At 62.1% G+C, this 63,127-nt stretch overlaps 3 protein-coding genes and 1 long non-coding RNA gene across 4 annotated transcripts; 2 read left to right on the forward strand and 2 right to left on the reverse strand.

Annotated features, from left to right (window-relative positions):
* Positions 1-32,850: 32,850 nt before the first annotated feature.
* LOC123392804 lies at positions 32,851-37,952 on the reverse strand. Its single transcript, XR_006607500.1, has 2 exons — positions 34,458-37,952; positions 32,851-33,987 (listed from the first exon to the last, which is right to left on the reverse strand). It is a non-coding gene; the product is annotated as an uncharacterized LOC123392804 (long non-coding RNA).
* Positions 37,953-38,018: 66 nt separating this feature from the next.
* PPP1R26 (protein phosphatase 1 regulatory subunit 26) lies at positions 38,019-46,482 on the forward strand. The gene is made up of 2 exons (XM_045082861.1): positions 38,019-38,114; positions 40,926-46,482. Exon 2 carries the CDS (start codon positions 41,444-41,446, stop codon positions 44,948-44,950), a length of 3,507 nt encoding a protein of 1,168 aa, XP_044938796.1. The 5' UTR covers positions 38,019-38,114; positions 40,926-41,443; the 3' UTR covers positions 44,951-46,482.
* A 2,696-nt stretch (positions 46,483-49,178) lies between these two features.
* On the reverse strand, positions 49,179-51,760 carry CUNH9orf116 (chromosome unknown C9orf116 homolog). Its single transcript, XM_045082918.1, has 4 exons — positions 51,748-51,760; positions 51,522-51,642; positions 50,635-50,713; positions 49,179-49,592 (listed from the first exon to the last, which is right to left on the reverse strand). Exons 1-4 carry the CDS (start codon positions 51,758-51,760, stop codon positions 49,392-49,394), a joined length of 414 nt encoding a protein of 137 aa, XP_044938853.1. The 3' UTR covers positions 49,179-49,391.
* Positions 51,759-54,882, forward strand: MRPS2 (mitochondrial ribosomal protein S2). The gene is made up of 5 exons (XM_045082919.1): positions 51,759-51,820; positions 51,863-52,269; positions 52,393-52,518; positions 53,060-53,189; positions 53,815-54,882. Exons 1-5 carry the CDS (start codon positions 51,759-51,761, stop codon positions 54,398-54,400), a joined length of 1,311 nt encoding a protein of 436 aa, XP_044938854.1. The 3' UTR covers positions 54,401-54,882.
* The last annotated feature ends 8,245 nt before the right edge of the window (positions 54,883-63,127 follow it).

Below are 63,127 nucleotides of genomic sequence, written 5' to 3' on the forward strand. Positions count from 1 at the left end.
GCCCCTGCCCCGGCTGGTCCTTCCCCACCCTGCCCCACCGGTCCCTGCCCTGGCCAGGTCTGCAGGCTGGAGACTCTGGCGGCCGTCTCTGGACACATGCCCGGGTACATGCCCGGCCCTGTGTCCCTGGCCATGCCTCTCCCCATGTCCTCGGAGAGACACACCGAGCCACTGACCTCTAGCCAATGGGTCTCTCTAGTAAAATGTTACCACCAGCCCATGAAAGGTGTAGAATGCCGTATTTCACTACTAAAACTTGAGAGGAGCCCACCCCTTCTAGAGGATTTTCCTGGATACACAGAGGCATTTTATAGACCAAAGCCATAGAATAAAATAAATACGATCGTCGCGCTGTAAGGAGCGGGAGGTCCTGTCCAGGCTAGAGCTCCCGTGGGTCTGGGGCCATGAGGGGAGCACACACAGGCCTGAGGGAGAGGCAGCCTAGACCTCGGCCCCTCCCAGTGCAGACTTGGCTCTGGGGACAGGCAGTGGGAACCCTGCCCGGGCTCCGAGTGCTGTCCTCAGCCCTCCCGACACAAGGACCGTCAAGCCTCCGATTCCCTGATGAAGAGCCTGGGTTCCGAAGGGCTCCCACGTCCTGCTCACGGCCCCACGGCTCTCTGTGGCCGAGACGGTCTTGAGCCCGTGTGAACCCAAACCCCGCTCCTGCCTCCCATGCCTCAGCCCCCGGGTCGACACCGCAGAGACCCCCGACGTTGTGAGGGAGGCTGAGGAAACGCCGGCCCCACACTTCTTCCCGTCTGTGTGTCACCGAGCATCACCCTCGCGGCCGTGGGTCCGAATCCCTTGTGCTTGGTTTCAAGAGCAGCAGGGCCCACGCCGACCGCGGACAGGTCTGCTGCTGCCCTCCTGCCCCGGAAGAGGCCCTGGAGGTGAGTTAAGGACGTGGGCCCAGGACAGGGCGGCCTCTGGGGGCTGGCGGCCACGTGTCCCCGCATCGCGTCCACGTTCCGCTCTTGTGCGCCAGACTCCTGAACAACGTCGGACCAAAGACCTTGTTTTCCCCTACACCGGAGCCCCGTCCCGGCACGCGGCAAGGAAGGGTCTCTAGAAGGGTTCCAGCCCCTCCCCGGCTGCAAGGGCAGGTGGGGGGCTGGGGGTGACCCATGCAGGGACACAGAGGGTTCAGGGGGCACCGGGAGCAGTGGCTGCTCCGGGGGAGTCTGAGCTCTAGCAGAGGCAGACAGTGGGGCTCCCAGCGGCTGTCAGGGTGGGAATGGGGGGCGGCCCACAGCTCTGTCAGGGCCGCGGGTGGAGGTCAAGGGACGCGTGGCAGCACGGGGTTCCAATCAGACTCACCTGCGGCAGACGGGGCAGGTGCATCTGAGTGCAGAGGGCGGTCTTAGCAGGAGACCTCCCCTCTGGCCTGGGGCTCAGGGGGCACAGCGCCCCCCTTACGGGTCAAGTCCGTACAGTGCTGGGCCCAGCTCGATGGACCCCAATTCTGAGCTCCTTCCACATGTAGGGGCCTCCCAGAGACCGCAGACACCGCCCCAGCCAGGAGACACCCACTCCCACCAAATGAAGCCGGCCCTTGCCTGGCAGAGGGCCCCGGGAGACGCGGGACTGGCTGGCCCCTCCCTCGGGGGCTTTGTCCCCACTCGGCACTCCTTGTGAGACCCAGGCGGCAGGTATCGGCCAGAGCCATGTTCAAAGACTCACAGTACAAAAGCCAAAATTAATTAATAAAAGAAACTCGGGCCTTTATGCGTTGTATAAAAGACTGAACTGTCCCGAATCAGTCTCCTCCCACAACCCCCCCCCCCAGCTAGGGCTCCAGAGAGCGGTGCCCCAACACGTCCCCTCCCAGAGTCCGCGGGCCCCTCGCCCTCCTGGCGCCTGGACCACATCACCTCGCTGTCTTGTTCCTCTGCCACCTGCCCGCCTGTCCTTGCCCTTCAGGGACCCGACCCAGTGCTCCGCCCTCGCCTCCCCACACGAGGGCCCAGGCCGTCACGCCCGGAGCAGCCCTCCCGGGCAAACCCCTGTCCTGCACTCCTGGCAGGGAAGACAGGAGGCCAGTTGAGGAGATTGCTCCCCACCGCGGCGGACAACACGGATTCTTGGTGGTCCCCCAGAGTCCCAGCTCCCCTGGGCTGCCCTGAGGGACGGGACAGCTCAGAAGGGGACGTCAGCTCCACCAGGGACCAGAAGAGCCCAGAGGCCTGCAATGTCTCCAGCTCAGCCGGGCACGCCCTGCACTTCTCTGCACTGGGAGGTGGGGCGCCGTCTCCCTGCAGCCCTCCATGCTCCCCAGCAGAGACACCCGAGGCGCCAAGGTACCACTGAGGCCTGACGGGCCCCAGCCCAGCACACTAGCCTGCCCACTGCCTCCCGCCATGGCAGTTCCCCTCCCCCAGGGCCGGGCAGGGAAGCAGCTGCTAATTCCAAGGCCTTTCTGCTCTGTGTCCTTTCTAATGACGCTCTGGGTCTGAGCCTTTGTCGCCACCTTCAGTGACCGGGGGACAGTCGTCTGCCTCCTCCATGGCCTCTGCCTGCGGCAGACGGGGCAGGTGCGTCTGAGCGCAGAGGCAAAGCCGGCAAGAGATGGAAAGGCAAGCCGCCGCCCTCCAGACCGAGGGTGCTTCCATGGGCAGGACACTGTGCCTGACTCCCCGGGCCCTTCTCCCGGCCTCCCTGGCTCAGCGGGGGCTCCATCCTCCCCCAGATGCCCCGGACCCCGTCTCCAGATCTCCCTTCCCCCACCGCTAGCCCGGGGGCCCGATCACCAACGGGCCTCCTCTTGCCCTTCCTGCCGCCTCTCTGTGACTCAAGCAGACTGTCCCCTTCGTGGACTGTGAGCTCAGGAAGGCAGGGGGGGCCAGTCCACGGCCATAAACCAGCCGTCCTCAGTGGGCTTTGTGCCCCTCTCGGGGACACTCAGCAACGTCTGCAGACAGCTTGATGTTGGGGGGGGGGGGGGGACGCGTCCCTGCCGTCTAGGGCTGCTGCCACACACCCTACAACACACAGGACCCACGACCAAGAACGCAGCCCCACAGGGGCTAGAAATCCGCTGGAGACGGGCCACTGGGACAGGTCAAGCCCCGAGCAGGAGCTCAACCCCTGAACGGCTGAACGGTCCCGCAGATGGCGAGCGAGCGCGAGTGAGCCCGTCCCTGCCACAGGCAGGGCCCCTGTGCGTCTCACGCGCGCGTGCACATGCACACACAGGCGCGCGTGTAAGAAGCTCGCCAGGGTGCAGGGCTCATTGCTCCTACGCCGGGGCCCTCTCCCACCTGTGTCCCTGCACCCCTCGTCCTCCCCAAGCCCCACCCACGGCCAGGCCTTGGGCCCCCCACCCCCGCAACCCCGGCTGCGCAGATCACAGGTGCCGCAGGGCGGAAGCCTGAGGCCTATCCCTGCGCCCTCTGTGCCAGGGACAAGCCGCCCGCTGCCTAGATCTGGTTCCCACTCCTGTGAGGCAGCCTTGGTCGCCTCCTAGTGGCCTCCCAGGACGGCCACAGAAACAAACCTCCTAAACGGTCAAGTGCGGTGTCCCCAGGGGGAGCCTCCCTCCCGGGCCTTTGGGCTCTCCAGGCCCAGCCCCGTCTCCATCAGGATGAGAGACCCTTCCCCGCCCCCAACTCCCAGACCCCGCGGGCAGAAGTCCGGCCCACGTGTGCCGCTGACAACTGTGCTGGGAGCCGGGCAGCCCACGGGCTCGGGCGCACTCGCTCAGGGAACGAAAAGAGGCAGATGGCTCGTGGGCAGGCTGGTCGCGCCACCCGTGCGGGCGGGCGACGCAGACTTCGCGTTGCCTCCTCCGCACGTATCGGGAGACGCCACGGGAAGAACCGGCTTGGCCCAGGAGAGGGGCCTCCAGGATCTCAGCGAAGCCATCGTCCTCCAGGAAGCCCTCCGCCATCAGGCTGCCCTCCCCCTCGCCGGGACCCCTGCCATGGGGACAGCACTCTGGCTCCACCACCAGCCTCTGGCTCTGTGAGCACAGGTACCCAGTTGTCTCCCTCCGGGTCTGTCCCTCCCCACTCGCGGCCCGGGAGTGGCATCGTGACTCGCCCGAGGAGAGCGTTTATAGCACGAGGGGCTGGAGGGACAGCTGCGCGGAGGAGTGGCCGACGGAGGCCGGCGGGGGAGTGGGCGGGCGCGCGGCTGCACCAGCATGTGGCTGGACGGGCCGTGGGCGGGCGGACCGACAGACAGAACCATGGACAGAAGGATAGATGGTTGGGCGGGGAACTGGGTGGAGAGCTAAACGGCAGACCGGCGCGCGGACAGACGGATGCATGAGCCCGCAAGCTGGGCCCACGGCGGAGGGCTGATGCCGCAAAGTGGGAGGTAGTCGGGGGCAGGGCCCAGACCTGGAGCCAAGGCCTGAGGCTGGAGGACAGCAGGCCCAGGGAGGCAGGGCGGGCAGCCAGGAGTAATTAAGCCTGTGTGCTCAGCCCCGAAGCCCCAGCAGCCCTGCCTTCATTAACGTGTGATGAGGAAGATCTCCTGAGAACAGGGAGCGAGGTGTGAGCCGCTCCGGGCCCTGGCACCGTGGCCTGATGCACCGTCTCCCCCACAGCCCTGGGGCCACACCACGCCCCGGGACCCGGGGCCAAGCCTAAGCTCTGCACCCCGACCTCAGCTCCCTTGAAGGGAGAGGCTGGAGGCCAAACCCTGTCTGAGGCCTCTTACAGCTCTGGGGGTGGAGAGCTCCGTCCTCGAGTTGCTGTGCAGCTCCCCAGAGCCTGCCCGTTTCTGGAACTCTTGGAGTGCAGGACCAGGCGTGCAGAGGGTCAGCTCCGCGGGAGCCTCCAGTGCGATCAAAGGCACAAGAGCCACTTCATGGGAAAAAATTGTGAGTTTGAGCCAGCTAAGGACTTCTTTGCTTGGTGACCCAATTTCTCAAGGTGGGGGATGGGGATGGGAGTTGTGTCAAGTTAGAACAAATTAAAACGCATTTGTCTTCCATTCGGAAGGAATCCAGCCCAGCGGGGAAGCGAGGCGCTGTCTTATTCCAGTATGCCCGGTGCCAAGTCAATTTACAGGGAGCGACACACTTCTGGCTGGAGGACAGAGCCGCGGACGCTCAGGGCGGGGCTGTGGCCGATCCCAGGCGGGAGGCCGCAGCCCGGACCAAGCCCTGGCCACTGTGCCTCTCGGGAGCCTTGTCCACGCTCCGCCCGTGGCCATGGTGACCCAAGCTTGGGGATGGCACTCCCCGCTTCCTAGAGGGGCCTACTGCCGACCGGGGGACAGCCCAGTGAGTTGCAGGCACAGGGCCAGCACGACGAGTTCTGGCCATGGTCTGAGCTTGTGCCCGTGGTGGATGAGCTGACCTTGGCAGAGGCCATGCAGAGGGCACATTTGACCCTCACAACAAACACTGTTCCTGCCAGCTTCGCAGGTGGGACACTGAGGCTCAGAGGCCCAGCCACTCCGGGAGGTTCTCTGTTCATTCATTCATCAGACATTTTTGTGTGCCTGGAAGCCGTGTCCGGGCCGGGGGCCGGGGGCCGGGGGCTGGGTAGAGCAGACGGCCCCCACCCCCGTGGGCTGCATCGGGGCAGGCAGCATGGGACGTGCACACACAGCTCTGTTATTACCTCGAGGCCACAGGGAGTAAGGTTGGGTGCGGGCAAAGCAGATGGGCCTGGATCTAAGCCCATCCTGGGGCCGAGAAACTGCCCTAGGGAAGCGATGGAGAGATCTCAGGAGCCCTGAAGGCCAGAGAGGCCAGCAGCTAAGGGGAGGGCAGACGGACATGAGATGGGGCAGGGGGACGCCGGGCGGTGACAGCCAGGATGGACCTCAGAGCTCCCCACAGCCAGGAAGGAAGTCCCGGCGGCTGCTGCACCAGGAAGGGACCAGGAGTGCGGGACGGGGACACCCTGGACCTGGGCTGGAGTGGCAGGCGGCTAGAGACAAGGGGCAGATGTGCTGGGTGCACCCTGGGGATGGGTTGGGGGAGGAGAATGAGGACCCACCCCTGCACCACCATCCCCCCAGGGGAAGACGGGGCCCCCTGAGCTGCTCAGGCTCACATGCACCGAGTGCTCCCCACACGGTCCTCCATTGGACTCCTTCTGCACAGGACGGCCCGGGGCTGCCCCAGGGTCTGTGACCCCAGGCCGTCTCCCGGCGTGCCCCCCACCTGCTTCCCAGGAGGACCCCTGTCCGCCCCACCCACGGACCCGCTCTGACTCACGTCTTGGACCCCCTCTCAGGTGGGAGGAGCGGCCTCCTCTGACCCCTGGGGCTTCTTTTTCTCCCGGAGGACTTAGGACCGCGCTGGGGGCACCTCGCCTCCTCCCTCCCATCCCCACCCCAATCCCAGCCGCAGCTGCCTGGCCGGGACCACCTCCAGGCCCTGCTGTCTGCGCCCCACCTCACGCCCCATCTCAGCCACCGCCCCCCACCCCCTGAATCTCGGCCCTGTTCCCACCCGTCTCCCCTGCCTGACCCCTGCAAAGAAAACAGATGGCCGAGGGGCCGGGCAGGACCTCTGGGAGTGGCCCCAAGGCTTCCCGGGTGAGCCACAAACACAGACGCAGGCTCCCGAGGGCGCCTGGGTCACGCCCACGAGAGCTGGGGCTGAGGGACACAGGGCCAAGGGCAGACCCGGGAGACCCGGGCGCGTGGAGGCCGTTGGGGTCCCAGACTAAAAGGCATGGGGAGGGCAAGGCAGAGCTGGCCACCTGCCCTGGGCCCGCCCCACTCCTGACCTGCGCCATCCGGGGCCGCTTCGGCCGTCCTGGCCCACTGCCCCCGGGCCCCCATTTCCGTGTGGACAAGTGTGCACCCGCACACTCCCACTGGGGCCTCCTGCACGCCCGCACCCCCCTCCCCGCCTCCTCCCCAGGCCACGCGGCCTCCGTGGGTGGGCTCTCAGCGCCCCCTCGTGGGCAAACACGGGCTGACCGGCCGCCAGCCATCCTGGGCCGAGGCCGGCTGTGCCCCCCCCCCCCCCGCCCGCTGCCCCACACAGGGAGGGGCCCCAGAAGACTGAGGGAAGGTGGGGACGGTCTCGGCGGGGCTGGGATGGAGCTCACAGCGGGTGGAGGTTGGGAGTCCTGAGTGGGGGGTGACCCCTGAGGCTCCCACCCACGGCAGCCGTGATTCTGGCATTTTAGGGCCCCGGGGGCCCCAGGGTCATTGTTCACATGTTCATTTAAGCCGCATTTTACAGAGAACCCACGGTGCCAAGACCTCCACCGGGGACCAGGCTCAGTGGCCTCGCTCATGGAACACCAGTATGAGGGAGACAGAGGTGTGAGCTGAGCTGTGTGGTCGCCCTGGTCGAGAGGCTCACGGGGCCCCACGGGAGCCCCCATGGGGGGCGTCCATCCCGTCCAAGCCAGGTCATTGGGAGGGGGGGACACACCAGGCTAGGGGGGCTGCAGGGATCGGGGGCAGGACCAGTGGTCAGCATCATGGGACTGAGCAGGGAGGGACATTCACTCCGGGAGGCTTGGGGGTGGGGAGCTGCAGGGTTCTGAGCAGAGACGGACGGGGCCAGACTGAGTTCAGGAGAGGACTCTGGTGGCCTGGGGAGGCTCACCGCGGGGGAGGGGACGGTCATGGCGCCCAGGGCTGGTGGGGCACAACCCGGGGCAACAGGGTGGGCATAGCATGCTGTGACGGGCAGGGGCGGGGGTTGGGGACAGCAGTGGGGACCCCGGGCCAGGGCAGGAGCCGCAGGCGAGCTCTCAGGGAGGAAGAGTTGGGGTCATTCGGGTGGCCTGGGGGAGAGGCCCAGAACCCTAGCGCCCCGGCTTGGGCCCGGTGTGGCCTCACAGCCCCACCTCCTGCTGCGTCACTCTCTCTGACTCGAAGCAGAGACCCCGAGGGCAAGGGCTCAGCTCTGCAGTCCACACGCTGCGGCCCCAGCACCTGCCTCCGCACCCCGGCAGGAAAGCGGAGGAGGCGTCGTGTACCGAAAGCATGAGAGCAGCTGTGGTTGGTGTGAGCCCGCCCCCGGGAGCGCGCCCGGTGGAATGTGGGGGCCGGGTTCTGCCGGGACACCGTCAGGGAGGGGCCCTGCTGCCTGGACCGGTCGGATCTGTTCCTGTGGGCGTCCAGCCGCTGTGGCAGGATAGGGCCCCCCCGGAGGTGTGGCTCCCCTAAACTCTGTTGCCCAATCTCCGTGTGTCCACAGGGACAGCAGCGGCCGGGCTCCCTCACCCAGGAGGAGGGACAGAAGGGACCTCCTCAGTCCCTGAGCAGGAGCAGGAGTCCCTCTGGGAAGCTGTGGGGGAAGCCGGGACCATGAGCAAGGAAAGCCTGTGCGTCTGGGCAGCCATGGGGAAGGGGACACCACTGGCAAGGGGCAGTCACAGGGAAGGGAAAAGCCATGGGGAAGGGAGCAGCCACAGGGCAGGGGCAGCTGGGAATCAGGCCAAGCCTCCCCGCCTGCACGGAGGCCCCCGTCCTCAGCCTCCACCAGAGCCGCACCCAGAGGACCCAGGACCGAGGATGGGGCACATCCCTGCTTTTATCACCAGCACCTCCTCCGGGGTCTGTCCTGGCTCTTCTCCAGGGCAGTCCTAGGTGCTCTGGCCTCCTGTGCCCGCCTCCCCCTTCAGGCATTAGATGGGACACTGCCATCAGGCCTGCCCAGCTCAGGCCCGGAGGACTTGGTCCTGATGCTGGGACTGCCCCAGCCTATCAGTCATTCTCCGGAGGCCAGCTGCGGGCAAGCAGGCCAGGCTGCTCTGGGCTGGACACGGGCGCAGAGGCTGGAAGGGAGGCAGCCTCACCACAAGCCGGGGGGCCGGGGGTCCATAGCAGGCACCTGGGCAGAGAGCCTCCCACAGGACAACCAGGGTGCAGGGCCCCTCACCCAACCCCTCGGCAAGACACAAGCCGGTCTCCAAACTCACGGCCCACCCTGACCCTGTCCAGGAGGAGTGACCCCAGCAACATTCCAGGGCCCTCCAAAGCCACCTTTGCTAGGACTTATGCAGGTGACAGCCAGCCCTGCCTGAGCCCAAGACAGGTCACTGCCCAGGCTCCCGCTCCCTATCCCCCGAGGAGCTGGATCCAGCCACTGGCACTCCACACAGCCCAGCACCGGACACACAAGCTTGCTGACTAGTAACGGGGAATGGTGGGTCCTGTTCCCGGCTTGGCCGAGGGCCGGGCATGGCGCTCCACAGGCCCTAGGGCCCAGACCCCCGAACCCTGCACACTGCAGCCTCGTCCCCAGCCTTCGGTCCTGTGACTCCCCACGCCCACAGCCAGGTCCCTCCACGTTGGGACGCTCGTGACCCAAACAGGCTCCACTCTGGGGGTCGGACTTGCATCACGTCGAGCTACCCTGGACCGAAGGGAAGAGTGTGCTGTTTGGAGGCGGATAGAACCGACCCCCTTCCTAGGCCACTCCCGGTGTGACTGGGACAGACTCCGTTGGCCCAGGCCTGCCCCAGCCGGGGCCTGCGTGCCCCCTCCGGAGACCGAGGCGGTGAGGTCCCCCACAATGTGTGCTCAAACCCTGACCAAGAGGTGACCGAGGGGACAGCCCAGAGCCAGGACTCTCTGAGAACACTGGCCATGACCTAGGGTAACCCACCCCACCCCCCTAGGCCAAGCCCCTCCCCTTCATCTGGGGGGCGAGGTCCCACCTAGAGACGGAGGGTGGGCATGTCCAGAGTGGGATCCTTCTGGCGTCTTCCCAGGAAACCTCCCTTGGGGTAGAGACACCTGAAAGTCCATGCTGGGCCCCCACAGCAAGTCCCGAAGTGGCTGGGAAGCAGGGGGACACCAATCCCCAGAGCCGACTTAAACCCTTTCCTCCACGGCTTGCCTACGCACATCCCAGAACAGGCACTCTGAGCAGGGCGCTCGGAAGGGTCTGCCAGATGGGGTCTTAGAGCTAGTCTGCACCCCGAGCTATCCTCTGCCGTCCTGGTGTCCCCACTGGGGCCCCCGCCGGCCCACGCTCAGCACAAGAAAGAGATGAGTGGGGCCATGTCCGTCCGCGGGACCTCCATTCTGGGCAGCCCACGCGGGGACAGGGAACCTTCAGCCCAGTGGAGCTGCTCACACCCGTGTCCAAGTGGGTCAGAACCAGACGCGCCACCAAATGGACTTTCCAGAAACAGAGACCGGCAGGCCACCTTCCCACAAGCCGGGAGGGGGACACAGAGCACAACTGACAGACAGACAGGAGGCCCCCGAGCCCCTGACTTTCCCTCCGCATGGAGGGACGTCTGTGGAGGTGTGTCTGCGTGTAAACAGGTGTCTGAAGGGACCAGCTACAGGGTCACCCTGTGGCCTCGGGCCAGCCTCCCCACCGTGCCCTGGTTCTCACCCGCGGACATTGAGCTAGACTCCAGGGAAACCTGGAGAAGACACACAGAACACGTGGACGCCCAATGGGGCAGCCCGTGTTAGGCCGGTTCCACGTCTTAACCCCAAGCAGGCATCAGGTTCCGGGCGGATGGTACGCACGTCCGTGTGCCGTCCGGACTCACACTCGGATGCGAGGAACATACTCTCCACGGAGCACTTGACAGGTGCGCGGAGCCAGAGGGGACAGCGGATGGGCTGCACCCTGGCAGCGGGCCGGCGGGGGGACAGCTGAGGACTGACCTCGCCCACTACCAAGACCCGGGTGCCACCGGGCCCCCAGAACGTGTGAGCCCCAGGAGAAGCACAAGGGTGATGTGGAAGGCGTCAATGGCTCCTGAAAAGGGCCGGGAGAAGCCCTAAAAGGGACGCGGTCACCATGCACCATGCGCGGGGATGGGACCCTCGGAGCCCAGGCCGCTCACGGGGAAGAGGTTCGCCCTCTCCCTGTTGACACGCGCCCCTGCTCCAGCTTCGGGCTGTGCACCTGGAAGGACATGCGGTCCTCCCCACTGTTGTCACCGCTGTCGATGCTGCCGCAGAGGGAGGGGCTTCCAGGAGTCCCTGTCGGGTGTCAGAGGCCAGGCGTGCTGGGACGCCTCGGGTGGGACACCTTCCCTCGGGGCCTGCTGCCCCCTCTGTGGCAGGAAGGAACCACCTCGGGGAGGCGGAGTGCACGCCCCACACACAGCGGGGGCCAGGGCAGAGCTGGTGTCCCCAGGCTCACAGCCGGGAGCCGCAGGCCCTCCCACACCCCCGGGCCTGGGCCGATCCGGGCAACAAGCCCAGCCGCCGAGGGGAAGCGGCTTGAGGACGCCATCACACCCGCACCCAGGGCCGCAGCAGCCTAGCTCTCCCCGGCCGCGCTCACAAGCCTCCCGCCCTGCCCAGACTGGCAAAGAGCCACAGTGCAGGGCACGGAATCGGCTTCCAGGGGCTCGGGGCCAACCCAGGCCAAGCAGGGAGAGGGACAGGCTTTGACCAACAAGACACAGGACACAGGAGCCAGCCAGGGGACAGCATCCGTCCCTTCCACCCCCGATGGACAGCTCCGAAGCGGGGCTTCCCTCCCCACAGCTCGCGTGGCCGCTCCCGGACCACCTGCACCCACGTGCCCCGCGTCCCCGTCCTTCGGCTCCACGCTTGCTGGCCTGGAACCACACCTCCTGTTGTGGGCCCATCTGGGCAGCCCCGTATTTCTGTGGGAGTCCTGACTCGCAGCACGTTAGGGCGCGACTGTGTGCGGAGACACGGTCTTCACAGAGGCGGTCAAGGAGAAATAAGATCATGAGGTGACGTCCGGCCTGACTGGGGCCGCTAGGACAGAGACTAGGACAGAGACGCGCAGGGGGATGACCGTGTGCGGCACAGGGAGGACACGGCCATCTGCAAGCCCAGGACGGAGGCCTCGGGAGGAGCCAGCCCTGCCCACACCTCCTAGAACTCCGGCCTCCGGGAGGTGAGGCCGGCCTCGTGCTGTCTGCACCGCCCTCTGTGGGGCAACCACTGCCCCAGCGGACAAACAACCATCTGATCAGCCTCACCTCCCGCTGCTTTCTAGGGACGCCCGCGCCCTGAGAGGTCTCCGCAAAGCCCCAGGCGTTTCTTCCCGTTGCTGAGAAAGTTTTAGAAATGGGCCTGAGGTCAGACAAGGCAGATCCCTGGGGACTGGGTGCTCCCTCCTGGGTGCGGATGGATGGAAGCATTTTGGCCGCGGGCGGCCTCTGACCGCACCCTCCTGACGAGGACTCCAAGGACTCCGTGCTGCCTTCCCCCACGGCCGAGGGAGCCCAGCTTGTCCCAAGCCCCTGGAAAGCCACGAAGACAGCGTTGCAGGTCACCCTGTCTCCAGCCCCTGTCTCTCCTCCTCCCCAGGATTTCCTTCACCCAAATCTGCCCACGTGGGCTTCTGCGGGGTCAGCAGAGCTGGGAGGGAGGGAGCTTTATCTGTCAGCTCGGCCACAGGTGCCGTGGGAGCTTTGGGGGTTCCCGGGCCAGAATATGGGTCCGCACCGGGTCTGAGATCCTGGTCTCCTTCTGTTCGCTGCGCCATGTCCCCACGGCTGAAAGGGCCTGCGTGGGCATCTGCTGCCCATGGGACCTCCCTCCACGGCTCCTACCGGCCCCCTCCGCATGCCCCCCAAGCCCCCCGATGTCCAGCTGCCGTCCGCCACCAAGCTAAGGCCTGATGGAGGTGCTAGCGGTGGAGGCCACACGGGTCCGCATGGCAGGCGTGTGCAGCAAGTGTTAGCTGAGGGAGCAGTCCTCATGGGCCTCCGCCCCGACCCGCCAAGCCCAGGCCCGCTGAGGTGGTGGGCCCCCCATGCCCCCTGCACACCTGACACCCTGGGGCTCCTTCTACCTGGAAGCCCCGCCTCCTGACCTTTCTGCCCACCTAAAAGCTCCCTTTGGGCATCACCTCCTCTGTGAGTCCAGCACTGGACCTCTCACCGGCCTCCAGGCTGTCAGGTGCCCCCTGTTCTGCCCCCATACGATGCCCCCTGGTGATAGGCGGTCATGGTTGCCACATGGTCCCCCCTCTGCGGGACTGGGAACTCACCCAGAGCCCGGCAAGGGCCTGCAGAGTCAGCAGCTCTATCTGGCTGTCCTCGGGGCACCCGGCTGCCAGTGCCGTCAGACGTGGAGGGGGGCTGCCTCGGGGAGCAGGGGTCAGGGAGCGGGTTCTGGGAGCTGCCTCCACTGCAGGGACACGTCAAGGCGTCCTGCCCCCACACCCTCCTGCGTTGGGAGAGGAGCCCTGCCCAAGGAGCGGGCCGCTCCCACGGGGCCTCGGGGTGCAGCCCTCCCGGGGTGATGGCAGCAGCACCGCCTCCGCAGGCCGACAGAGCAGTCTTCCCGGCCCCCGGCTCCCGGGGCAGTGCTGTGCCGCATTTAAAAAGGCGAGAACAAGGGAGAGGAGTTGCAGGAACAGATTCCCTTCAGCCAGGACACCCCGTTCTCGCCAGCGCGACCCCACCTATGTGAACACACTGTGAGCGACTTTGCATTTTCCCTAAGTGGAAAGGCCGGGGTGTGCGGGTCGCTCACACCCACGGTCCCCGCTCCATCGTCCCATGGAGGGGACAGCACGGACCAAAGATCCCTCCTCCCGCACCTGCCAGGGGCGAGGACGCGAACCAGAAAAGCCGCAGAGGCCCTTTTTGAAAAGAGAAGCGCCTGGTCGATGCCAGGAAACGCAGGAAGGACTTGCTCCTGGTCCCGGAGCTGGATGGCTCAGGCTCCGGAGCCAACAGCCCTGCGCCTCCCGCCCCCGGGCCTCTTCCGCCGGACATCCTGGGCCCCAGCCGGCATTTCTGCCCAAGGCCGCTCCTGGGGCTCCGACAGGTGCCTTTGGCCCCCGTGGCTAGGGGGTGGGGGGGCAGGGGTCAGAGGTGTGGCCCTGCAACAAGCAGGCCCGCGGGTGTCAGTGGTCATCGGGCCACACCGCATGTTTGAAAGCCACTGAGTGTCCTGTAATGATGCAAAGTGACAGACGGTCACCGGACAGCGCGGCGGTCACGCTGCTGTTTGTGCCGATAAGGAACCGCGGCATGCAGACACCTGATACTAACATCCCGTCATATGCCAATTACAGCTCTCATCTGGTTAAAAAAAAAAAAAAAAAAAAAAGGAGCTTCTGGGAAGGGAAGGCCAGGGAGGCACCTGCCTTGAGCACAGGATAACTGAAAACACTAAAAATCTCATGAAGGGGGATTTTGTAAATATATTTAATGTAATTTTTAAATCTAAGTTGATGCGAAAGGATCACACGGGGCAAAATATCAAACGTTAAGTAAATGCGGATGGGCACGCGGCGGGTGGGGGTGGGGTGAGGCCCTTCTCAGCCCCCGGAGATCGCCCTGGGTTCACCCGGCACCAGAGGTGCTTCCAGAAGAAGGGGCGCGTTAATCTGGGGAGATCCCACACGCGGGGCGCCTGAAACTCACAGCTGGGTTTTCTCAGTTCCAGAGGCCAGAAGTCCCAGATCAGGGGCCGGTGAACTTGGTTTCCGGCGAAGCCTGGCCTGCTGGCGTAGGGAGGCTGCCTTCTGGCTGTGGCCTCCCGTGGCCCTTCCTCGGAGCAGGCTCGCAGACACGGGGTCTGCCGTCTCTCTCTCATAAGGACACCAGCCCTGTGGCATCAAGGCCCCACCTCATGACCTCATTTAAACTTAGGTGCCCGCTCAAGGCCTAGCCATAGTCGCTCTGGGGCTTAGGGCTCCAACCCGGGAGCGTAGGCCAGCCGCCGGCCCAGCAGCTGCCTGGCACCCAGCACCCTTTGGCAAAGTTGTGGGTGAAGCGTGGGCCCCGCCGGCTCTTCTATGTCTGTCTGTCTCTCTCTCCTTCTCAAGTGCTCTCCCAAAATGACTGACAGCAGACATTCAGACAGAAACCTCCCCACCCACCTTCGGAGCAGCGCTATTCACAACAGCCAAAATATGAAAACAACCCAAATGTCCCTCCATGGGGAGATGGATAAACCCAACAGCGGAATGTCACTCGGCCACGGACGGACCTCAAACACCATGCTAGGGGCAGGAGGGGGACACGGAGGCCACATGTTCTAGGACCCCTGCCCCTGAAATATGCCCAGAACAAGCCAGTCCCCAGAGAAGGTACACGGGGGCTCCCGGGGAGGGAAAGAGGGCGATGGGATGTTCCAGAGCCAGAGACAGAACATCGTTGCAGAAACTGTGCCATGTAAAATGTCACGGAATTGTGTTCTTTAAGAAGATTCCTTTTACGTTTCATGAATTTCACCTCAAACTTTTTTTAAGTGCTTTCACTCTTGGAGGGTGCTCTGAGCGGCCACAGGGACCCAGCTTTGAAGGCTCGGGTGATTTAAAGATCCAGAGAGCTCCCGGTTTTGGGGTGCGCTCTGGATGTCACCATTCATTCGCAGTGTTCCGGACCTATGATCTTTCCATCCCCAAACATGAAGGACAGCGTGCGTTCTCTCGCTAGGAATTTTTCCTTGAAGCTACATTCCAGGCTTGAAGACATCTTAGGGACTCACACACGGTGGCGAAAAAACGTGGCCCCAAAGCCTATGACCCTCTTCCCTTTGAGCAGCAGGGTCTCTGTCCTTCTCCCCAGAGTGGAGTGGGCTGTGGCTGCTTCCTCCCACAGACGATGGGCAGGGGAGCCACAAGACATGGGAAGCCCTCACCAGATGCTCCTGGAACACCAGCTCTGGGGACGGTCCCTCTTGGAATGGTCCCTCCCTGAACCTGGCCCCAGCCGGGAGAGGCCCCAGCCCAGGGGAGCGGCGAAGAGCAGGTGCCCCCACCCTGGGGACAGCTCCCTGCAGGGCCCCGGACGTCATGGGAAAACCATCCCCCACAGCAAAGGCTGGGAGACAGTCACATCAGCTCTTCATGACCAACGGCTGTCCCATCGCTTCCCTTTTGAACAACCCAATACTGGTTCGCTTCCCATCTAGACACTCACGTCTTGCGAATGTCTGAGCTGCCCCGTGTAAAGCCCTCGTGAACAGCGATATCCACAGGAAGTGCAGAGCCTGCTGGAAAAGCTCTACCCTCCACAAGAGGCAGAGACGCAGACTCGCAGGCTCACGCGGAAGGAAGCTTTCAGCAGCCTGGAGGCAGCCTCGGCCGGGGTTCGCAGACCAAGCAGAGGCTCTGGGGCGCTTCTGCCTCCCTCTTTCTCAGGGTCCTGGGATCAAGCCCTGCATCGGGCTCTCTGCTCAGTGGGGAGCCTGCTTCCTCCTCTCTCTCTGCCTGCTTGTGATCTCTCTCTCTGTCAAATAAATAAAATCTTTAAAAAAAAATACACTTAACAGAGGGAAGCATTTGCACCAAAACATGCAAAGCCCTGCTGAAAACCGTTTCGCTTGCTGCCCCGCTGTTGGGAGGTGTGGGGTTAGAGAGCATTTTCCTCACCTGCCTGTCCTCCCTGAGGACCCGCGCCCCGGCCGGCGGTCCAGCTGTGACAGCAGGGTTGCCAGTCCCCCCTGGGAGCCGGGGCTCGTGCCCTGCCTCCTCGCCGTGCCCGCCAGGCCTGCGCAGCCTGGTTTATCCCACGAAGAGTTGTGGACCACCTTTCCTATGGCAGATCACATCCATCAGCCGAAACTCGCCTTCGGGCTGGAACATTTAAACCAATTAATTCTCCTGGTGCCATAAATCAGTCAGGATAGATGAGCAGCCACCCTTCCCGATCCCAGGAGGCTCTGCCAGGCGGGAGTTCGCTGGGGAGGGGAGCTCTTCCCTCAGTAGTAAACATATTTTTGCACAAAACTATAAAACCTCTTCTATGTCTTCCTGCCAAAATTCAGACGGCCGCTCTACTTTTCCTGAGAGAGTCACGGAAAGCCGGGTCCCCAGCCGCAGCCCCCCTCACCCCGGGGGTTGGGTGGTTTCCCGCCGGGGTCCCCAAGAGGCCTCCGATGAGAACTGCTAGTTGGGCGGGCATTCTTTTCTTAGATGGTGGATCTTTCCTGAGTCTGGTTGGAGGGACCCGTGCGCTCAGCCGGGGGCAGGTGTTTGTGAATCACCTTTACAAAGCGCGTGTCCCACAGGGAGGGGTCCCGTGGGACAGACCGTGGCGGGTGCACGTCGGACCGGCGTCTCCCATCACGTGCATGCCTCCATTTCTCTCATTTTCTCCATCGGCGCAGGAGAAGCCTCTCGGGTTCCCACTTGGGGCCCAGCTTGGTCATTCCTGACACATTTTCAACAGCCTCTTCCACCCGGCAGGTGTGGGTGAAGTGGCCGGTTGAGGGGAGGGGGATCTGAAGCTGGGGCCTTCCGTGTCCAGTGGACCCGGGAAGGAGCGCTCCCGTCGGAGAGGCTCCCTGGACCCGGAGGAGCACGTGGCTCCCGGAGAGGAGGCCGGGCCGGGCTGGGCGGGAGTGACGTCCCCGGACCCTGCCTCATTCCTGAGGAACAAGTGTTAACACCAAAGCATCCAGGAAGGAGGAGGCGCGCCCGGTTCTTTTTTCTTTTTAAAAATAAAAATGTGATAACATGTGTCCTCTCCGTGCACAGTACCGGATGGATTTGTTTAAAGTATTTGCACTTAATTAACTTAATAAGGTGCTCAAAGTAAGTAAGAGTCGACCTGGAATTATCAATGAGGCTGGGGGGGTGGTTAGGGTGGGGCGGGGGGAGGCAGGGGAAGCAGAGAGTCTGGGCAGGAAATACCCCCAGACGCCAGCATCTGGAAGGACGAAGTTACAGGGACGGGAAAGGGTGGCACGGATGCTAACCGAAGGAAATCTGAGCCGCTCTAGTGACATTAGGAAAATAAACTCAAAAAAAGCCAAAAGCATCACTGGAGATCAGGAGAAACGCTTCGAACTGATGAGACAATCCATCCATCAGGGACATGGAACAATGCTAAGGTTTTATGTTCCTAATAAAATAGCTTCAAAATACATAAAGCAAAAACTTCCAAAGAAACAAAGAAAAACAGACAAATCTGCAATCATAATGGGAGATTTTAACATATCCTCTCAGTAAATAGAACAATCAGACAGAAGATCGGTGTGGACATTGATCAACGTGCAAACAAAATTGACTGACGTTTTATTACTTCCCATGACTACAGAGTACACATGCCTCTCAAATGCTTCCAAAAATGAATCATAGAGTCTCAAAAAAAAATGTGATTGAGATCGTGCAGAGTATGTTCTCTGACTACAATGAGTGCAACAGATCGTATTTTCCAAAAATGGCTACAATGCTGCTGCTTTTCCAGAGTTTTCCAGAACCTTGGCACTTTCTATTAAGAGAGAAGTCTAATTCCCTGGTTTTGGACCTGATGGGTCATTGCGGCTGCCTCGAGGACAGGAATCCAGTGGAACTGATGCTAGGGGACACCCGAGGCAAAGTTTAAAAGATGACCCCACTTCCAGCTGGCTCTTTCTCAGAACGATCTTCCTGTCAAACCAGCCTGGTTCTGTGAGGAAGTTAAGGACTCATGAGGACACTTGAGAACACCTTTGAAGATGTTCTGCCGGGGACCCCCAGCAGTGGACCGTCAATGGCTAGACAGGGGACTGGATGGACCCATGAGAGGATGCACCCCAGCCTCTGAGTCCCACCCACTGAGCCGCCCCCAAACTTCTAGTCCTGAGCAAAGTCAATGCGATTTGCTGTTGTCATTTTAAACCACCTTTTTGGGATAATTCGTCAAAAGCGACATGTAACCAAAACAGTGAAACGAAGATGGAATTCTTTTATTTACTTATTTTTTTTTTAATTTCAGAAATGCCCATGCTCAGAAATTACTATAAAGTTACTAGAAAAATATTTTTAACTGAATGATAATAAAGACCTAATATATCAAAACTTGAGATGCAGGGGCGCCTGGGTGGTTCAGTAGGTTAAGCCGCTGCCTTCAGCTCAGGTCATGATCTCAGGGTCCTGGGCTCAAGCCCCAACCTGGGCTCGCTGCTCAGCGGGGAGCCTGCTTCTGCCACTGCCCCCGCTTGTGCGCTCTCTCTCACTCACTCGCTCTTGCTCTTGCTCTCTCTCAAATAAATAAATAAGGAATCCTTAAATTAAAAAATGTTTTTAAAAACTTGAGGTGCAGCTTAGGTCATGCCTAGAAATGTATAGCCCTGGGGAGTATGTAAAAATAAATAAGAAATGTTAAAAAATAATGAGTAAGCATTCATTTAAAAAAAAAGAAGAAGAAGAGTAAACTAAGCCCAAAGCAAATGGAAGAAATAATGCCAATAATAGTAGAAATGAATGAACTAGAAAACCACTTCCTAGAAAGTGGACAAAGTCAAATACTTGGTTCTTCCAAAAAATGACTGTAAGTGACACATCCACGGTGGGATCGATATTGAAAACAGAGAGAAGGCACCAGGCACAAGGTAACCAACACCGAAAATGGAAAGGGGTCATCACTTCAAATCTTGTTCACGTGCCAAAGACATACAGGGTCTTACACCCAAGCTTTAGTCCGCAAGGTTCGAAAACTACATGACACGGGCAGATTCTAAGAAAAACGCATCTTTCCAAAACTGCTACAAATATACATTCTAAATATTCCTAAAATTCCTTTAAAAAGAAAAAAATTTTAAAAACGTCCACAAGCTGTTCGAAGACAGACGAGGAACGTACAGGGGGAGAACTGCTCCTCCCTGGTGTCAGGACAGCCAACAAGACAAGCTGGCAGAAAGACGGACACGTCCGTCTGTGGAATGACGTAGAGAACCAGACACAGACGTAAAACACGCACAACCACCTCCTCTTCAGCCGAAGTGTCAAGGCAGTTTCACAGAGACGGGTGCTTCGTGGTGCTAGGACCGTTAGCTCGACCCATATGCTGAAAGAAAGAATCTTGCCCGTACCTTGAACCATGCACGGAAGCTAATTTGGAATGGCTCATAAGCCTAACGTCCAACTTTAGACCAATTTCCTCAAGAAAACACAGGAGAAAATCTTAATGTCTCTTAATGGATTTCTCAGGTGTGACATCAAAAGTATAAATCATAAAAGAAAAATATTGCAAATTATACGTCCCCAAAACTGAAAAATATCAGGGCGCCTGGGTGGCTCAGCCTTTAAGCATCTCCCTTCAGCTCAGGTCATGATGCCAGGGTCGGGGATCGAGCCCTGCGTCCGGCTCTCTGCTCTGCAAGGAGCCTGCTTCCCCCTCTCCTGCTCCCCCCGCTGGTGTTCCTTCTCTCACCGCCTCTTTCTGTTAAATAAATAAATAAAATCTTTTTTAAAAAAATGAAAAATGTCAGCTCTTCTAAACACACCGTTAAGCAAGTGAAAAGAGAAGCCTGAAGCTGGAGGGACGTTTTTTGCAAAATGCATAACAGATGGACGACCTGAGTATCCAGAATATAGAAGAACTTCAAAGTAAGCATGAAAACACAACAATTTGTTAACCTTAACACCGGGGTGGACTCACTGAAGAAGGTCGGTGGATGACAAAACAGCACACGAAATGAGACTCGCCGTCTTTTGTCATTAGGAGACGCAGAGCGAGACCGCGGCGAGAGGCTCCGGCACGCCACTCGGAATCACTGAGACCCGCGCGCGCACGGAGGACGGAGGAGGGCGTGGAGAGCCTGGAACTCCCCCTCGCTGCCGGGAGGAAGGCAGCTACTCTAGCAGACAATTTGGCGATTTCGTGAAAATGCACCGTATGACCCAATCATGCCACTCTCTGATATCCACCCAAGAAAAGGGGACATAGGGGTGTGTTACTCGTAATAGCCTCAAACTGAAAACAACCCCAATGTCCTCCAGCCGGCGAAGGACAAATGAACCAGGGAACATCGACGACTTATCGTCCAGCCCGTCCACGGAACGGTCTCGACCACTTATCATCCAGCCCGTCCACGGAACGGTCTCGTCGTGGCATGCAGAATCACGGATGGATTTCTGATGTATTGTACTGAGCAGAGGACGCCATACTCAAATGACCGCGTAATTGCCCCAAATTAGACTGTCCGTCAGCTGCTGAATGAGTAATTAAGACAGCAATTAAGGAGCCGGGAGAGCGTGGTTTGGTAATCGACTATGGATCCCAGAAACAGCTCATGGCGAAAGCGGGTAGTGGATTTATGACAAAGGTGCCGCGGCAGAGCACTGGGGAGGGAAGTATTTCTTCAAGTAGTGGCTCTGGGCAGAGAAATATTCATATTTTGGGGGGTGTCTCGGTGGCTCAGTCAGTTGGCATCTGACCCTTGATTTTGGCCCAGGTCATGATCTCAGTGTCCTGGGATCGAGCCCCGCATCCGGCTCGCCGCTAGGCGGGGAGTCTGCTTCCCTCTCTCCCTCTGTCAGTCTCTCTCTTTCTCTCAAATAATTAAAAAAAAAAAAATCTTTAAAAAAAAATACTCACATTTCTCAAATGTTCGCAATCCGTAGCTCACACGGTGTGCACAGAAATCAGTCCCGCTTCTGGCTTGTAGCACTACACGTGAAAGATAAAAATATAAAGATTTTAAAGGATATTTGGAAAAAAACAACTTTTCACCCCCGAGTGGGCCAAGGCAAAAGGAGTCAATCATACAGGGACATACTGAACATTTCAACGACATAAAACGAAGAGCTTCTCTTCACAAGAAGCGGCCCCTGAGAATGAAGCAGCAAGCGGGAGCGCGAGGGAGAAGCCGTTACGGCGAGTGTCGCCCGACGCCGTCATCCTGCGTTATTTAAAGGAACGCTATAAATTAATGAGCCGAGGATCATTCACACTATGGGAGCACAGACAAGAGACCGGAACGGGCAGGAGCTCTCGCGATGACCACGGACCCGCCCGAGGCCGTGCGGGACATCTTCGGGAGGCCCTGGAGGGGCCCCTGCCGCTGCGGGGAGCCCTCCTGTCCACGGCACCGGAGCAACACAAGTCGGCAAGGACTCGGGGGGCTGGGACCCCAGCCGCCAGCGGGAGCGGGAGCGGGGCGGCCGCTTTGGAACGCTGCCTGGGCTGCTCGCGGCGAGGAGACACAGGCTGCGCGTGTCCCCCGAAGTGTGCGAGCACGCCGGCGGGCACGGGAGCCGGAACGTGCGTCCTCATCCCACGGGAGGAGAGTGGGTGATTACGACGTGTGCAAACAGGGCCTGCACAGAATTCCACAACCAACCCCGAGACGACCTGGCTAAAAATAGCGAAGTGCAGCCCACGGACCTTCTGACCTCCTGCGTTCTCCTTACGGACGGCAGATGACCCCGCAAGACAGGGAAACGAGAGGCTCACCGTCAGACATCGCTACCCTGAAACAGTGCTATTTCCTACGCGGACCCTCTCGCTGGCCGTGACCCCCACGGCCCCCCACGACCCTCCCTGCTCGCCGGGACCCCGCCCTCCTCGGCTTCTCCCTGTGCATGTCTCCTCTGGTCAGCTGTGTGGGCGCTTCACCCTGGGGAGAAGTCGCCCAGCATCATACTCAGGGGGAAGCCCCTTGGAGGTGGGCATTTCCTCGACGGTCACTCAGGAAGCACCAGTGGGGGAACCGGGAGGGGCAGTGAGGACAGTGTGCTTCCTTACACGGGACAGCTGCAGCCACCGTCCTCAGAGCTCTGCCCACTGAGGGGTCCTGACTTTCCACAAGCAGGGGTCCCTTGGCTGCTGACGGGCTTCCTCTCTCGGGTTTCTGTCCAGAGAGAACCGTGCCCTGAGAAGCCTTCCTGCAGCTCGAGCCATCTCAGGTCACACTCTGGTGTCTCCAGCCGTTGAGTCACCTTTAAAACTGTGGATTTCAGGGCGCCTGGGTGGCTCGGTCAATTAAGCCTCTGCCCTCAGCTCAGGTCATGATCCCAGGGTTCTGGGATAGAGCCCCGAGTCGGGCTCTCCACTCTGCAGGGAGCCTGCTTCCCCCTCTCCCTCTGCCTGCCTCTCTGCCTACTTGTGCTCTCCAAGTCTGTCAAAGAAATCAATAAAATCTTTTTTAAAAATTATAAAATTAAAAATTTTTAAACAAAAAAACTATGAATTTCCTACAAATACAACTTCAGCTCATTCAACCGAGGTCCCCCTGTCAATTCTTTTGTAGACGGGCCTCCCCAGCTTGCGCGGGGGCCCTAACGACTCAGAAACTCTCGGGTCTCCCAGGGAGGGTCCACTGGTCTGCGGGCCACCGCCGGCCGTCTCTCCGGAGCCTGCGCTCCCTGTTGAATCTGATCGTCAGGCGGTCGATTCTTACCTCCGTCCTCTTCTGCCAGAGGGAGAGATGGGAGCGGGAAAGCGGTGCTATTTGTCGGTCCTGCCGTCCAGGCTGCTCTGTGTCCCCCACGTGCTGCGTGCAGACCAGCAGCTCTCATTTTGGCTCGTGTCGGCCCGGCTCTCCCGCGGCTGCCGGGAGCTCCCTGACATCCTGCGAGCCGGATCGGCGAGTCGGCCGGCTACACGACCCACCCTCCGTGTCGCAGCGGACGGCATCGGGCCGGCGGCCGAGCCCCGGGCCGCCGTCTTCCCTCCAGCCGAAGCCCTCCTGCCGCCTTTCTGCGCTGCGCCAACGGCCCGCCATTCCCCAGCCTCTGCTGACCGTCCGTCTGCCCGCCTCCTTCCCGCTCTGCCTGCCGCCTGGACCCACATGCTCTCGGCCCCCCACTTCCAGATCCCGGCTCCCGTCTCAGCCGGCTTTCACGGCCTGCCGGACACCCGCCGCGGTCCGTGCTCGAGTCGGTGGGTCAGCCGTCCGGGCTCAGCTGGGCGCTCCTCTATTGGTGCCAGCTGCTCTCAGGTCTCCGCGGCCTGTGGTGGGTTGGCGGCGCCCGGACGACCGCCCTGTCCTCAGCTGGGAAAGCTCCTTCCTGCTCTGGGGCCAGGAACGCTTCAATCTGTCAGCCTGGGCTTCTTCCCACTGGGGTCTGGGGGCTCCCACATCAGCATGATCAGCGAGCCCCAGTGTGCAAGGGCGTTCAGGCCCCTGCGCACATCGCCTCTGCCGAGCCCCACCAGCCCATGCAAGCCGCGAGCCCGAACGCAGGACTAAGGGGTGGAAATCGACTCCAGTTCAGGCAAGAGGAGCAGCAAAGCCACCTTGGAAGGGGCAGCTGTGTGGGGTAGAAGCCACTCCCGCCCCTGCTTGCAATCCAGCATGCCAGGGGGCTGGCGAAGGGGACAGTGTGGACGGCCATCCCACAATGGGAACGGTGAACGGTGGACAAGGAGCTGGTCCCTTTAGGGTCATTTTCAGTCCCAGGTGCCTCCTGGGCATCTAATACCCAACAGAGGGCTCCCATTTCCCAAGCGGCTGACCCCCCTTACCTGGCATTCCTTCTGGGGATCAGCCTCCCCCCCCAAGGCCATTCACCCTCTAAGCACAATTGATTGGAGTAGACACCTGCCCCAGGGACAAGCAACCCACAGAGCGGTCTGTGACCCGTGACCGGAAATCTGGGTTGGAAAGATAAGCCCTGACAGCCAGACTCCTTCCCTCGGAACCGTCCTGCAGCACCAAGGCCAGAGCTGCTGGCTGGTGGGGGAGCCGGGGGCCGAGCGTCTGGGGTACAGCAAAGGCTAGTCCAGCCTGCCGGACAGGTGTCCTGGAGAGAAGCTGCTCAAGGGGAGTCCTGACCTGGGACACTGGTCCAGAGCCACCACAGAGCTGCTTAGGGATAGAGAGCCCCGTGCGCCTGCAGACCTCAGCCCCCTGCACCTGCACAGCCAGCCCGCGGGCTCCGTTCGGGAGAGAGCCTTGCCCCCTGAAGACGAACTCCCTGTCCTCGGAGCCTGCTGGAACGACATTGTGCTACGTCACCGTCCTGAATGACGCTGGTGGGCTCCCGGCTGTCCAGGTCCTCGCTCCCGACACCCAGGTGGAATCCTCAAACAGCCCGCCGGCTGACCTCTCTAGAACGCAAACAAGCGCTATTACTTTAATTAGTTGCTGAACACAACTCAGATGTTTTCGCGGACTGGAGATGAAGTGGTCTTCCCCAGAGAAAGAGGTCACTCTGGAGGATGGTCCTCCGACCGGTAAGATAGCACACGGCCGTGCTGTCCGGCTGGATTGCACATTTGCAAATAGGAAACGTCATCCAGGGAGAATTCAGGAGAGCGGTGCGAGTCACCAGGCAGGCTGCGGGTGTCTGGTTGGTGGTGGGACTTGACAAAATCACCCCAGGATTTGTTTCCTGGAGTGGGCCGTGATGGCTGTTCTCCACTGTGGGAACAGGAGCGGGGGGCTGGTCTGCAGGCAGCGGCGGGAGCCCACAGACTCCTAACGGAGTACCATCGACATCGAGCTGTTGCAGAAAGGGGAGAGGCCTACGGGACGTGGGCCGCACCATCCAGCCTTGGGTGTCCTGGAGCCAAGAGGGGGCCCACTGCAGAGTCCGTCGCTCCTCTGATGAGTGTGCAAAAGAACGGAGTGACTCAGACAGCTTCCAAGAGGGTGGGCGGCTCTGCGCCCTGCTTCCGACCCCCAGGGCCGTTCTGTAAGACCACCTGCCGGGGAAGCTCACTTCTCACCTGGCTACCTTCCATATTAGAAACCTAGGGGCACCTGGCTCAGTCGTTAAGCTTCTACCTTCAGCTCAGGTCATGATCCCAGGGTCCTAAGATTGAGCCCACATTGGGCTCTGTGCTGGGTAGGAAGCCTGCCTCTCCCTCTCCCTCTCCCCATGCTTGTGTTCCCTCTCTCACTATGTCAAATAAATAAATAAACTTTAAAAAAAGAAAAAATAAGAAAGAAAGAAAAGAAAAGAAATCAAACCTAGCTTATCGCCCCACAGCGGAAAGGGTACTGACTTCACTTGAATGGTAACAACCCCTTTCTGCGCACGGCCTTCACCAGCCCACAACCTAAATTCTCAGGAAAGCCAGCCCCTTGCCCTCCCAGAGGTCACCAGGCACTCTGGAACGTGCCAGTAGAGCAGCCTCTCGGGGTCTGGCTCGGAGGAGCCACATCTCCTCGGGCCACCTCCTAGTAGGCAGCCCCAAACCGGGTGGGTCTCCAGCTGTCTGAGCATTCGAACAGTCAGGAAGCCCCGAGACCTGCCCTCAGAGCTTCTGACGTCATTGCTCTCACGGGCAAGGCTGGCTGGGGGCAGAGCTGACCCTGGGAGAGATTCTCAAACAGGTCTGCACACCAGAACCCTGGGGACAGCAGTGACATCTAGGAATCACAGTCCCTCAAGCCCGAGTGCACCTGTCCCTCTAGGCGGTCTGGACAGGGGTCCCAGCGGGGTTGCCAGAGTCAGAGCTCAAGGTGGGGACGGGCTTTAGAATTCCTAGCCGCTTCCTGGCCTTCAGCCTCAGCCCCTTCCTCACTGTTCCTGTGACTCCGCTGCCCTTGGGGCCACAGCGTGGGGGAGAGTCCCAAGTAGAAAACAGCCTGTCTCTGGGCAGCCAGGCGGGTTATAAAACTCGGATATTTCTGGGCACTGGAAGATGCTGGGGACAGAGAGGAACCCACGTCGGACACACACAGCATGGGTGGGTCTCAGAAACATCATGCCAAGGCAAAGGAGCCAGGCGTCAGAGAACAGCACTGTGCAAGCCTATTTATACAAGCTTCTCGAAGCTGCGGGGTGACGGAAGCCATCCGGGGCTGTGTGACTCCATAAGGAAGGGCCCCCCGTTCTCCAGAGTGGCTGCAGCAGCCTCGCACGTCCCCACCGTGCCCACGGCGGCATCTGAGGGCTGCACCTGCCTCTGCTGTGGAGTCCTGACGTCAACCCTGTTCCCCAGTGTAGTTGAGCCCGAATGTTCACGGGGATCCTTTTAAAACCTGCGCCTGACTGCGATGCCCCTCGTCGGAACTCTCCAGAATCCTTCTGGCCAACGCTGGGACAATTTGAACAACAGCAAAGGTGATCGTAACAAAGTAGGACACAAAATAACGGTCATGAGTCCACGCTTGCCTAGACAGCGGAAGGGAAAAGGGCAGCCTGGCCTGTCCAGGACGACACTGATAAGGACAGATGACGGAAACGGGAAAACCGCGTCTGACAATCATCGCGATCTTTTTTTTTTTTTTCCTGGCAAGAATCATCAGTGGATGCCAACGCCAGTGGGTAAAAGTGTGACGCGCAGAAGAATTCTGCCTTACACCAGCCTGGCCAGCTGGGCAACCTTCACCCCAGAAACTGGACAGATGAACACGTGTGCCTGCGGGGCGGGACACACGGACGAGGACGCAAGCTCGCTTCCACGATGCTCCTCATCACAAGGGAACTTGAGAGAGAGAAAAGGAAAGCAGTCGAGAGCCCGAGCTGGCTCCAGCAGAACTCTCCAGCACCACCAAGGTGGAGAAGACAAAGACCGCAGAGTCAAGGAGACCCCGGAGCGTCGGGAGACCTCCGGCCTCGGAGCGTCCTGGGCCCCACAGCAGGCTCCCGCTCGCCCCCGAGGACACGGCTGGGTCCGCTGGTGCCATCCGAGTGCCGTCTGAGTGCTGGATAAACGTTCTGCCTCGGTATGAACTTCCCGGTTCCCGTCCCTGGGCCGTGCTTGCGCCGAGACAGTCCTTGTGCTCAGGGAAGACCTGTGCAGTCATGCGAGCGTCTAGGTGTGCAGCTTGCTCTCCGCTCCGCGTGAAAACCGTAGTGAGAGAGGACGAGAGGCAGAAACACAGGTGTGCTACGAGGTTAATATGGGGAAGTCCAGGTTAGGACATATGTGTGCTATTTCTGTAACTTCTCTCTATGTCTAAAATCATTTCAAAATAAAAGGCTTATTAAAATAAAACCTTCAAACAGCCACAGAGGGCTCATAGAGGACTATCAAGGCCTGCTTGATTCGGGCGCTGGCCATTCTTACCTTCTGCCGCCTGCTTCTAGCCTCCAGCCTCCCGCCTCCTCACTCTCTCCTTACATGCAACTGGCCCGGACCTCCTTTCTGTGTCCCAAAGCCACCAAACCCATTCCTGCCTCAGTGCCTTTGCACTTACAGTTCCCCTGCAGGGAAAGCCTTCCCTCACACGTCGGAATTGCTCAGCCCCAGGAATGGTTCTGGTCTCCATTCTGACGTCACCCTCCCCGAGCAGCGCCGTCCCTCCTGCCTTGACCCCCTGGCCTTGCTGCCCTGTTTGACGTCATAGCCTGCTTCCCCTCAGCAGAACGTGATCTCTCCCCAGATCGCATTTATTCATTCCTCGGCACCCGCATCTCCTCCCTCCTAGGCCACCCTTGTGTGTTGCCCTGCCCCTGCACTTCCCCTCTGGGCCCCCCTACCCTGCCATTATCTCATGAGGGGCCAATCTCTCTGCTAGCCTGTGCCTCTCCTTCCTTCTAACCAGCAGGGCCGCCATTTGCCCATATAGGGCCTTGGTGTGAATTAGCCTTCCTTGTGCAGTGAGCAACCTACATAACTGAACATGGCCACCCTGCCCCATGCAGCATCCCAGGGTGGGAGAGGTTCTGATCCTGCGCCTCTACTGCTTAAAGCTCGTCTGCAGCCCCTCGCTGCATTCCAACTCAAGCCTGAGTGTGCCTGGCCCCAAGCTCCCCCAGCCTTAATTCACACTGTACTGGCCGATTCTCACCACCCTGATCGCCCGTCCACTGTGGCTCTTAGAAGGCAGGGCTGGACTCCTGCTTTCCCCGCATTGCCGTGGTCTGGCACCCAGAAGGCACGAAGCAAATGCCTCCCGAGTCCATTTTCACTTTCTATTAGGATCTAGCCTACGCCAGGCTCAGAGACCGCGCTGCACATTCACGGGCCTCCCCCAGGCGGGACTTCGAGAATCCCGCACACAGCCGAGCGCCGGTTGTAGTACATGCCAGGAAGGAAGGCGCCAGGCTGCAGAAAGCCTTCGCCTGGGACGAACCCCTGAACCGAGGCGACACTGGAGCCACACATCTTGGCCTCAGGGGCGCCTGGCACCGCCTCGGGCCACCCCGCCACCCCCGCTCCCCAGCACTTTGTGCGGCAGGCAGGCCGGGGAAGGCGTGGAGCTCTTGCCCAGCTCTTTCTGAGGCCCCAGGCCCCTGGGCAAAGTGCAGGGTGAGTGGGAGCTGTTTGTCTAACAGCTTTATTGTGTGTGATCTAACACAGACAGCTGCCTGGTCACCTCCCTGAGTGCGAGCAGGCCCGTGACTTCTAGCGTGTTCACCACATGTGCAGGCTCGCCACCGCCGACCGATCCGGAACAGTTTCCTCCTCACAAAGAGAGACCCCACTCCCGCTAGCCAGCGGCCCTGAGTCCTCCGCCACCCACCCCAGCCCCCAGTGACGACGACTCTACCCTCGGACTCTAAGACATCCCTGAAGATGATGGGCTGCTAGCCTGAATGAGCGCCCGGGCTCGGCCCCGCTCACCCTGAGGCCTCCCGGGTGCAGGTGGAGGCCGGCCCCTCAGAGCCCACGGACCCGCTTCCCCGTGGTCCTGCGCAGAGCGGCAGGTTTCCGTTCCAGATCCCAGTGGAGGGCAAAGCGGGGGTCGACGCCTGCTGGGTGTGTCCTTCCAAGACACCTGACCATTGTCCGTCAACCCAGCCTTGGAAGTCAGGTCGGGGAGAACGGAGGGCAAGGGGCCGTGTGCGCCTGCGCCAGCCCGGCCCCCCGGGACACACTGATCGAGTCTCGGGAGCTTCTGAGCAAGACGGCCGATACCCCAGCCAGAGCTGAGACAGGACAAATCACCATCCAATGGAAGCCAACAGTACCGACGGGCCGGGCAGGGAGGCTGGGGCTGGCGCTGTGGGCTCGGGAGAGTCAGGCAGGGAGCTCCGGTCTGAGGGTAGCCCCCGCTCCTCCGTGTCGGGCGCCCGGCCCTGTATGAGAGAGCTCTCTGCGTAAGAGCTTTTGCCCCATTAGACGTCAGATCTCCTCTGCTGCTGCTTCTTTTACTGCCTTTAAAGGAAACCCAAGTAGGTCCCAGCTCCATAAACTTGCCCTTGTTAAATGTAAGTCCAAATGTGGTGCAGAGTGACCGTGGTATGAGCACGGGCCTGACTTAGGACACCGACTCCACAGCTGAGATCCTCCCTTGTGAGGGGAGGGGGCTTCCAGATGGTCTGCAAAGCCCCTGCCAGGATTTAAGACTCCCCTTCATACATCGGCAAGACCCACACCACACCTCGATGGGCGTGACGACACTCCTGGCTGCCCCCTCCTTCCAGACTCCTCCCAGCCACGGAGTCTGGGCAACGGGCAGGGTGGGTGGCGCACGGGGTCAGAGCCCCCTTTCATTCTTAGAAGTAAGCCAGCAAGAGCCAACGACCCAAGGGGGTAGAAGAAAGGACATGATACACAGATGGGAAGCAGGAGAGAAACAGGAAAAGCAGAGGAGAGACCCAATCCAGAAAGGGCAGAGGGGGACCCACAGGGCCCCCCACGCAAACCAAGAGCACTATGAAGACGGGAATTCTGAAGGCTGCAGGCTGCCTGTGGGGACAGTGAGCCGCGACATCCTGGGCTGCCGTCTGGGGACCCACAGTTCCAAGGGCTTCCCCTCCGGGAGCCCCTGCAGGTGCAAAGCATGGGAAGACCCCCACATCCCTGGCAGTGAGGAGGGGACCCCCAGAGCCTTCTCCAGCACTCCCTTCCGCTGCAGCTGCTCCGGCGGGGACCCGGCCGTGAGCCATCCTTCCGCTCACATTTGGTGGCTGGGGTCCTGAGTAAAGAGAGCCCAGCCCGCGATGCCAGCGACCCCGCAGCCCCGCCCTGTTCCCCCCGGAATGGCAGGAAAAACGCAGGGCTCTTCTCGTGGCTGGCCTGTCTTCCCAATGAGGACCCCAATGCTGTTATTCCCGGAGCTGACCAAGTCGGCTTTTAAAAAAAGATATTATGGTGAATTCACAGCTTTAAACTCCTTGTGTGCTTTGGTCCCTTGCAACGGTCTCTACCATAGCTCAGGTCGTCCGGTCTCTGGCCTGTGCGGGCCTCCTCGGCCAGCAGGAGGCGGTTGCGGCTCCTATTCAGGGAGCAAGACCCGCCTCAGCAGCCAGAAGATGCCATCGGAGCAAACATGGCCGTACACTAAGTTCCTACCTTTTTCTCTGGACAGGACCAGAATCCTGGTCACAGCGGGACACACTGAACGAAGCTCTGTCTGCCGTCAGCCTGCCCTTAAACCCCGGGGTCTCCAGGCCCCCGAGGACGGGGAGCCCAGCACCAGCTCCGTCTCCAGCAAGGGCAGGTGGGCCCAGATGTTTCTCGGGGGGGACGGTCTGAGAAGCTGGCCTCTCCCGCCATCACAAACACTCCGTTCCCAGTTCCTTGGCCTCCTCAGTCTGGGGGCCGAGGCGGGGTCTCCGAGGGCACTGGAAGTGACCGCGGCGGGACAGGAACAGCAGCGTGGACGCCGTGGGAAGGCCCAGTGGACAGGCGGTCCACCTCTTCTCGGGTCTGAAGTCCAGCCCTTCGGCCACAGTGCTGGGGGAAGCAGAAGCCGCTGTCCAGCCGCCCGTCTCCGTGTCGCCCCAGCTTTCGGGACCCTGGGCTTCTGTGAGGTACCAGGTAGAGTCCCGTCTGCACGAGGCCAGCATCGGGGCAGCTGCCAGGGCGGGACCACGCATCGGGGAGCGTCTCAGCTGTGACAGCAGTGCTCCCAGCGGCCCCTCAGCCCCGAGGACCTCGGAGAGGGCGGCGGCTCCCACCCTCCGACCACGACCACGAGTAGCTTCTTAGCCACGAAGTTTGCCCAGCTCTCCCCTCCCCTTTAGTCCTTGGGGACAGCAGTGGCCTGGGATCCAACAGGGCCCGACCAGGCGCTGCCGCCTCCCCACCAGCCGAGTGACCTGCTTCCAAGCCTGCGTCCATGGTGAGCCCCTGTGTCAGGGTGACTTCCTGTGGCACAGGGTGTCGGGGATAGAAGGGGGTAGCCCGCCTGGGCCGTGTGCAGGTGGGCAGCACTTGGGGGATGGGGGGCGTGAAAGGCATCTCGGCCCAAGTCGCCGAGCGAACAGCTCGTCACTCGGCTGCTGGTCATGCCCAGCCGGGATGGGGCTCCCCTCTGTCGGGTCATATGGGGACAGAACCCCTCCTCCAAGGAGCCCGCAGACTGCGGTTCTGGAATGTCCAGCTCCGCACTTGGCTCTCATAACGGGGCTCGTCCGCTACGGAAGCCGAGCAGAAGGTGCCAGCCGTGAGTGATCACGCCCGCGCCGTCTCCGCAGCGGCCGGGCTCCTGCAGCTTCGTCCCGGTCCCCGCATCGAGGGGGGTCGGGCCGGGGGACGAGCACACGGGAGCCCGGGCCGCTGGGTGTGAAGAACAGCCACGCTCTCTGGTCACACTCAAGCAGGTGGAACGTTGCCCCACCTAGAAGGGACCACGACGCCCAGGGCAACCCCGCGAGAGGAGCCCTGCCCCCTGCTGCCCCACGCTGCCCCCGGCTCTGCACCCACCCCACCCCTCCTCACCCTCAGCGTCGCACCGGCTCGGTGCTCGGCCCCCTGAGGATTTCCTGGGGGGGGGGGCAATCTCCCTCCTGTGTGCAGAAATGTGACATACGTCCCACGGTGGGGAAGACGGGGTCTGTCTGGGCAGGGGCACGTGCAAGTCAGCCCACCCGGAGCTCCGTCTACACCCGCCCGCGGAGAGCTCCCACCGTGTCCCCTCCTGACCGCACAGCCTCACCCACAGTGCAGACCTCTTGACCCTGGTCGACGCATGAATGACAATTCCCGGGGTAGGAATATTCCCACATTCTCCCAAAATGTGCCGTGGTGGAAATATTTCTGAAGGTGGTGTGAGTTTGAAGTTAGGGCCTTTGGGAACCAGGAGGGGCCTGGGCTCTCACTTCTTTCTTCTTCTTCTTCTTCTTTAGATTCTATTTGTTTATTTGAGAGAGAAAGTACAAGCAGAGGGAGCAGCAGAGGCAGAGGAAGAAGCAGGCGTCCCGCTGAGCAGCGAGCCGGATGTTGGGCTTGATTCCAGGACCCTGGGATCATGACCCGAGCCGAAGGCAGACGCTTACCCACTGAGCCACCGAGGCGCCCCTCGCTTCTCTCTCCTGGAGGGTCACCTTTCCACGGGCTTCAGGTCCTGGATGGGCCTCTGGGGACAGGGAGGGTAGAGCTCCCCTCGCGAGCCCTCCTGACCCCCCAGCGGCCCCCACGGGTCTGTAGGTCAGACCCGGGGTCCTTTACCAAGCCTGCAGGATACCCCTGACCATCCCACGCCCCGGAAAGAGAATACATATTTAGGGACATGAGTAGACTTCTTTACAGACATAAAATTTTAAAAGCATACAAAATATTAAAAATTGATATATTTTAGATCTAACGTTCTCTACATTGCCTTTCCAAACCTCAGAGAGCGTGCGGCAGATCACCTCTCCTTTCTGCCAAAGGATAAGCGAAACAGAATGTTTTCTGCGGACGGGGACATATTTTGAGCCCTGAGTGACAACTGTCTTGCTTGCTGGTGGCCCCAGAGCACGGAGCCCCCTCAGGACGAGTTTCGCCTGAATTTGTTTCTCGCATCACAACTGCCGTCACATGAGAATCTGGACCATTAAAATCCCAGCTCAGGTCTCTATCGCGAAGCTAGATCTACATAAATCTTAAAATTTCTTGACCTATTTTCTGCAGCCTCTTCCACCAGAGCGTGGTTTGGATAAGACGTCTGAGGAAGACCGAGCGCGCGGACCAGCCCAGGCCTGGGCCCTGGACACAGCGGCGGGCAGCCTCACTACATCCGGCAGCTGCTTCCCAAGATGAAGTCCAGAGAGGCCATGGCAGACACAGGCAGCTGGCCGGATGCCCATGGGCCGAGCCCCAGCCCGAAGGACGCTCCCGGGCCGCAGTCACGGGGCAGCCCACGCGAAGTGGCCCCTGGGCAGGGCTGCAGAAACCGGGCCACTCACGTCCCCAGGCCAATCCCCGTTGCGTCCATAGCACACCCCCCCAACCAGCCCTGCATCTCGAGGGGCGGCAAAAGGGACAAAGGCCTTTTCTCAACATTCTTCCCGCCTTGGAAGGCCCCCCACTCATCCTGGCCCCATGCCCCCAGTCCCACCACCTCCCAGCGCCGGCCCCAGGTGCCAGAGGCCTCCCGGGAAGAGGACAGGAACCAACTTGCCAAAAGCGCCCACTAAGGGGCTTCAGCACCCGTCTTCTGCCAAGAATCAGAGCGAGAAAATCACGTTCCCCTCGACTCTTGATTTGGACACTATCCTGGTCCCTCGCGAATAAATGTGAGGTGACGTGTTCTCATCTCACAACATAGGACGGACGCACGGGGTCCTCCGGAACCTCGGCATCTCGGGGGGCTTCCGCGGGGCTCTCGGGTCGGAGGCCACCTTGTAAACAGGCCATCCCAGCGTCGTGCTGGCCCCTGAAATGGCAAGTGACAACGCTGGGAAAAATTCATGCCGATTCTCAGAACCTGACACTCAAGAAGTAAAACTGAACGAAGCCATTAAAAGCCATTCCTGAGGTGACAACTTTTTACAGTTGTCTGGGAGAAAGAGAATTTCCGAAGATGGGCTGCAGCGGGCCGAGCCCCCATCCCTGGCTCGGGGAGGGACCCGCGGGCCATGTCCGTCACCCCGCACACTAAATACGTCACCTAAGTTCTGTGCATAGGAAAGCCAAAACGCCCATGACCTTGGGATGAGAAGGGCATGAGAGAGGTCAGCAGGAATGGTAGACAGCCGGGCACGGTCCCCACCGCGGGTCGCTCCCCACAGCCTGAGATCAAGAGTCTGTCCGGCCACCTGCTGCCACCCCTACCCACTCCCCACGGGGCACACGGGCGACCTCATCTTTCCCGGCAAGCCGCGTGCCCACGGCGACGTCACGGACCCTGCGGGCCATCCTGGAGGGTCCTTTCTGTTGATGAGCCGCAACAGTCTTGGTAGAGATGCCCCTGGAGGCGTTGTGTGAGCACGACCTGGGGCCAGACGGGGACGCAGCAGGGTGACGGGGTCTCGGGGGCGGTCCAGCTTCCTCGAGTCGGGGCGCCTCTCATTTGCGTTTACGAGAGCATCAGAGCTCTGTGAAGGGAAACAGACCCTCTCGGGACGGGAGAGGATTTTTGTTTGTTTGTTTGTTTTTAAGAGTGACTGACTGATGTCAGAGACCGGGTGCAAGGGAAGGGAGGCGGCCGGAGAGGAAGAGATGCTCCGGCCGCCTCCATGCTGATCGCGGAGCCCGACGGGGTGCCGGATCCGGCCCGAACGTCAGGACCTGAGCAGAAACCAGGAGTTGGTGTTTGAACCGACTGAGCCCCCTGGGCGCCCCACCAGGACAGTTTCGATAAAAAACAGATGCGTCTTCTCATCCTTCCCAGGAAGAAGTGGCCGTGCGCAAGACGTGCAGCTTCCAGAAGCGGAAGATACGCGTGGTGCACACAAGTGCATGCCTAGATGCTTGGGGGGGTGTGCGAGCGTGTGCGTGCGTGTGCACGTGTTGGTTTGTCTGTGTGCGCACACTGTGCGTGTGTGGGTGGGTGCTGCGCGTGGTGCTACGTGTGTGCTATGTGCACAGGGTGGATGGACATGAGTGTGGGTGTGTGTGTGCATGTATGTGCGCGTGTGGGTGTGCATGTGGGGGTGTGCATCTGTTTGTGGTGTGGGTGTGCGTGTATGTGCGCGTGTGGGTGTGCATGTGGGGGTGTGCATACCTGTTTGTGCGTGTGGGTGTGCGTGTGTGCGCGCGCATGTGTATTGGTGCACATGTGCGTGTGCGTGGGTGTACATATGTGTGCATGCGTGGGGGTTGCGGAGCGTGCGGGCACGCGTGTGTGGCTGGGCATATGCCTGCCGGGCGTGCGCACGTGGGGAGGCTCCCTGAGTATTTGAAGGCTGTGCACCAGACAGACATGGAGAAACTCTCTCCCTTTGAAGACACCGACTCTTCCCACGACAGGTTTGGCTCCTGGTTTCCTCCCATGGACTCCGTGCCCTCGTACCTTACACAGTTCTCGTATTTTGAAACTCAGCCGTCAACAGGTGAACGCTGATGAAACCTTGGCGTGGTGAAAGCCGCCCTAGGCCTCGACCCAGAGCCAGAGCCCGTATTGGGAAACCCAATGGATCTGGCCGCGCGCACATTCACAAGCAGAAGCTGAATTCCAAAGTTAAAAGATGAACTGAAACATCGATGTGACGCACAGGAGTGCCCGGGAGAGATGGGCTAAGTCCCTTCAGGGACAGAGCTCTGGAGTCAGAGGAAGACACAGAGCCCAGGAGGAAAACAAAACACGCGCGGGGATGTGTACAGGCAAGTTCCCCAACAGCCACCAGCAAAGTCGAGATGCTCACCGTCTCCAGGGCTAAAGGCACAGAATCAAAGCAACAAAAGGCCTGTTCTCCGAGACCAGACGGAACGTGCAGTGCGGCCAGGAGACAAGGGGCTGTGGGGACACAGTGAGGGAGACGGCACCAGCTGGCGCCTCTGGAGGGCACCTTGGCAAAATGCATGGTCACCCCTCAGTGTCTGTTTCTGGAATTCACTCAGGCAACTTCCAGTGACATACAGCAGCCCCCACCTCAGTTCCCATGGCTGCCCCAGTCCGGACGCAGGTGACCCTTCTTCCGACGGATGCCCACCCCCCACCCCACCCCCCCACAGTGGCCTCCGGCTGCACCACGCACCTGCACCCCGCACCTCCCTCCTCCCACCGTGTGGGCCTCTCATCCTTGCATGGTGTCCAAGAAGGGTGAGCCCAGGGTAATGTGGCATCTGGAGAGCGAGACCACAGCCAGGTGACTTTATCAGGGGGCGTGGTTACTGTGGCCCTATTTTACTATCAGCTGCGTGGTCATTCCCTTCCTGTGCCTCATGTACAAGCTGGCTCGGACCGCGGCTCTGGCCGTGCAGGAGAGGATGGAGTCCGTATAGGGCTCAGCACTCTCCATGGTTTGAGGCAGTCGCTAGGGGTCTTGGAACAGGTCCCCCACGGATAAGGGGTGGGGGGCAGCGCTACCTTGCCATCGGAGATGTTCATCACAGCACCACTTAAAAACCGTAAAGAAACCTGCCACAGTAGTTACGGTCCGTATCTCTGCGTAGCTACGTTATTAATGAGATCCGTCTTCTCAAACTCCTTGTGATGAACGCCTATTACTCTCACAGTGAAAACCATGGTTTGTTAAAGGAACTCTCGGAAGCATTACAACAATGCTTTCATGGGTTTCTTGACACTTGGCCCCCAAACTCCCCAGACCCGTAAGATTAGAACTGCCCCCCCCACTCCCTGTGAGAAAAAGCCTCTAGTTCTCACCCTGTGAAACCTCTGGAACTCACCAGATGGAAAGGAACCCCAGCAACCTCCCCAGAGGCATCTTGGGGGAGGCCACGGAGGCCAACAGGTGACAGATGGTCACCAGCCAGGCTCCCACCGCTCGGGCCCTGGGACCCCCAGCAGCCCCCGCAACACACAGGCTGTGAGCAGGGGCGTCTGAGCCAGGAGGTCCCATGGCCTGGGAAGAGAGCAGAACCGGACCCCGGGGTGCTTCTGAAGACCAGCTCCCGCCCCTCTGCAAACCGGCCATCCGCGATGTCTCTTCCACATGCCTCTGCCCGTTTGAAACAGCTGCGGGTCAGTGCACAAACCCAGCCACGCACTGCCCACCCCTGCGAGGCCAGAACCCCAGCCCCACAGGCCAGGCCCAGGGCCCGCACTCCCAGGTGCTCAGAGACCCGCTCTGGAGGGGCTGAGCCATGCTTGCCTTGCCGACTCCTACCTGCCCCGCTTCCCTGAGCGGGTTACTGGCCCAGCCTCAGCTTTCTGGGGTTCCTGATCTCTTTCGGGTGAGAGCAAGCGCCACAGCTACGGGCACAGGCGGCTGGCGGCCTGGGCAGCTTTGCTGGAGAGAAAGCCGGCCCTGGAGCAGGCAGCCTGGGCGACGTGGGCTTGGGGGAGCCGAGGTGGGGCGGTTTCCAGGACCCCCGGCAGGCTCAGCCAGGAGCTCAGGGCGCACTCCGGCGCGGGGTGGGGGGCAGGAGGACCGCGCCGCGGGCTCGGTGCCAGGCGCACAGTGGCCACTCGTGGAGGAACTTCTAGTAACACTGCAGCGGTCATCGCAGCACCGACGTCAGGACGGACCGCCCCTCCGGGTCCCCACCTTCCAGAACTCACTGGGCGCGCGCAACGCCCCCCCCTGCCCCGCGCCGCGCCGGCACCCCAGGGACAGGGCGGCCCCCGCCCCCAGCAGGGCGGGCGGGGGGTCACACGTCAGCCACCCCGAACTCCCCGGCGCGGGGGCGTCCCGGGCCCGAGCGAGCGTGGGCGCGCGGGCGGGACGCAGTGGGGGGAGCGGGGGGCGCGCGGGGCGCGCGGGGCTGGACGCCGACCGCGGGGGGGAGGGCGCGGGCGGGGGCGCCCCGCAGCCGGCCGGCAGGTGGGCGCGCGCTCGCGGGCGGGGGTCCGGCGGGCCGCGCGCCTCCCCCGGAACTCGGCCGTGCCATTCCCATGATGCCCAGCCACCGGGCACGGCTTCCGGAGCGCGGCCGCCGGTAGGTCCGGGGAGGGGGCGCCGCCGCCGCCGCCCGCCCCGCCCCCCGGCCCCGGCCCGCCGCCTGCCCGGCCCTCCCCTCCCCTCCCCACTCCGCCCTCCCCTCCCTCCCCGGGGCGCGCGCGCGCGCGCGAGCGGCGGGCCGGGGGCGGCGGCGGGCCGGGGCGGGGCGAGCGCGGCCGGGCCGGGGGTCGGGCGCGCCGGGGCCACCGCCTGGCCGGGGCGGGGGGAGCGCCCCCGAGGCGGCCCCGCGTCCCTCGGAGGCCGCGGCGCGGGGCGGGCGAGCCCAGGTGCGCGCAGGTGAGGCCCGGCGGCCGGCGCTTCCGGCCTGGCCCGGCTCCCCGCCCCGAGCGCGGCCGCGGGCACGGCCCTCCGGCGGAAAAGCGGCTCCGCCCCGCGCCGGGCCGCGGCTTCCGGGAGGGTCGCGGGGCCCCGGCCGGCCCCTGGTCCCTGCGGCCCCCGGCGCCCGGGTCCCCGCGCATCCCCGGCGCAGACCCGGGCGCAGGCCGGCCCCGCCCCGCGGGAGGTGCTCGAGCGCACCTGGCCGGGCGCCCCGGGGGCTGGGGGTTGAGGGGGCCGGGCCGGCAGGGAGGTCACCCCGCCCCACGCCCCCAGTCACAAGCCGAGGCCTGGCAGCTTCACCCGGGGAGGGGTCGAGGCGACCCCGTAGAGCCTCACCTCCCGGCAGGCCCACGCCCACTGCGGGCTCTGGCCCTCCCTTGGGGCCTGGTACACTGCCCGTCCTCTCCCGCACCCGGGGGTGGGGAAGCTGCCACCCGAGAGGGAAGACCCGGAGCTGAACCGCTTTTTGGTGAGCCGAGAGATGCATCTGGGGACATTCGGTGCAGGGGTCCAGCCTGTGCGGGTGACGAGCCCAAGCCAGAGTCGGTCCTCCCTGGGGCTCGGTGTGGAGACTCAGAAGGTGTCCGTCCGGGTGCCCTCCACTGCTTTTTCAACGTCAGCACCACCAGGCTTTGGGATGCAGGGCTGGGTGCCCCCACAGCCTCCGTGCACACCTGGCTCGGGCTCTGGGGGCGAAGCCAGAGCCCCCAGCTGCAGCTCCCCATTCTCTTCAAGTATAGTTTTGGGGAGTTGTTCAGAATGATTCATCTTCCGTAGTTGATTGTTTCAAAGCCACAAGCTGTCGCTGGAGATTCCCTCTGAATTTTTCACCTCAGTCTTGCATGAGGGGATTTGACAGTTCAGAGCTTTGCTCACAGGGAGCCCCGGGGGAGTGGGGTGACGTGGTCAGTAGAGACCAGCCTTCTCCCCCGTCCCACGCCACGGCTTTGCTGCCTAGTACAGAACTTGCGGCGGCCCAGCGCCTTCCCGTTCATCCCCGGGCCCGTTTTTTTAAAGTCGTATTATTGCTACTTAAGGAGTTAACATTCTCGGTTTAGACCTCACAGACCGAGGCCGACACGAACGTCTCGGAATCTCGTTCACTCTGCCGAGGCAGCTCGAACAATGAGCGCAGCAGTGTGGGCACCGGTCCCCCGGCCCGTGCAGAGACCCTCTCCTGACCCTTGTCGTCCCCACTGCTCTGTGTATGGGGAACCTCCCCGGAGGATGACGCCCCAGGAGAGGCCGTGGGCCACAGTGGGACCCTGAGTGTGACAGGGGGCGAGCACCTTCACGTGTTTCCTCCAGCACCCAAGCTGTGGCCCCGGATAGTGGTGAATTCGTGGCGATTAACGGTCTTCGGTCTTTGGATTAAGTTTTCCCAAACTTGAATTTCAAATTCATGCTCTATTAAAAAAATTAAATTCATGCTCTATCAAAAAAACTAAAAAACCTTTACTAGCTGAACCTTCAGCCTCTGAAGCAGATGATTCTGGTTTTCTTTAGCATGGCAGTCCAAAGTCTATTTCAAAAGTGGGCAAAGGATGCTGGGGGGTAGGGGAATGAAGACGACGAAATCCCTGAAAGGCTTTGCAAACGTTGGCTGTGATGTCGTCCCCCTAAAAGTGGCCTTGAGAATTTCAAGGAATTGCAATAAATGCTTTCACATGACCGTTTCACTCTTTGGGCCTGAATCCACAGTAGCAAAGAGCACGCTTCTGGATTCACGGTGCCCTCTGGTTAATCGTCGGTGGCACCTGCGTGGGCATGTCTGTGCCCAGGTGGCCGGCCACACTGTCTCGGGAAGGACCGAGTGTGTAGATACAAGATGATGTGCTTATCGGGACAGAAGCTCCCGGTGGAGGAGGACCTTTGTCGAAAGCAAAGCCAGTAGGCAGGCCCGCTCCAGCCCACCCGGTGAGGTTGCAAGGGCGGTGACAGCCCAGCATGGCACTGTTATGGGCGGCGGTCGCTTCCCTGTGCCTGCAGGTGCTTCAGAGCTGGTCTCCGGCATCCCGTGTGCTCCACATTCCCATTTTGGGGAGGGGGTGTGGGTGGTCAGGAGAGGCAGGAGCAACAGGTTAGGAAGGAATGGTCATGTGACACGTCACACTTTCTAAGTGACCCTTCCCTGAGCACGCAGCGCTCCCCTCTGCAGCGGCGGTCCCTGACCTCTAACGGAAAGGCCGTGTGCGAGCAGGCCTAGATGCTGTTCCCAAGACCAGCCCGAACCCACCTTCAGCCTGAGGTGCGGGCCTCGGAATACCCAGACAGGATGGAAGAGGGCACAGGACAGAAGCGGCACAGGCCGCTTCTCTGCTAATGAGCTAGACACAGCAGTCCGGGCCCATGAGACTGCCTGACGGCTACACCTCTGACATTTTTAATAAAAAGGCTTTAACATGACTGACTCGGGACGTTCGGGGAAGTTGTTTCTTAATGGCTCACCTCACGTCACTTTCTGTTTCAGGAGCTTGTTTGTCGCGTCAAGAATGAAACGACCCTGCAAAGTCTCGCGGCGCTTAGAGTCTCGAAGCCCTTCTTTGTGACCCGAGGAGAAGCACGTGTGGACCTGATCGCGCGGCACCTCCGGACAGCCTCGGTTGGGACCAGACCCCATTTCCCTCACAGAGAAGATGGACGGCGGGAGCAGGAGCGTGGGCCTGGAGGGGACACCGGCGTGCGGTCCCGCGTGAACACGGTGCCCGCGGCTCAGAGCGGTCCCGCACTCAGTCTCCGTAGTCGGCCTCCCCCTGCCGCAGAGCACATCAAGGCCAGGAAGCATGAGTGACCTGCCCGGCGCCACCAGCTCGCCTGGCATCAGCCTCTGACCCGGCCCTCTGGACTCTGGCCCGGCGGGCGGTTCCCCCGTGGCCGCGTGGCCCAGCAGAATGGCATCCTACCAGCGTCCTCTCTTTCCATCCAGGATGTGAAAGGAGCAGCAGAATAAAGACCCGCCACTCTGCACGCCCCTCCCCGTCCGCTAGAATGTTCCTCATGAACGCCCCTCCTGTGGTCGCTCTCCAGTCCAAATGGGAGGCCTTCGGCACACCAGGAAGCTTTAGGTTTCCTGGGTGCTTCTCGGAGCCGAAGGAGGGCGTCTCGAGAGCTCCGGTGAGTGCGCAAGTGCGGATGGTCATCAGCGCGCTCCGGGGCGACCAGGCTGCTCCGGGCATGAGCGATGAGCTTGCCGTGCGCAGAAGCCAGAGAGCGGAGAAGGGCCAGGACGCCAGGCTGGCCGCCACCCCGACGTTTACTGCCTGTGGTCTCGGCACTGATTTGGTCCCTTCGAGGGACGAGGACACCGCGGACTTTGGCCCCTTGGTGCTGGACTCGGACAGCGACGACTCCGTGGACCGGGACATTGAGGAAGCGATCCAGGAGTACCTGAAGGCGAAGAGCGGGGCCACGGAGCGGGGCGGGCGGCCCAGACCGGAGATTCCTCTGAGCAGCGCCCTGATCGCCCCGTGTCCCCCAACGTCGGCACCCAGCCCGGGAGGCAGCCCTGGCAGCCGCGCGGGAGCCAGCCAAGACCGGGGCTCCGCCTCCCCGGTGAGCGTTAGCAGCGACGACTCCTTCGAGCAGAGCATCCAGGCAGAGATCGAACAGTTTCTGAACGAGAAAAGGCAGCACGAGACCCCAAGGTGCGACGTTTCTGTGGACGCGAAACCAGACCTCAGCGATAATGCGGTCAGATCAGCATTTAGATCCGGCAGAGAGACGACGGGCAAGACACATCGGCAGGAAGTGATGGGAGCCTGCAAAGACTTTCTCTTCCGGAAACCTCCCAGGCTAGCCAAGGTGAGCGCACGGCCCCGAGGCCTCCAGTCCAAGGCCACTGCCGAGCCAGAGAGCGCGGACCCCCGCCCTGCAGAAGCAGCACAGAATAAAGGCGCGGTCAGGAGGAGCGGGGGCCCTGGGCGGAGGGCCAAGCGAGCCAAGAGCGCAGCCCTGGTGTCCAAGGCGTCCGGCTCCAGCAGCGATGACGGCATTGAGGAGGCCATTCAGCTGTACCAGCTGGAGAAAAGGAAGGAGGCAGGCGGAGACCCACCGCCCGGACCGCTGCTCAGAGAGGGGAAGGAGCCTGGCCCTCCCACACGCAGCACAGGCCATGCCACAAAAGGTGCCTTGCCTGAAACCCGCAGGAAAACACTAGGCAGGAAGAAGCCCACGGCCCCAAAGGCCGTGGACCTCAGCCCAGGTGGCCCTGACCCTGCCCACCCCTCCAAGCCACCCAGAGACCCCAGAGCTGCTGAACCCGAGCTTGCGGAACGGCCGCCATGCCGGGCAGACACGTCCGCTGAGCTGATGTGTGCCGAAGCAATTTTGGACATTTCCAAAACCATCCTGCCAGCCCCCGCGGTGGGCATTGAGAGACCCCTGCCCGCCAGCCCACTCTCCTGCCCCCTGACCGTGCCCTCGCGCTGTGATGGGGACAGCAGCTCCGTGGACAGCAATGACAGCATAGAGCAGGAAATCCGGACGTTCCTGGCCCTGAAGGCACAGTCAGGAGCTTGGCTGGCCCGAGCGGAGAGCTGCCCGCAGACCACTCTGAGCCCAGCACCGCCACCTGGCCCCGGGGTCCCCAGCTCTAAAACGCTGGGCCTGTCGCTGAGCTGCAAAAGGAAACGCAGAGGAGGCAGCCATGCCGGGCCACCGTCCACACCCAAGAAAGCGAGAGAGACGGCGCAGGAGGGCGCCCGGGATCCTGACCACAGCCCAGCAGGCGCACAGCCTGGCCAGGCCCCCAGGGCAGAAGGCCAGAGCAAGGGCCAGCCCATCCCCTGTAGGCCACGTGAGCCGGGCGACCAGCACGGTGGTCCCGGGGGCAGCCTGTGGCCCGGCCACGGGAACACGGCCCCAGCACAGGGTGCCAGTGAGCGGGGCAGCTCTGAGGACAAGAGCAGCTCCCTGGACAGTGACGAGGACCTGGACTCCGCCATCAAGGACCTCCTGCGGTCCAGGCGGAGGCTCAAGAAGAGGTGGAGGGACCCCAGAGCCGCGCGCAAGAGGAAGGTCAGGTTCAGCACCACCGAGCCCCAGTTCTTGCATAAACTCGGCGGCTTCCGGAGAGAATGGACGGACAGAAGCCCCCACCTGTTGAAAAGCTGCCTCTCGAAGCCCAAAAAAGACAGCAGGGAGAACCCGGGGAAAAAGGCCCTGAGCCTCTCCTGCAGAGACCCGGAGAGAACCGCAGCGGACAGTGCGGGCCCCGGCGATGTGCCCCCGGCCCTCCCGCTCCGGAGAAGAGCGTCTGAAGGGAATCTGTTCTTCCGTGAAGCCGCCACCTGCGAACTTCAAGGCGCAGCCCCTGGCCCCCAGCCTCCGCCCGAGGACAGCAGCTCTGTGGACAGTGATGACAGCATCGAGCTGGAGATCAGGAAGTTCTTGGCCGAAAAGGCGAAGGAGTCCGGGAGTGGCTCAGAGGCCCCAGGAGGGGGCCCAGCCGCCCCACGGATGGGGAGTGTGCCCAGGCCAGAGCTGCCGTGCCGGAAGGGGCCGGCGCCCACCCTGGCCCCTCATCCCGGGGTGTGCACGCGGAGCCAGCGGGGCAGGGGCGGTCCTCAACCGGCCGGAGGCCCGGGGGGTGCGGGGAGAGCCTTCCTTCCAGGCGGGAGGAGCGGCCCCCGAACAGAGCAGGCCTGCCTCCCCAGAGCCGTGGCCAGGCACACCAGCACGGCGGGGGCCCTGTCTGCCAAAGGGTCGGCTGCTGGTCGGCGACTGGTTTGTACCCACAAAGATCAGAGCCCAAGAGGGACCGAGCGTGCCAGGGAACGTGCTCTCGGCTCGCTGCCTGCTCGAGCCGAAGCGGGCACCCGGGCAGAAAGCCCCGGCGTGGCCATTGCTGTGACGACCCAGGGCCAGAGCCCACGGACTCGGAAGCCGGGAGCAGATGGGCTAGGGAGCCCGCAGGCCAGCCTCGCCCTCCCGTGGGCCAACTTCGCCCACCAGAGTGGGCTGCAGAGCACGTGGGCGCTGAGCCCAGAAGGCAGAGAGGCTGTGTGGAGAGGGGGCCTCGGCGGCCAGCGAGAGCAGGGGCCAGAGGGCCAGGACCCCAAGAAAGGCCTGCCCTTCTCGGGCTTCTCCTCCCTGCTGTCCACACAGCTGTTCCACTTTGGGAAGAGCGTCTCCTGGGGCGGCAAGCAGGCCGGCGTCTTCAGCCCGCCCCTGAGTCTGCCCCTGCAGGGCCCGGCCTTCTCAGCCTTCAGAGAGACCCCGGCCGGCCACAGCCCTGTGTTTGGAGGCGCGCCCCTGCTAACAAAGAAAGGGGGGGGACACTGGCCCGGCCGGAAGTCCCAGGCGGCGTGCGGTTTGCAGGCCAGGAGGAACTCGGGCTCCGAGGAGGACGTTCTAGACCTGAGGTACAGGCGGGGGGCCACCAGCGGAGGCAGCCAGGCCCAGGAGGCCTTGGGGAGTGACTCCAGCGAGCTCAGTGACACCTCCGTGGAGGAGGGCGGCGGCCCGGGGGCCAAGGGCAAAGCCCTCCAGCCATGAGGCCGCTCGCGGGCTCCGTCTTCCTGGGAAGCAGACCCGCTTGTGCCCATGCGGTGTGTGACACTCCCCACACCGGGACGGAACCCGGAGGCTGCTCTGCACCGCCCTGTACATACTCCGTCCACTGGGAGCGATGGGGTTACTTAACGGATGTGTCCTGGAATATTTGAGTTTTGTAGCTTTTTTGTAAATTATTTAAGTGCTGTAAAAAATATTTTTGAAAATAACCGTTGTTCGATTTTGTAGGCCCGGGCCTCGCCGTGGCTTTCCATGGCATGCAGGTAAGCGTGAGACGAGCAGACATGGGACCATCGTAGCCAGGGGTGACGTGACCTGACTCTGATAGTTCAGGGCAATTGCGTTTGGGAAGGGCTGGCTGCGCCCGGGAAGGTAGCAGTCGCCACCGGCCCGCCCTGAGAATCACAGAGGCACCCGCAGAAGTCTCCGCTGGGAAGCTGCCGAACAGCACTTGGAGCATAAAGGCGCCTTGGCCCACGAGGCCAGAGTGAGGCCTCTGGACTCTACATTTGTGGCCTCAATTGGAAAACATCTCAAAGCACAAAGGCCAGTGAGAGCACGACTGGCCGTCCCCTGTTGCATGTGGAAATGCCACGTGAGGCTTCGGCGGCACACGAGGTCCACACCTGAGCCGGTGGTATTTCACACCCAGCCCTGTGCGACCCCTGCGTGATTCTAGCAGCTCAATAAAGCTCTTTTTTATGGGAGCCACTGTTCTCCAGTCTTAGTCACAGATCCGAAGGGTAACAGACAACGTGTGTGTTCTCAATGTCCTCCTCTTGGCCTGGGCACTGGAACACACAAGAATCCAGCCACTTGGCCGATTCTGGTGCCCAACGCTGCAAGCACCAGGCACGAGGCCCTGCACCCTCCCGGGACCGGGGCCTCATCAAGGTGGGCTCACACCATCCAGCAGACACGCCTGGTGGCTTTCCCAGAGCCTGCCTTCCCCAGGCAGGACCAGGGACTGGCCCCGCGCGGTGCATGGTCAGGGGCAGGGCGCCCGGCCTCGAGGTGTGTTTGAGCCGAGCTGCAGCGCCTTGCCAGGTGGAGAGGAGCGGGGCTCCCCGTGCCTTCTGCTCAGAGGCAACCCGTGGGGCGGGCGCTCAGCGGTCACGGCGGTGCCGTGCGGCCGTCCAGCAGACTTCGGCAGTGACCCCAGTCTTCATGGCTCTCCACTGCCGTTTGGCTGTGATGGACTCAGAGCAAGGTTGACTTTGCAGCTCAGTTTAGCCGGCGTTGAACACGCGAGTGAATTTGCCGGGATTTAGCCGCACGGCACCCCTGCCCCCACACTGCAGCCTGCCCGGGACGCGTGCGGGCGCCTTTGCCAGCGCCCGTCCAGTTCTTACTCACTTAGGTGCTTCTGGGAGGAAACAGTTCAATTCGTGTAATCCATGCTTTAAATTTAATTTTTAAAGAGTGGTCTTCACACTTGAAAACAAAAATCAGCTTGTTTTGTACATAAGAACTGGGTTTTTAAAAACGCTAATAAATCAAACACTGCTCACGAATCAGCTTTCGAAGCTTGTTTTCCCTGGACTGGCCTTTGTGGGGTGATGTCAGGGGGCCCACCTGTGCATTTAGCCCTGGGCACCCCTCACCCCTGCTGGCTCTCCCCCAGACCCGGCCCCCTTGGCCGTTGCCTCTTTCCTGCCTCCCGGGTTCCCGTGACCCCCACGGGGCCGACCCCCATGCTATGTAGTTCCTGGGCAGCACGGGCCCATGCCCGGGACCCCCGACACCCTCCTGCTCCTGCGCCCCCACCCCAGATCACCTGTGGCGCACGCTGGGGCCGGCGCAGAGGTGTCCCTGCAGCCTGTCTGGAGGCAGGGCTGCAGCGGGGGCGCGAGTGGAGCCCGGCGCCGCAGCGAATTAGCAGAGGCCGGGAGCTGCAGCTCCGGAACCCAGGGGCTCGCCCTCCCACGCAGTCGGAGGGATGCTGCGTTACCAAGTCCAACTGATCGTTAGGAAGCCACCCACTCCCGTCCCTGGGAAGGAGGAGTCTCCGAGTCCAGGGCTACAGGTTCCTTCATTTAATGTAAAGGGGAAAGGCCTGATCTTCCCGTAGGGCATCCTGGGACTCACTGCATCTTTCCAGAATGGGCACGGGTGTCTGGGAGACGGGAGGGGAGGGGCCCTGGCGGTTAGGGAGGGACGCCCGCGCGCCCGCGCCTGCAGAGGGGGGGTTCTTCCACAGACAAGGTGCCGACTCTGACTTGTCAGCAGGTTTTCCCAAACTGAGACGCACCCACACTGGGGAGCCAGGCATTTAAGTTGCTAGCCCCGTAGGCGCCCCTGTAAAGACAGGAAAGTCACTGCGCCTCGATTCCCTGTCCCTGTACAGTAACTGAAGGGCCTGCCGAAGGCCCCCACCGTCCACCACTGCAAACCACGGCCGCGGCTGCTCTGGGCGAGGCCGATCTGGAGCGGGGAACAGTTTATTTGCAGGATCTGTGGGGCTTCTGCTTCTCCGTGCTCTCGACAGAGAGGTGCTCCCCAGGGTTGACACATTTCCTATCTGTTTGGAACCGCGCATTCCGAGTGACTTTAACTGAAAGGCGGAAAGCCGCCGGGCACAAGTCCACAGCGTCCGTGCGAACACATGTCCCGTGTCCCGGGTCCCGTTTCCACCCACCCACGGCCGCACCGAGGGACCAGTCAGTGAGGCCTTCGGAAGCCCTGTTTCTCGGGGTTTCATCTCGTGGTGGGAAAAATCGGCCCCACGCGGCCCGGCCTCCTCGGGGGTGAAGACCGCCTCTCCTGGCCGCGCTGTTGGCAGATGCTGTGCGCCCCGCTCTGCTGTTCTGACCGCAGCGAGAACTTCGAGAGACGTCAGGACCCACATCAGAGAGTGGAGGTGTCCCGCCCCCCACAGCACCCCCGGGGGGTCGAGCTGCCTGGGAACCCAGGGCGCCTTCCTGCCACCCTCCATGAGCCCGCCCACCCACACACCCTTCTCCCCGCATCAAGATTCCAGGTGGAAAACATGCTAAAATGGCCAGGGTCCAAAGCCCGCAGCCCCACCTCCCTGGGCACATCCCAGGTGGGCTCCAACCCAGGGGCTGCAGAGCTGGGGCTCACCCCAGGGGATGAAGTCAAAATCCTCCAAAACCCTAGTGGGCAGACGGGAGCAGGGCCATTGCCCCGGCCGCAGGACCCAGAGGCCGGGAGTCCGAGCTGGAGACGCTCCTGGTCCTTCGGGAAGACGGGCACTTGTGTTCTATCAAAGGTACTGCTGTTTTCATACCCTTGTTCTATGTAGAGGTTCCCGTTAAGGACACCAGAATCGGGCTTTACCTCCTTAGCAGGGTCCGGGGATTGAGTCCTGCATCGGGCTCCCTGCTCGGCCGGCGGGAAGCCTGCTTCTCCCTCTCCCACTCCCCCTGCTTGTGTTCCCTCTCTCGCTGTGTCGCTGTCAAAAAAAATAGATAAAATGTTTTTTAAAAAAAGAGTGTTTGACTTTCTGTGGACACCATTTCCATCCCAAAGTGGACGTTAAGAGTATTGCCGAAATGTTTACTTTTGCATATTAATAATAAAAAGGTTTTAATGAAAAAATAAGCAGGCATGAGGTTTAATCTCTCCCCACTTTCATGGGACAAAAATTTTCGTGGGATGGGCTGTCATCCGTGGTAGGGAACAATGACGTCGCAGGAGCCCGTGCTTCCCAGGCTTCCCACGACCCACACACCGTACTCTCGGGCAGGGAGGTGGGGCGCGGGGTCTGCAGAAGACACCGGCCCAGAGAAACCCACCTCCTGGAGAACCCGCTCGCTACATCCTAGCAAATGTGGGTCAGGAACTACAGAGAGACGTGGGTCATTCCCTGCCTGCTGGTTTTTTAACTTGGTATGAAAAGGGAAAGTGAACCCCCAGAGAGAAGTCCCACGTACGCATCACCGCCTCCACGCATCTGGCCTCCCCCGCCTGCCCCTCAGTGGCTCCTGTGGGTCTTCCCCACACAGCCTCTGGCCTCGCCCAAGGCCCCCAAGCAGGGCACCCAACCCTCCCACTGCGGCCTCCCAGAGTTGGTGCGGATTTCCGCCAGGGAGCTCTGGAACCGAAACCCACTCCATCACTTGTGATGAGTGTAAGACGGCTCCCGGGAGAGACACGGGGACGGCTACCCGGACATTCCCGGCTCAGGCCACGACGCAGGGCCCAGGACGCCGATGGTCCTGCTCCCTGATTCCCGGTGAGTCAGGAATTCAGAATGCAGCAACATTTTTAATGAAAAGTCGAGCCATTAGCATCTTTTCCATCTTAGACATAAAATAGAACAAACAGGGCCTGACAGCCCCGTCTGCGTGTTTTTCTAATCTAAAGAGTAAAAACGTTTTCAGGGAAAGCAGTGAAGTCTGTCCTACAACTGGGCAGGTGATGAGAGAGCGGGGGTGACGCTTCAGACACCCCGCCGGGGTCAGGAGGCCGGCCAATCACAGATGGACGGCTTGCTGACGTTGTAACTGGGGTGGAAGTTGAACCGGTCGTAGGGGGTGATGTAGTTGTCGGGACCCGTCACAATGCTCTTCTCCATGGAGACGTTGAGGGTATTATTCCGGAACATTCCACCAGCTGCAAGTTGTCTGGAAAATTTACTCGAATTTGGATAAAATACTTTCTGGAAGTGAAAAGGAACACTCGGATTAATGGGGTGTTGGAACACACCTGAGTAGTCAGCCGACGGGCATTTCTGGAAGAAAAGAATCTGCAAGAAAATGTCATCTCTGTTCCTAGGAAGCAGAGAAGCCAGGGTGCGGGGGATGGCCTAGTTCGCCCAGACCATGCTGGTTTATACCCCAGGTCTGGGAATAATCACCGACAGTGCCTGCGTTCCCCGTGGGCGGACAGAAGGATGGCCTGTCCCACGTGACCCCCGGGGTCCTGCTCCTACCAACTGGAGAAGTGACCGGACCTCTCTGAACTTCAGTGTTTTCTTCTGTAAGAGCCATCCGTGAGTCTGAACCCTGACTGCAGGGTCGAATCCCTTTAGGGCTTTAAAACATCTCTGATGCCCCTACCCCGCCAGCCCAGGGGCGTGGGGAGGCACTGCCCTTGTGGAGTGAGGCCCCAAAATGGGAGTCGCTACTGTCTTGGGTATGCAGGGGATGCCCATGCCCGTCCACTGGCCCTCCACCTGGCCCAGGAGGGGCACCAGGAGGATTTTAGAAGGGGGTTCTAGACCGCCAGACTGTGAAGTCGACCTCAAAAAGGGGGGTGGGGAGTCCACAAAGGTGCACAGCTCCCCATGTCCACCCGTGTGCCTTGGGCTTGTGTAATCAGATACATGAGCCAGTACTGCCTCTTAAGGTCACAGGTTAATTAAAATCAAGTATTATTCCAGAAAGAAAGCAGCTGTTCTCTTCTTGACCTCAGAACTCACTGCCCTAAGGTGCCAGAGGTCATGGTGCCTGAGTGTGACGGGGGCCAGTCTCCCGGGATGGCTTCACCAGTCCGCAGGCACCTTTTTGATCCGTAAAAGCTTTCACTGCCGAAGTCGCTCCATCACTTATTTATCCCCTGCCCTGTTTGGGAAGGATCAGATGTGCCCCCTCCCACTCTGGGATGCTGGGACTTGGGGCCCCTCCCCACTACCCCTTCATGGTGTGTTGCCCTCCCCAGGAATGGGGAGAGGCTCCGGGATGCACAGGCTTCCCACCTACCGGCATCTCGTGCACCGTGGGGGCTCTGCTCCCGTAGACGGCGTTACTGGTCCTGTACACCGAGACGGCCCTCTTGGTCCTGGCGGTGAGAAACAGCCTGTTTGCAGTTCCTCTAAGGACGCCCAGACCGCAGCCTCAGAACGTCTGGTTGCGGAGCTCTGCTGGGAAGGCCACAGGGTGGCCATGCGCCTGTGCACGTGCGCTCCGTGGGGCTCGGCTCAGCCTCCCCTGCTCGAGGCCACCCCAGCTCTTCCCCAAGGGGGACAAAGCCCCAAAGACCTCCCGGAAGGAAAACGCAGCCGCCGACCCTCCGGCCCTTCTCCTTCCGCCCTCCACTTCTGGGCGCCTGGGGGACACGTCCGCGGTCTCTCGCGCCGACAGACTTTAACGCAGCGGCTGCGAGTCCCAGGTCAGCTCTGCCTTAGGCCACCGGACCTTGGGGGAACGCTGTCCCTCCGCGCCCCAGCGGCCTCTCTCGGAACGCAAGGATGAGGAGGGGCCCTCGCGCCCAGCGCTGCAGAGGGGACTGGGTGCGGGAGGGCCGGGCCGGTGCGGGTCTGAGGTTTGCAGGGGACAGCGGGGGGGCGGGGGGGCGCCGATTCCCATTCCGCAGAGGCTCCCCGCGGCCCAGAGGACCGAGGCTTATCCCCCGCACAAAAGCGGGGGGCGGGGCTTCCCGGCCACCTTGCCCTTGGGAGCCCCCACCCCGACCCCGCTGGGACGCCCGCAGCATCCCCGCTCACTGGGTGCTAACGGCCGACCCCTCCTTGACTTGGGCTCCAGGACAGGCTGCGGACCTGGGGACGCCCGCGTCCGGGCCTGGCGAGCGGAGCCTCCGCCCGAGCCTCTGCGAGGTCAGGCGGCCCCTGACGCGACCCCGTCCTCACCCGTAGCCCCGAAACCACGCCGGGTTGTTGAACCTGGCCGGCAGGTCGTCGTCCACGCGGTAGCAGTCGCTGGTCTTCTGCGGGGGCGCGGGGGCGGGGGGGGCCGGGGCCGGGGCCGGGGGCGCCGGGGGGGTGGGGGGCGCCGGGGGGGCCGGGGCCGGGGGCGCCGGGGGGGCGGGGGGCGCCGGGGCGGGGGGCTCGGCCGCCGCCGCGCACGCTCGCGGGCTCGCCTGGGCCATGCGCCTGCGCTCGGGCTGCGGCGGGAGACCGCGGGAGGCGGTGCGGCGTCCCGTTGCCAGGCGACGGCGGGGTCACGTGACGCCGGCGGCCCGGCCTTAAAGGCGCCGCGCCCGGAGGCGGCGGGCGGTGGGGGCGACGCCCGCGTTCCTCGCCGTCCCGTCCCCCCAGGGGGACCCCAGGCCTCGCGCTTCCCCCGCGGACGGCCCAGCGCCAGCTCCGCGCGGCCGCTCACTGCGGGCCCGGGCGCCGCGGGCCCGGACGTCGTGTCCCCGGCCGGCCGGAGTCTTCGTGCGGCTCCGGGCGCGCCCGTCCCACGGGACGGCCCCTGGGGCAGCGGCTGGCGGTGCGGAGGGCGCGGGGGCGGGCGCGCGGCCCAGCTGCAGCGGCTCCTCCGGGACGGCAGGCGGCGCCGCGCCGAGCAGCCCGGGAGCGGCGGCGGCGGGCGGCGTCCCGGCCCGTCCTGCCGTCCGCGCTATGGCGCCCGCCGTGCCCCGGCTGCTCGGCGCGGGTGAGTGCGCGCGGGCCCCGCGGGCGCGGGCGGGAGGCCGGACGGGCGTCCCCGCGGCGGGGGGGCGGCGGGACCCGCGGGGACCCCGGCCGGGCGCGCGCCTCCAGCCCGCTCTCTCCGCAGGTGTCTGGTCCCGGCCGCTGCGGCCGCGCCTGCTGCCGAGCGCGACCCCGGGGCGACCCCGGCCGGGCGGCAGGACCCTGACGAGCGCCGCGACCTCCGCCGTCAGCGCGCCCGAGGGCAGCACCGGTAAGGCCGGCCCCTCCCCGAGCTCGGGGTTGAATCCGTCGGCCAGCGGGAGGCCGGGGGCCCCGGCTTTCGTCCTGACGCCCTGGGCTGGGGTGCGGGCCGGAAGGAAGGGGCGGCCGGCTTCCCTCTCTTGGCCCCGCAGCCCCGCATGGTCCGCGCGGGGTCACCCGCACCGTAGCGGCGCTGCCCTGCCCCCCCCCCGCACCCTGATGGGTGGCACCCCTGGGGTGGGTGGGAGGAGGGAGACATTACCTCGTGGCTTGGCTCCTTGGGAGGTGACTCCTGATGGGGGGACCGTCCTCTGGTGGCTGGGGGGAGCCGGAAGGACCTCGGAAACCAGCCGGGCCCCTCCTTTCTGGGTGAAGACTGGACCGGGAATCCCCAGGAGCCAAGCGGGGGTCAGACCCGGGCCCCAGGCCGGTCTCCCGGAGAGGACCCATCTGCCGGGCTTCGCTGCCCCTCTCCACCCCCATGTTGCTACCCTCCGCCGTTGGGAGCTGCAGGGGGCCACAGGCCATGGCATCCTCTCCCCCCACCCCAGATGTGAGCGACAGGATCCTCAGTGAGCCCCTCAAGCACTCTGACTTCTTCAACCTCAAGGAGTTGTTTTCCGTGAGAAGTCTCTTCGACGCCCGCGTGCACCTGGGCCACAAAGCAGGCTGTCGGCACAGGTAGCGGACTCCCCGGGCGGGGTATGGCGGAGCCAGGGATCTGGGCAGGACAGTGAGCGGCACCGCAGGAGGCCCTCCTGCCTCGGGATCCTTGGGGTCCACAGCCCCTGTTCCGGTGGCATGGAGCGGGCTGAGTGTCATCCCATTGATGGGGCCACTGAGTCCCAGGGAGAAGCGTTTATCCTCAGACTCCACTCTGGTCCCGGTGTCAGGCTTCATACCTCTGAGGCTCCCGGCCCTAGCAGGGCAGACCCATTGCTGGCAGCTCCTGGGAGCGGGGGGCAGGGGACGGGGGGCTCCAGGGTTGCAGAGAGGAGTCTCGCTGGGATGGCCACGTTGAGGATGTTTTGGAGGGTCGGGGAGGCCAGGGAGGGAGGTGCTCGGAGACATCTAGGGGGACGGTGATGGGACCCAGCTCCCCGGGGCAGAGGAGCTGGACCCAACCCCCATCCCACCCCCACTGCCTCATGGCGGGCTTGCAGATTGTGCCAGTTCCAGGGTTAGCGAACCCCGGAGGGCACGGGCCTCGCGGCCCCAGGGTTGGCCACAGAGGGCCTCTGGGGCCACTGGCCAGGGTTGGCCGTGCACGCGTTGCCCACTCTTGCATGGGTGGGGTCTCCGGCAGGTTTATGGAGCCCTACATCTTTGGGAGCCGCCTGGGCCAGGACATCATTGACCTGGAACAGACGGCCGTGCACCTGCAGCTGGCCTTGAACTTCACGGCCCACGTGGCCTATCGCAAGGGCATCATCTTGTTCATGGGCCGCAACCGGCAGTTCTCGCACCTGATTGAGACCACGGCCCGGGACTGCGGTGAGTACGCGCACACGCGCTACTTCAAGGGCGGCCTGCTGACCAACGCCCCGCTGCTCTTGGGCCCCGGGGTCCGCCTGCCGGACCTCATCATCTTCCTGCACACGCTCAACAACGTCTTTGAGCCGCACGTCGCTGTGAGAGACGCGGCCAAGATGCACATCCCCACGGTGGGCATCGTGGACACCAACTGTAACCCCTGCCTCATCACCTACCCCGTCCCCGGCAACGACGACTCGCCGCCGGCCGTCCAGCTCTTCTGCAGGCTCTTCCAGACCACGATCCACCGGGCCAAGGAGAAGCGGAGGCAGATGGAGGCCCTGTATCGTCTGCAGGGCCCAGTGGAGCAGGGGGCCGGGGGCCAGGAGCCGGCTGCTCCTCCTTCCCTGGGAGCCTAGGCCAAGCTGGACCTGGGTCCCTCCACACCCGCATGCCTCACCCGAGGGAGAGCGGCAGCCCAGCCTGCCGCTACACTGGGAGCCCCTTTCCTGGCTCTGGTCTCTAGCAGGTTCCCTATGGCTCAGGGCATCGCTTGGGTCCCTGCTGTTGGGAAACATTCCCGGCAGCTGCCCCCCACCCCCACCCCAGGGCCCCGCTGCAGACCTGCGGGGCCCGGCGGAGACACAGAGAGCAGGCAGCTGGTCCCGAGAGGACCCGTCAGGAAACATGCTTGTCCTGGAGTCTGAAAAGCCTCGCTCACACCTTGAATTCGGTCCTCTTCGCTTTCCGTTCCCCGCCAGTGAATGCCGGGGCCGGGCTGCTTTGTCACTTTGTCACGTGAGGCCTCAGGGCAAGACCCCCAGAAAATCCCCTCTGGGCTGGGACAGGCCAGGCCCGGCGGGCCACAGAGTCACAGAAATAAAGCTGATGTTTGGACAAATGTGTCTCTGTAGCTTGTGGCTTCCACGGCGTGGCTTACGTGCTTTTACTCGTGGATGTGGCATTTGTGACACCCCCACAGGTCCCACAAAGCCCACAGAACTCGAGCTTTGTGTGTACAGGCCGCTCAGCACTTGGCGATGCCCAGGGATTTCTGGGGCGTTCGCTGCACCACCTGCTGCTCCTGGAGTGAGGCGCTCGGCCCCGTCCCTCCGAGCTCCCGAGAGGCTGGTTCTAAAGAGCCAATACCCCTTGAAACCCAAACGTGACATGAAACCATCCTGTGAATGGCAGTTCTGGGGCCTGTGCGGGACCCCCGTGAGCCCAAGGGGACAGAGAGCCATGCCAGGCTTCAGAAGCAGGCTATGGAAGGAGGGGTGTCCCAGACTGGCCCCTGAGCAGCTCAGATCTGGGTAGGACAGTGAGCGACACAGAAGGAGGCAAAACACACATGGGACATGGAATCGGCCCCCATCCTGTCCTGGTTTAGAGGCTGGGGTCAGTGCGATGGTCCCTACCCCGTACCACCAGGGGAATATACTAATGGCTGGCCTGGCCGCAACCCTCCACTGTCCTCTGAGGGTCCCCAGAAGCTGCACGCTGAAGGCTGGTGGACACCAGCAGGGGAGACACCGATTGTTACTGGTCACCACTGTGTGCAGCTCCTGGGAGTACTGGGGGCGCAGCCAGGCAGGCAGGGGGGCCTCTGCTGAGTGAAGAGCTAACGGGACAGGGAGACACGAGTGAGCAAGACACCTTCAGGGCATTGGGGACCCAAAGGCGTGGAGCAGGCTTCTGGGACAGACAGTGCGGCCACTCTAGGAAGATCAGGGAGGCCCCTGGGCCACTTCTAAACTGACCTAGAAGGGTGACCCTGGTGGCAGGGGACCTCCAATCTTGCTACCCTGGAAATGAACCCCAGGAGAGCCCAAAGGAGTCGGTGTGTGTGTGCAAGGCCTGGGTGAGGCAGGGGACTGGCCTCCCGGAAGCAGAGAAAGCGGTCTCCACCCTCCCCATCCCCAGGCTGCTGCAGTGTCTGACCCGCCCCTAGACTGGACGTCCCTGGGCCCCGGCAGGGCACCGTCGCGACCAGCGGCTGTCTGGGTGCTGGTGGCAGCCACCAGAGCAAGGGCCTGGGAGAGCCAAGATCACGGATTCGTGACCACAGCGCAGTTGAGTGCCCCCAGTGAGGGTCAGGAGGCATGGAGAGTGTGGGTCCGGGGGGTCTCCAGGACCGGGCGTGGGGAGGCCTGGAGGGGCTCCTGCCCCTAAGCCATCCAGGAGCCTCACCACCTGGGCTTTCACAAGGGCTTTGCCCTGTAAGTGGCCATAATCTCAACCCTAGGAGTCTGGGCTGCTCCCCCACCCCCTGCCCCCGCTGCAGCCCCGGCCTCGGCAGGTGCACGATCATCCTTCGCACACGTGTAGGACGACACGGCCGTCCTTCATACTCTGTGGCCCCTCAGGATGGGGACGGGAATATTCGTGCAATTTCTGTTGTGGGACCATCCCGCCTTTGTCCAAAGCTTAGCCCCGTTGTGAAAACGAGTGTGCCCTGACTGCGGACGGGAGCCCGAGATGCAGACGGCTGCGCTCACACCCCGAGGAAGCCGGTGGAGCCAGGGCGGCGCCCTCTCCTGTGTCCCCTCTCCGGGTGCACCTGCACCTCCCACGGGAGCGACCCCCGCGGCCGGTCCCACACCTGCTGCACCCAAAAGGTGACCCGGCACAGCGGCTCCCCCTCACCTGCAGGCTGTGTGTCTCGGGGGGGGCACTTCCCCTCTCTGAGCCTCAGGTGTCCCGTGGGGACCCCGTGTGCCCCGAGGCCCGACCCCGCCCATGAGGTTGCCGTGGGGCCTGTTGGGTCAGGTTCCCGATCCCGTGGCCAGCCTGTGGAAAGGGCTCATCTCCTCCACGAACACGCTCTCTGCCCCAATCCTCGGTATCCTGTGTCTCGGCGAAAGCCGCTTTCCCCGCTGTGAGGGGTTTCACATTCCATCTGGGGGTCCCATCCAGACTGTAGCCAGAGCGGGGGTCCCTGGGGGCTGGCAGAGGGGCCGCGGACCCACTCAGAGACCTGTAGATGCTGTGGGGCTTTGTTTTCTCCGCACATGGACAGGAAGCCCCGTCTAGACAGCCTGCCTAAGTCAGGGAACAGGGCGGACAAGTCTCCCTGCCCCGTGGGCCTCGGTTCCAGGTGGGGGTCCGCCGGGAACCCTGGACTAAAAAGCAGCGGTGGGGACAGGACACTCCGCGGGACGCACAGCTGGCCTTCTCTACATATGGACCTCTGCGCTCTTGACGTCCCAAGGATGAGGGACCCTAGGACGGAGGAGAGCCCCTGTCTCCCCGGTGGTGAGGGAACGCGGACAGGTCGGGTGCACCAGTGTGGGGTGGGTCATGGCGCAGGTGCTGTGCAGGTCCCTTGTGCACACCTGGCCCTCTTGGGAGGGAGGCCTGTGTGCCTGGTGCACCTGTCCTCCACCTCCCCTGGAGGAGCGGCCAAGTTCAAGCATTCCCATGCCCAACCCTCAGGGACAGTTGGGAACCTGGGGTCTAGAGAGGCAGGCACTGGCCCAGGACAAATGAGGGGTACAGAGTCCAAGGAGCGGGGGAGCTCTCCAGTCCTAGGCCAGCTCCAACCCTCCCATGAGGGTCACTTTGGGGGTGAGAGCCCCTCAGATCCTCAGGGTAGCTCCCCACCTTGTCCCATGTGGGGACATGACCTTGGGCATCCCCAGACATGTTCACCTGTGCACGCGTGCATATATGCGCTTACGGGCACGCGCACGCGCGTGCACACACACACACACACACACACACTACTCTGACTGCCCAGCTGGGGGTCAAAAGTAGAGGACACCCTGCAGGGGGGAGGGTGACGAGGGGGAAGAAGAAAGAGGTCGGAGACAGCTGGGCCATGGGGCAGGGGCATCAGGACCCCTGGCAAGAACCCAGATCCGTAGCCTAGAGGAGCACAGTCAGGCCAGGCTGATGATCAGGGGCTCCCCAAGGGGCCCAGGGGGTTTGCCAGGGCACTGGGAGAGGACAGGGTCTGGGGTCTGGTGTCCATCCTGGGCACCTGGAAGTAGCAACAGACACCCCCAGTCCGGATGGGGCTGGCGCACAGAGGGATTCGGCTCACTCATCTGTCAAGTTGGCTGACGAGGTGGGATGTCCCTAGAGACCCACAGGCTTGTAGAAGAGACTGTTGGCCTTGGGTCTCCATCACGGACCCACTTGGTACTCCCTCAAGGTGCTTCTGACCAGAGGGCAGGCTGGGGGCTTGGGGGGCTGAGGACGTGGACTTCTGGAAAGTAGCAAAGCACTTAGCCACTGGTCTGGGAACCAACATCAGCCCCTCGACGTTGCAGCCTCAGAGGCCCCATTTGGAAGGGGCTCCAGACTCTGCGGTCTGCTCAGGGTGAGGAGGGCTTGGAGGGAAACCAAACACCAGGACAGGAGAGGGAAACAGGGACAAGACAGGGACAAGGCAGGCGTCTGCGGTTTGCCACATCGCCCCAAGAACTCCCCATTCTGCTCCTGGGAAAGACACAGAGACACACCAGGGGACAAGGTCAGAAAGTAAATGGCAGCCTTCCTACTGGGGCTGGGACACGGGCAGCAGGGGCGTGGCTTCGCCTGGACCCCAGAGCAGACCCGGGCCCCTCTGAGCTGTGTTGCGTGGCCCACCCAGCTCCCACTCCCCCTCGCATTGCCTAGCGTGTGCACCAGCCTCCTGTGACAGCAGGGACGGAGCGTCTGTAGAGTCCTTCCCCGGATGGCGTCCCGAGAAGTAGAAGCCAGAAGATCCCGTGGGGCAGATGGAGAGCCTGGGGAGACCCTGAGAGTCACAGGCCTGTCTGGGGTCACAGGGCTGGGCAGAAGCAGGAACCTGGATCAAACCCAACTCTGTCCTGAAAGCGAGGACAATGGTTGCATCAGGACTCACGGGGGACGTGGGTGGGCTGTGGGGGTGCCATTGTATGGACGGGGCATGGGGTGGAGGGTGAGCACTGGGCAGCTGGGGGAGGGGCCCTCAGGGGCTCTGCTGGGAGGAGGAAGTCGGGGAAGGGGTCCCCAGGAGCGGTGACCTCACTTCCCTGACCACGGAGCCCAACGGAATTGGAACCCCCATCACCAGGCCCCCACATTCCAGGGACGCCCCCCTGCGCAGCTCCTTGCCTTGGACATCGTCCAACCAACAACATGTTCGCACGTTGCATCCCAACGCGGGACGCTGGAAGCAGAGGACTGCGCGCTCGGCAAACACTTCCCCTCGCTCGGGAGGTCGTTTCAGGGCTGCCCGACGCCTCTGGCCATTCGGCCGAAAGCAGAGAAAGGTGAAACGGGGAGGCCAGAGCCAGTCAAACAGCCCCACACGCTCTCATCGATGGGCGCAGCCCCGGGTCCCCATCCCCCTGTGTTTGTGTGTGTGTGCATGCGTGTGCGAGTGTGTCTCCGCCTGTCCCTCCCTGGGTCCCTGTTCCTGCCCCTGCTCCTGCCCCTTCTCCTGCCCCTGCCTGGGTCCCTCTTCCTGCTCCACACGCAGCTCCTGCCCCTTCCCCTGCCTCCGCAGGACCACTGCCCCTCCCTGGGCCCCTGGCAGGGCCACTGGCTCTTCCCCTGCCTCTGCCTGGGCCCCTGTTCCCGCCCCACACGCAGCTCCAGCCCCTGCTCCTGCCCTTTCCCCGCCCTGCCTGCGCTCCTCTTCCTGTTCCTGACCCAGCGCCAGCCCTGTGTCCCGCACCGGCCGCTCCTGCTGCCCCTGGCCCTCCCCTGGCTCCTGCTCCTGCCCCTGGCCCAGCCCCTGGCCCAACCCCTGCCCCTACACCTGCTCCTGCGGGGCTCCCAGAGCCCCCTCCACAGCCCCCCTCTCTGCAGGGAGAGCTCCCTGGACGGCTCCCCTCAGTCCCATCCCCGACCCCGACCCCGCCACCGCCACCGTGTTTCATCCCCTCCCCCGTGCTCTTTCCCTCTCATACAGTGTCACGGTCATTGTCGCTTTCCATGTCCTCTACGCTCTCTATTATCTCGTGCTGAGCGCTCAGCCCATCCCCGGCGCCCTCCCCCCACAGCCCAGAACGTCGCTGGGGAACATCTCCTTCCCCAAAGGGGACCCTGAGCCCAAGCCCTCCCTGCCCGTGGCTCTCCCAGCCCGGCCCCTCGCCACGCCTCAGCTGCTTTCTCTCTGGCTTCCTTCACCTGTTCTGGACGTTTCTGGGAGGGGAACCACCCAGCAGCTGCCCTGGTGTCTGCCCACCTCTGTCCAAAGGGGACTGGGTTTTGTCCTGGGTGTCTTGGACATAGAACTTCGCTTCTGCCACACCGAAACCCCGGATGGATTCCCGAGGAGACGGGATCGTGGAGGCCCCTTGAGTGGATAAGGGCCCAATGTCGGGGCCGAGACCCCTGTTCCAGCGTGGGTCACCTTCAGACCGTCTGTGTCTGGCCTGGGGACCAGCAGCCCTGGGGAGTACGGGAGGACACAGAGGTCCAGGGCAGGTCCCCCGGAGAGAAGGGGACGGGCACCCCTGTCTGGGACAACGGTGGGCAGCGCCCATCCCAGGCCGCAGGGGCACCGAGCACCTAGCAGTGCTCGACCTGGGACTCAGCCTGGAAACTCCGGCGCGGCGGCTCACGCCCGAAGGGAGAGAGCACGGAGAGACAGTGGGGCCAGCTGGGAATGGAACCGTGCTCATGCCCAAGGACATGGACGCCATCCTCGGTCCCGTCCTCAGGAGAGCGCGTCCTGGAGCTCCTGCCCCACCGTCGTCCGGGGCACGGGACGCGGGAAGCCCCTCCTGAGACGCCCTCCTGCCCCCCTGCTCCTGGGAACACTCAGAATGGTGGGAGGCGGCGGCGGACAGGATCCAGGATGACAGAGGGCCCAGGAGAAGGAAGGGCAGGACGGGGAGGCACAGATGCACGTGCCCGGAGCCACCGTCCAGGGTCCGGGCTGGGACGCCCTCGGACCTCCCTCCAAGCAGGACCCCTGATGGATGCGCCGCACTTCTGTGCGTTCCCGGCCTCCCTCCCAGATTCCGTCCGTCCGTCCGTCCGTCCGTCCGTCCGTCCGTTCCGCCCTCCAGACCTTCCTCTTCTTTCCCTCCCTCCTCCCCTCCCCCTCCCCCAGCCTGACTCCCTCCCCCTCCCTCGTCCAGCAGAGGATCTGGGCCCCCAGCTGGGAACTGAGCGGCTTCATCCGGGAGCACCCCCCAACCACGGGCTCCCTGTCCCCGTGGCACTCACGGTCACTGTGGGAGCTGACGGGGGACAGTGCTCAGGCTGAGCAGCGGGATGGGCACCAGGAATCCGCTCCGGACCACGGGGCCGGCCGCACCCAGAGTGACAGAACGAGGCTTCGCCCTGCCTCGGGACACAGCGAGTCCTGAAAAGGGAGGCAAAGTCAGGATCGCCTCGACCTGACGCCCTGGGAGTCCTCCCGGCCCCCGGCCCTGGTTCCTCGATGCAACAAAGAGTGCCTCAGGCAGTGTGGACTGGGGGTTTGGGACACAACTGTTCGGCCCCAGGGACGGCTTCGCAGCCAACATCCCCAGGGCCTCTGAGTTTCCCCACGGGCCTCGGCGGTCCTCTGAGCCTTGCGTCGCCCTCCTTGGGAAGCTCTGTCCGGTTGTCTTCCCTGTCTCCTGCCTCTTCTGGGAACCTTTAGGGGCCTCCCCCGCCACGGCCGCCCTCGCCAGGACTCCCCTTGCCCTGTGGCCAATTACCTGCATCCCTTCCTCATCCAGGTCCCGGGAAGAGACCAGTGACACCAGTAAGTGAGGTAGTTCTGGAGGTCTTGAGGGTCAGTGAGACCATCCGGTGTTTTTGCCTGGGGAAGCTCCTGTCCCCTGAACCCTCAGTCTAATGTCTCTACTGGGTCGGGGGACATGCCTGAACAACCCGTGGCTCTACTGGCAGAGATCGCCAACCTGATCTGTGCACACCTGCAGAGAACCCGGCCACATCGTGAAGAATCCCTGGAAACAGGAGGCATCTCAGTGACAGCTGTCCTGGGAGGTCCATATTCTAGCTGCCTGAGGGAGGACTGAGCCCCAGAGCAGCATCCTCAAGGAAGACCAGAGAGGGCCCTAGCTCTCTGCATACTCCTGGCTCCGTGTGAGGCCTCACATACATGCAGAGGAGACATGAGAAGGTTGGGAAAGAGGTCCATCCAGGGCAGCTTGGTAAATGGTGACCACTTTGAACGTGCTCCCATATCTACACCCAGATCCACTGGCGAGTAACAGATGCCTTCCTGCCTGAAGGTGTTTGAATCCAACATCTACATAAGCTCTCTCCGATCACCAGGAAGCCAGAACCCAAAGTAAAAACAGAATTAATGTAAACCATGTTTAAAGAACTAAAGGAAAGTATGTTGATAAGGACTCACGAATTAAGAAAATAAAGGCACAGGAATTATCCAAAAGAATCTAATGGGAAGTTTGACGTTGAAGTGCACTGTAGCGTCTTTGGAAGATTTACTGGGAGAGCGCAAGAGGACGCCTGAGATGGCTGAGAAAGGAATCTGCACATTCAGAGCAAACTGAAGGGGGAGCAAGAGAAATCCTCTGATCTGAAAAGCAGAACAAAATGAAGAAAAAGGAGCAGAGCATCCAGGCTGCAGAATACCGTCCGGCACAGCAACCCTCCCAGCCCGAGAGAGAGGAAGAGAGGAAGCAGAAATTATGGAGCCAACTCTCTCTGTAACACAAAAGAAGACAGTAGAGAGGAACGGAAGACTAAAAAGACAGGAGACACATAGTGAACGGATAGCGGAGGGGCAGGCACAAACCCAGCCACTGGGTGTTACATGCAACTGATGAATCACTGAACTCTACCTCGGAAACTAGTAATACGCTATCAGTTAATTAAATAAATTCAAATAAAAGCAAACTGCCAGCTATTTTAGCAGCAAAAAAAAAAAAATTTTTTTTTAATTCATTCCACTAAATGTAAACAGGTTAAATGCTTCAATCAAAAAGCAAACACTATCAGACTGGATGGAAAATACCATCCAGCTCCATGATCTACAAGAGAAATGCTGCAGATTCAAGTCACAAGGAGGTTAAAATAACATGATGGAAAAAGAGACACCATGCAAAGAGTGAGCATGAGAGCTGAAGAAGTTTTATTAAAATCAGAAAAATAGACTTCAAGAGAACAAAAATTTTACTAGAGACAAAGAGAGATATTTCATCACAAATGAATCATGAGTCTTCAGAAAGATAAAATAATTATAG

Source organism: Mustela putorius, unplaced genomic scaffold (genome assembly GCF_011764305.1).
Source record: "Mustela putorius furo isolate JIRA1106 unplaced genomic scaffold, ASM1176430v1.1 tig00000596_pilon_pilon_pilon, whole genome shotgun sequence".
NCBI classification, from domain to species: domain Eukaryota; kingdom Metazoa; phylum Chordata; class Mammalia; order Carnivora; family Mustelidae; genus Mustela; species Mustela putorius.

What these genes read in the sequence shown, in the direction of transcription:
- PPP1R26 (XM_045082861.1), top strand. Translation starts at nt 41,444, where the DNA reads ATGTTCCTCATGAACGCCCCTCCTGTGGTCGCTCTCCAGTCCAAATGG.
- MRPS2 (XM_045082919.1), top strand. Translation starts at nt 51,759, where the DNA reads ATGCGCCTGCGCTCGGGCTGCGGCGGGAGACCGCGGGAGGCGGTGCGG. An exon ending in GTGCGGCGTCCCGTTGCCAG is followed by an intron (nt 51,821 to 51,862) that starts GCGACGGCGGGG and finishes CCGGCCTTAAAG; the next exon opens with GCGCCGCGCCCGGAGGCGGC. An exon ending in AAAGCAGGCTGTCGGCACAG is followed by an intron (nt 53,190 to 53,814) that starts GTAGCGGACTCC and finishes GGTCTCCGGCAG; the next exon opens with GTTTATGGAGCCCTACATCT.
- CUNH9orf116 (XM_045082918.1), bottom strand. An exon ending in GCGTGGTTTCGGGGCTACGG is followed by an intron (nt 50,714 to 51,521) that starts GTGAGGACGGGG and finishes TCTCACCGCCAG; the next exon opens with GACCAAGAGGGCCGTCTCGG. An exon ending in CCACGGTGCACGAGATGCCG is followed by an intron (nt 49,593 to 50,634) that starts GTAGGTGGGAAG and finishes TTTCACTTCCAG; the next exon opens with AAAGTATTTTATCCAAATTC.